Source organism: Aptenodytes patagonicus, chromosome 3 (genome assembly GCF_965638725.1).
Source record: "Aptenodytes patagonicus chromosome 3, bAptPat1.pri.cur, whole genome shotgun sequence".
Classification (NCBI taxonomy): domain Eukaryota; kingdom Metazoa; phylum Chordata; class Aves; order Sphenisciformes; family Spheniscidae; genus Aptenodytes; species Aptenodytes patagonicus.
This window is the reverse complement of record NC_134951.1, coordinates 35606742-35667689: the sequence shown is the minus strand read 5'-3', so window position 1 is coordinate 35667689 and position 60948 is coordinate 35606742. Positions and strand designations below refer to the sequence as shown.

The window sequence follows — 60948 nt, the reverse complement described above, 5'->3', positions numbered from 1 at the left end:
AAACTCAGCAGCAAGCAGCCGCAGACTACTTGTCTGCCACCAGCAGTCGCTAAGGATTGAGAGCAAATGTGTAAGGAAAATGTAATGAAACAGGTGGAAGTAAGTGGAAAGCGGGATAAAACGCAGCAGCGCTTTGCCAAAGGTAAATTTTGCGAGGCAAACCCAGCACCCTCTGTGAGAAGTAAGGTTCCTGAATAAGGAGAAGGCAGGAGATCCAGCATCGCTAGACCTCGGTCAGTGTTCGGTACATGATTTCACGGAAAGCTGTTACAGGGGTTGGTGAGGTGCTGCAGGGTGGTAAGAAACTGGCTAAAGGGAGATGCCACAGAGGGAACAATCCCCCACAGAAGGAAGCTCCAGAAGGATCAGGCATTACACTGACCTAAAGTTTAACAGGTTCATCCACAATCCTGGCACTAAATTGTGGAGTGTGCTGGTGAAATTTCCTGCTGGCGGGGCTGGGAGGGACAGCCAGGAGAAAGAAGGATCAGGATAGCCTAAAAAAAGATTTACCTGAACTTGAGGACTGGAATAATGTGACGGAATTTCAGGCAACAAGCAACAAGGTTACGTGTTTTGAGATTAAACAATAAATACACCCCATTTTGGGGTGTATAACTGTGACTTATTGGGTAGGACTGAGTGGAGTATACTTGTGGGTCACCGAACGGGCATAAGAGAGTCATGGGAAAGGCAATGGGATCCCACGATGGTGGCTTTCATCTCCGATTTATTATTTTTGTTATTTCTTCCCTCACTCCTTCAGTATATAAGGGACTTTGTGTTCTTTACACTCCAAAACTGATGGAAGGACTAATCAGAGAAGGCTTTTGACCGTGACAGAGACAACAATTGGAGACAACGCTTCTGCTTCTCAGTTTGTGAGACTGCTCTGCTCTCTACCAACTTCTTCCCTCTCCAGACCCCAGCAGGGATGTCACTCTGCCTTTTCGCAAGCCCTTTTTGCCTTCTACCCCTCCCACCTCACCAAAAAAGCATCTGGGGAGGCATGCGAGACAGGGCTGCCGTGCCGGGGTGCTGACGGGGGCCAGCAGGCCCCGCGGGCCCGGCTGCCCTCCGGCCGGCCACGCCGCTGAGGGGACATCGGCCAACGCGCGGCGCGGGCCGGCACGGCCTGGCAGGGACGTGCCGCGGAGGTCGCCCGCTCCTTCCCGCTCAGCACGCCGGAGCTTTGTGAGCCGACACCGCCTCTCACAGCGCCGGGGCCCCGAGCCGGGCCCGCGGCGGCGCTGACCCCGCCGGCGCTGCCGGCCGGCAGCCGCCCCGGGTCCGCGCGCAGCGCGGCGGGGAGGCGGGCCTGCCCGCCGCTCCCCGCCCCATTGGCTCACCCTGGGGGACTCTCCGAGCTCCCCGGCGCCTCATTGGCCGCGGCTGCCCCTTTCCCCCTAAGCTAATTGGCGGAACGGGACGGGATCCCCTCCGGCGGGGGGGGGCGGTGCTCGGGGCCGGGCGGGGGCGGCCGGTCGGTCACCTGCGGCCGGGGAGGCCCCGCTCCTCCGGCCCCGCCGCGGCGGGAGCGGGCGGGCCGCTGCGGGGAGGCGGCGCCGCGGGGCCCGCGGCCGTCAGGGGGAACGGCCGGGGAAAGCCGGAGAAACAAAGAACATGGCGAGGGGAGGAGGAGCCTGCGCCCCCTCCCCCGCCGGGAAGGGCGCTCCGGGGGCGGACAATGCCCGGCCCGGCCCGCCCCGGCCGCGGCGGCGCCTGGGGGCGGCTCGCCTCCCCCCGCCCCCTTTCCCCGCCCCTGTGGCAGGGCCCGGCGGGGGGCTGGGCCCGGCCCCCGCCCCGCGGGACGGGCTGGAGGCGGCGGCCGGGAGCGGGCCCGCTGCCTGCCGCAAGTTTCGCCCGGAGTGGGAAAGTTGGGCGCGGCGCCGCGGCCCGGCGGGACCCGGCCAGGTAAGGAGCGGGCGCGGCGGCCAGCGGGCCCCGGGGCCGGCCCCCGGCGTGTGGCCGGGGCAGCGCGGGCGGGCCGGGGCACCTGCGGGAGCCGGGCCGGGCAGCCCGCTCCACCCGCCGCTGCCAGGTGGGCGCCGGCTGGGGCCGCAGGTGCGGCGGGACGGGACGGAGCTCCGGCAGCCGCTGGGCGGGTGGCCGTGCCCGGCGGGCCCCGGAGAACCGGGGTGGGGGCTAGGAAGCCCCCGGATCTGGGAACTTCTTAGCAACTTTGAACGTTGCCCGCCCTGGCCCCTGTCTGTGGGAGAACCGCCGCCGTGCCGCTGCCCGGGGGCACCTGGCCCGAAACCCGGCGGGGACTGTCCCCCGGCTGCCGGTGCTGGAACGGATACCTCCCGAAATACCCTTCCTAAAATTGCGTGGGGTTACAAACCTACCTGTGGAGAGGTGCTGGGGCCGCTGCCCTTGTGGAAGGAAAACTCTCTAGCCCGTTTCCTTCTTGCACAGAGTGCGATGCTCTGCGGGTCTTTCTCAGCCCTCAAATTATTTTTTAGTTCTGCTCTTGAATAAATAGAGCTTATGTCAAAATGATTACAGTAGTGTTGTGAGGCCTTGGTCAGGATTTTGATCCTTTCACTTTGTACTGGGATGGGAGACTTTTTTTTTTTTTTTAAACTAAGTAATGATTAGAGCATCCAGTTTGAGAGGTGATTTAAATGGATCTGTACTGAGTGTTCAGCGTTTCAGCGTCAGTTTTGAGATGTCTTGAGCTAGCTACCTGAAACTTGGATTTCGAGAAATGTTTAGAAGTGAAAAGATCTATTGCTAGTCTGACTAAAATAATTAATGTGTTCATAATTAATTCTGTTACAGTCCCCACCCTCCCTTCCTCCCCCAGTTTTACATCCAGGCAGCTCAATTGCATATCAAAAGCCTCTTCTCATTTTCATGTAGTAAATTATTAGACTCTCAAACTGTTCTTGCTCCTTTTCTTCTCCCTTCATTCACACCCTGAACAGTTGTAATGAAATTTTGGGGAGAGGGAGAAGAGTGTCTCCATGTACTTGGTTAGACACAAGTAATAAAAGACAGCTTAGCGATAGGAAAGCCAGGAGTGTAAATAGCCATTATTTTCTATCAAAGGTTAATTAGTTATCATCTTTATATCTGCACATGTAAGTATAGGATGGGTAGAATTTTCAGGTGACAGTGGCACAGCAGCTTTGGAAGGTACTGTTACACATCGCCCCAACTTAAGAAGAATATCTCTTTAAAATGTGTTGACATTTAATTGACCTTTGAAAGTTCATTCTGTTAATCATACTCAAAGCGCTAAAGCTATGGTTGACTGATCTGGTATTCGTACATTCAGCCGTGCTCAGCATATAAATTCTGCAGTATAATTGCTACTTATTGAGCAAGAGTTTCTTTTCTTCTCTGAAAATGAGAAAGTTTTGCTTTGCCTCCGGCTGGGTGCTATGGGTAGAGTTGTGAATCCAAATGCTTTCCTGCCATCAGTTGTTGTGGCGGGTGTGGCCTCCAGCCAGGCAAGAAATTCCTTTGCTGAAACGGTGTTTTTCTCCTTCCTGAGGCCGCAAATAGGGCAAGGTAACCTTGAAGGTTACTTTTGTGTCTACTGTGAGTCAAAATGCAATGGCTCACTTTTCTTTTTTTTTTTTTTTTTTTTTTTTTTTTTCCTTTTAAGCTCTTCTAAACTCAGGCTGTTTGGATGGAGAAGGCTGAGTTTAAATAGGTTGATTGCAGAAGACAAAATCCCCTCCAAAAAAGAACTTGGCTCTTAAAGTCAAACCTAATACACGCGTGTTAAAATGCATGCTACTTGCTTTATGGCTGTTGTCCATAGCTTTGTTGTAACCAAAGCTCATATAAATACCAAGAATGGAAGTGTTATGTATGAGGTTGCTATTGAAAGATCTGGGTAGAGATTAATTTCTATTATGTTCACTTTCTGAAGGATAGGTTTCCTGGTGAGGTTAATATTGCCAGCAGTATTTTTTGTGTGTTGAGACCTCTTGTGTCATATGTTGAATTTATTAGTCTGTCTGTTTCCTCGTGTGAAGTGAGGGAAATACTAAATGTTAAATGCAGTGTCTGTGATTCCTAATAGATCATTAGCTCTTTGCTGTTACCATTGAAAACTAATTAATAGCTCTTACTCTTAATTATAAATCTACTTATAAAGTTAGAGCCCTGAGAGTGCTGCTGTACTTTTCTAAGCTATTTTCTCAATGCTGCTTTTGTAGCTGGAATCCCCTTCCCTAACCGTGAAGTCAGATGTGATGTTCAAGCTGCGTTTGCAGTCAAGTAACTGCCCTGCAGCTCTGTAGGGTTAGGAGCTCTTAAACCCCGGGGGGGGGGGTCATCTGGGGGAGTGTTTTCATCAGGGCTGTGTCCACCAACGTGCAAGTGCTTTGAATACTAAAAAGAGATCCTGTGGTTGAGTTTTGTTTATTTTAGTACAATAGATACAAGTGCTGCACATGATTCGTTTCACTGAATCTTTAGAAAGCTGAGTGAGGATAAATACGCCAACAGCATGTCTGTACTTTCTGTACAGTTGACAGAAGGAGGAGGCAAAAAACCCGAGGTAGTTCAAGGGCTGGAGCGTGCAGATGCCTGACCTGCAGCTGCTCTGATGCCCAGTAGCTCAGAGTTGGCACCTGCTCTGTCTGCATGACCTGCAGGGAAAGGTCATGCAAGGTGTCCCCTGGGCACCTCAGAGGACAACTAGCAGAGTGCCTCAGCTGACCAGTGCAACATGTAGAGAGAGATCTGCTGTGCAGGTCGGCTTTTATAGAGGCTTAGGTCTTGGGTCTAGCTGGGTGAAGGAGTTGATCCATTCTATTATCTGCAGTTGCAAACACTGTCCTGGAATGAGATGCCCGAGCAGAGTCCCTTTTTCCAAAGACTCTTTTTTTTTTTTTTTTTTAGGTCATCTTGCTGATTTGGAGGAGTGATTTGAATATGTTGCTCTCCTGGGTGGCAGGAGCTCCTGGGCTGAGCCTCTCCTGTTGAAATTGCTGGACAAAGCATGGATGGCATCACCACAAGGGCATAGGTGTTCAACTGGGATAATGAAAGCCAAGTTTTGGCTTGTGGCCTGAGGCAGACCTAGGGGGAATTTAAAACTGAACGCTTCTTGTCCTAGTGCTTGTATTGTACAAAAAGGTTTCTGGTGCGGCTGGTCCATTCCCAAACTCTTGATTTTATTGTTGGGATAAAGGACAGCTCTGGAAGTTGCACTTTGAAAAGCACATTCCTGTGTGTCAGCAGTTGAGGTGTGACAGGGTGAGCAGGGGATTTGAGAACTGCATGGAGGTTTGGACGTGCGGTACTGGTTCAAGCAGTGTTACAAGGGCTTCAATGTTGGTACACGTACCCACTGGCAGAAAGTTGTATGCTTGAAGGGTAGTAGCAGCTGAGCAAGGATGTTTAAATTTTTATTCATATCTAAAACTCTATCAGGCACCTAAACCCTTGAGGGTTAAGAGGGAGAGTCTTATGAAGGTGGTGGTTGAAGTTCTTTGTATCTGCATTCCTAGATTACTCTGAGGAGGATAACGTGAAGTCATTCACTGAAGATTATGGCATTGCATGAAAGGAATGTAACATCAGGCCATAAATTAGCAGAAACAGGAAAAGCTCATTCTCAACTCTGGTTTGTTAATCCAACCGTTTGCATATATAACCCTTTGCACCGAGAACTTTTACTGCATAAATGTACCTTTTATAATAACAGAACCTACCACAGCAAGTACGTTTTGCAAAGAAAAGTTCCCCCTTCTCTTTTAAATTCAGGTGTGTGGAAAAGAAGTTACACATTTTTCTCTAAGATTATTTTTGCCTGTAACACTTTATGTTGAATAAAACAGGACGATAGCATGGTCTTGATCAGCTTTAGTCCAACAGATGTCTTTCTTCTGTAACCATTTGAAATTTAAAAGAAGCACGAGTTGGAGTGCAAACGTAGACGGGTTTAGTTGCATTTTAACTTGCTTGCCAGTCAAGGTGAGCCCAAGCCATCCTAATGTGACATGCTTGACATAATCCAAAGGGGATTAGTTATTAATACATTTGAGAAATAAAGTCTGGTCTTGCCTCAGTGTTTTTCTTCGATGACACATGTTCAAAATTAAAGCTTTTGTGGCAAGTTGATTATAAACTTTCTTTGAGTCTAAGCAACCGAGAGCTGTTCTTGGAACTGTTGAGATACGTTCTAATAGCTCTGATTTTTAGCTGACTATGAAAGCTATATTTATCCACTGGGGATTTTCTTTGCTAATAAACATCAGAAAATTTTTTTGGACAGGAAACCATTTCATAGGTGTCCTCCTGCCTCCTTTTCTGTCTCTCTTCTGGAACTTCTGGGTAATTATTTCTGCTGATCAGGAGCAAAATGCAGTTACACCACTTGTTTGCATCTGTAGAAGGCTGTGTGTGGGTAGCACTTACAGTAACTCTTTGTGACTTATACTGGAAATTTTGGGTGAAGGTGAGGAAGGAGGATAATTTTAAGTTCCCAATGCCTGAAGCTAACAGTAGGGTTTCTTCTCTCTTTGTGCCCTCTTCCTGCCTGTCTCTGGTCTCTCGCATGCAGCTGTGTTTTAGCCGTTCCAAACTGGGGCTCACTCCGCTTTTTCCTCTCGCAGGACTTTCTAGTGTGTGCACCCTTTGGCATGTCAGTGTTGATTTCTGTGTAGTAGTTTCTTGAGCAGGTTAGTGCTTCCACAGTGGCTTAGCTAGGACATTTATGCTGGTAAGCCCTTTCCCCTTCCTTAGGTGGACGGTCTAATGCTTTCTCCTCTCTTCGTAGGACTGAATTGTTTTTCTCTTTAACTTGGTGGATGTTTTTTCCATGTGCATATTAGCCACTCGTAGCTTCTGCTTCTGGAAAGCTGGGGGGAAAGACCTTTTCACTCTGATGAGAATACGGGTTAAGAAAAATTTGAAAGTGTAACATTAACAGGATTCAGGTTCATGGCCCTGTCAGTATGATGTCAGCATTTTATCCGATAGGTCAGAGTATTTAATTACAAACTGTGGGAACAAGCAAGTGTTTAACTACCTTGAGGCTGATGTTCAGCCTCATGCTGTTCCCTCATGCCATAAGCCTGGTCATACGCAGGGAAAGGGGAGGCTGCTGGAAATAAATGAAGAACAGGACTTGAGTAGGTGTATTGCCCCAGTCTGTATCTGTGCAAAGGTTAATGCATTTGCTGCACATGAACTGAGTTTTGTTCTTTAAATGTTGCTGTTAGGTTTTACTTGGGTAGTGCTGTGAAGAAACAGGCTAAATTACTTTAGCACATGGTGGTGTTAACAAAGTTGCTTTTTGCACACTTTTAGTGGATGTGTTGCTTGACATGGTACCCAGAAGTTCTCTTGCTTCTGGCACTAATTTCTGGTAACGTTCAAGTACCTTCGGGACAAGAGTAATCAATGCATTGTACAACCTCATGGGTAAAAAAGTGTAAGTGGAAGCCTTGCAGACTCTCCTGCAGCATCTGGGACTTGTGCAGTTCACTATGGAGAACACTAAGTAAAAATAGTCTTGTGGTCAGAGGCTGTATTTGTTTTCATCAACTGGAGATGAAGGATAAACCTTATGATTGTGCTAATTATTCTGAGAGTCTTTGTGTCCCAATTGTGTGTTTGAGCTCTGTGCAAGAGGAGGAGTGATGGGAAGAGAAAAATGGCCTTCCCTGTATTTGCAAGGGAGTTGGGACAGGTGCTGTGTCCTAGCTATGGGCAAGCAGAACTGATTCCTGCATTGATTACCTGACCCTGAAATCAGAAATATGAGGGTAAACTGGTAGCATGTGAGGTGTGGGTCACTGGACCAACGCAAGGATCAGAGTTCAAGTCCCTACTTTTCTTCAGGAGTACAGCAGGGTATAAAATATATTCCCTGGAGATGTGACTTCAGAGCAAATTACATGTCCTGAATAAAGGACATAAGAAATGTGAGTTAGGAGACAGTTTGCAAAATACAGGACGGAAGTGTCCTAGAAATTCTTGGGGGATGTTGGGGCAGAGGTTTGTGTTTGAAGATGGTTCTGGTCAGCCCAAACATATGTTTGCTCCTGTGTGCCCGGATCTCTGATGTGGACCACTGCTGCCTGTGGTGTGTCCCCTGTGCCAGAGGCTTGTTCTCACTGCAGCTGTACTTCACTTCCCTTTGAACATGGACAATAAGGCTGAATAAGTTATGTACTACAGGTAGATTGTTCACCCCGTTAAATCTAAGTAAATGTTCTTTGCTAAGCTTGGGATCTGGTGTTACGCTCTCTTGGGTAATGCTTCTTCTAAATAACCATGAGAAGGAGTTACTGCCATTGGGGGCTGTTTTCTTGTCCAATATACACTCTTTATTCTTGTGTTGACCCAGTACATGGTCTTTGTATTTATCTGAAATAGAAAACCACCGACTTAAGCATTCTGCATTGGGAACTGACGCAGTGATGCATACTTATGCACAGCTTCAGGCCGGTCACCTACTCTGCTCCACGGTGGAACAGCAACCGGCATGGCGCTTGGCTCTGCCAACAAGTAGAGTAATGCTCTGAACCAGCCAGGCGTCACCCACTTCTGCCAGCTGATACGAAAGGACAGCTGAGCCTATTGCACCTTCCTTTCTGGCCAGTACTTCAGGTTTGTGGGCTTCGCAGTGATGCCATCGTGACACTGAAATGTAGAGTAGTAAACACCACTGTATCGTTCACTGATTCTATAGCAGAGCACAAATATCGCTGATATCCCTCCTTAGCCTTCACTTGTTGCTAGAGCTGGCTGATTGACGGAGAAGATGTGTTTAACAGAGGCATCCTCCTTTCATACGGTTGCATACAGAACTGGTTCAAGTACCTTCAAAAGGCATCAGGAGTGCAAATCGATAAATAATACACTTTGAGTATATACATTTCAGTTAATAAACCCTACTTACTGCATTTCTTTTGCTTTTGTCGTGTGCTCATAATTGAGATTTCAGAACTGTCATGTGTGCATTCTTTTTCTACAGATTGGTTTACTTTAGTTCCCCTTATTGTGTTGTTTCCATGCTCTTCTCTTCTCAATCTCTATTTCTCTATTTCTTCGGTTTTCTCCTAATAATCTGGTTCTGTCTTGTGTGTGTGTCTGTCCGTCCATCCATCTGCAAGGGGGTTCTGTATATCCCTTTTCCTCCAGAATGACTGCGTGAATAAATTCCTTCTCTGTCTTAAAGGCTTAACTAGGAGGACTCTGGGGATTTTGCTTTTCTGAAGTGATGCTCAATCTCAGATTTATTGTATGGTTGGTTTTCGGTTGTGTAATCTGTACATTTCTTAAGATAATAAATGGGAGAAGTCGTTATGTCTATCTCTGGTGGGAAATTTAACTACTTCAATATAGGTTCTGAATACTTATGCTGCTTTAGCAGTTAACCTTTATCTCCTCTAATTGAGAGACAGCTGCATTCAGGAGTAATATGTCACTTTAAACACATTCTGAGTTTTAAATGACTGTACCAGAAAAGGACATGGTTTTAATAATGGTTGTTAAAAGCTATCTGACTTCTTGCAGACAATCCTAATAATGAGAACTATGTTATCTGAACTACTGAACTTCTGGAATTACAATAACTTCTGTTCATGTGTGTGATACAGATTCCTGGAAATCTGAGGAGCAGTCTTTGGCGGCCGAAGAATGCAGTTCTCCCCGGAGGTGTGGGTATCTCTCATGAAGGCGACTGAAGTAGGATCAGCTGGTATCCAAGAAGTAAGTTCTTGTTTTTTTCTCCAGGTATATTTCTACTGAGGTGCGCCGTAGTATTCATTCACCTGGATGGATTAAAAGCTGGTTAAAATCCCCAATGATTAGACATTGGGGAGAGACTCTTGGGAAGAGGCTCAAGAAAATGCACTACCTGTTGTTCATACTTTTACCAATAGTTTTGACATCTCGTTCCCAAACATTTGGATGTTCTGTATCTCATTTGGTGCGTAATTTCAACTGCTTGTCTGCAACTGCCTGCTCAGCATGGGGAGCCTGCTTCTTCAGGCATTTTAGAGTGAGTTCAAATGCAGTTGGGAGAATTGTGTTCATCGGCAACAGTTGGAGATACTCATGCTGTATCATAACAGCTGTGAACTTGAGTTCATGTAAGTAACATGTGCTTAATCTTCCTGTACTGTCAGTGACAGGAAGAGGAGGAATATATTTTTCCCATATTTAATGATGATCTTAAGGTTTTTGACAAGCAAATTTGAAAATGTATACTACAAAGCAAGTTAGGAAACAATTGCCACAAGTTAAGTTTTTTTCAAGTTCTATGCAGCTTTGAATTTGCATTTTTATCTGTTGGTATTCCAGTGTTATTCTAATATGATTAAAAACTAATTTACCTGTCTGAGTTTGCATATTGCCTCATCTGTATGGGAGGTGATAGAAAATGTAGAGGCCCTGTTTTTGAATTCTGGCAGCACTTGGAAAATTTTGGTTTAGTTGCTTTTTTTTGTTTGTGTGTTTTTTTTTTATTTCTCTGACCAATAATCCATTCATCTGGCTTGGAAAATTCAGGAGAGTGAGAGAAAAACAGTTGATTTTTTTTTTTAACTGAACGGTGCTTAAGTGCCGCCAGTTTGCCCCTTTATCCTTCTGTGACAGGAACTGTAAATTCATGAAGACATTGAAAAGTTAGAATGTAGTTCCTTTTTTCTTACTTGTATTTGTTCAAAACCTTACCAAGATCAGCAAGTATCAAGCCCTGTTGATTGATATTTGAGTCTTGGACACTTTCTGCCTAAACATCTCTATAAGCAATACTGTACAAATTAAAAAACAGAGCAGTAAAGATAACATTGCATTCTCTTGCCTAACAGTCCATACTGTGTGATAAAATGCCTCACAGTTTTAGATTGACCTTGCCTTGACTTTCATACAGATATAATCTGTTTGATGTCTTTTAAAAACAGAAAGGAAGCCATACCTGGAGTGGAATTGCACATTGTTGCTGACATAATGTCCTTCATCTAATTAAGTCAAAGTAGTAGGATTTTATAGTCTCCCTACTTTTTCCCCCTTTAAGTTGTAGATATTAGGCTGGTACATTTACAAATGAAAGGCTAATCTGTGTTTCATGACCAGGTGTCATTAAGCTGGAATCTCTTCATTCTGCAATCAGTGATTTGCATCTAAGGATTTTTTGTTGCCTTTTTTTTTTTTTTACAGTTCATATAGATTGTCTTGCAAGGGGACTATTTGTGCTTTTCTTAGCTGGCTTGTGATAAACAAGATGGAACTTGCCGGAAGAGGAACTCTTTTTTCCTTTTTTTCAAAACTGTCACTATAGGAAATATATTTTCTTACCCTCCTGTCCTGTGGTAGACCTCACACGGGGATGTCACTACCTCCTCGTATTGGCAACTTTGAAGTTGGGCACCTCACTGAGAGTTTCATAGCTTGTCATGGTAGCTCTGCTAAGGAGAGGGCAAGTGGATCCTGTGGCTCTGGCGTGGTATATAGATGCCAAGTGCTAGGAATTCCTGGAATGTAGAGTTGTGCAGTGCTGATAAAGTTTGCTTTGTTTCCTTAGTGACTTGACCCATTGAGAAAATGTGGTTCCCCAGGAAGTTTTAATAGCTCAAAGTTGGTATTGAATAAAGGGAAAGGCCCCAACATAATTCTGCTTGTTTTCACCTGCTGCCTGAAAGATTAATTTTCTTAACCTTAGTATAGAAAATATAACCCTGAGTTTTGAAAGTGATTTATAGAGATCCTTCACACTTATCAGTTTGAGTAAATACGCCGCAGGATTCTGCGTTCCAGCTACGGTCTTTTCATAACCTACTGGGTTTACAGTGCGGTAATTTCATTTGGGGGCAAGAAAGTTTCAAGGAAAAAGCACCTTCTAATTAGAGTGATATAATCACTCTGCTTGCCTGCTGCGGTTTCATATGACTTCAGAAAAATAGTTGAGTGATTAATCTTTAATTTTCCCCATCATTAACTTAATAAGGAAATGGGAGATAGAATGAAAAACAAACAGCAGAACTGTACAACCGGGACATTATGCCAAATCTTTTTGGCTTTTTCATTTGGTGAGAAATGCCATTCTGCCAACTACGTGAATTGTAGCAGCAACTGGTTAGCTCAGATAATTTGTAGAAATCTTCTAACAGGTTTGAACTTTATTGAAGCCTTTGCAGAGCTTGCTACGCGACTTCCTCCCTCTTCCCCACAGTCCCCTGTGGGTTGGGTGGGTTTTTTTCCACGATTTTATTTGGAAGCAAACGTTGCGTAAACTAACTTCTAATATCACATAATTCCCTCGCATCCACTTTTCTATGGGGAAGGAAGCCATACCAGACACTGTAGTGAAATACCCTTAGAAAGGGTTTGGTTCTATTTTCGTGCTGGTTGCTATCTTTAGTCACTGTGCTGATAAGCAAACTTAGTTGTGGAGTAGTGCAGTTTTTGTAATGAATGTGACAGGATTGCTCTAGTCTCTTGGAGAACAACACAAATGCAATAGTGGAAGCAAGTTGCTCTTTTCATATGTTTTTATTTTAATTCTTACTGGATGTAAAATAGGCAACATAATTCTAGAAGTGTAATGCTTGAACAAAAAATATGCCTGGCTGTTTGCAAATCTTCCTCTGGAAGTCATACTTTATTTCATTTGTAAATACTGATGGAAACAGTCCCGTGTACATCTGCAGGCAGCAACACAGCAACAGAAGTTGTAGCGATCTTAACTAACCTGCTCGGAGGCCTCTGCATGTTAATAATATAAAGTAAACAGCTGAGGAATGTGTATTGCTGTTGACAGTGAGCGACTGTAAACATCCTCGACTGGAAGCTGTGAAGCAGCAGATGGGGCTTTCAGTCGGATGTTTGCAGCTGCCAACTGCCACAGACGTCAAGAAATGTTTGACACCTAAAGCATAGCTGTCTGTTTAAAACTTCTATATGGTTTATCACAGACATATGAATTTAGGCCAAACTTTTCTACATACTGCTTAATCTTTCTTGTGATGTCTGTGTCTGAATGTCTAGAAGTGAGCCAATCTCTGGTAGGAAAAAAAGCAAAAATGGAATCAATTAGGTTATATTTTTAACTACAAACTCAATTGTAAGTTTTCAGAGGTGAGTTTCCATTCAGCTTGCTTGGCTGTACAGGTTGCTTGGCTTTGTTTCTAGACTCCGCTAAAGTTTTACAAGATTATCACGCACGTTTAGCATCTCTGCAATGGTTCATTTAGAGTTTGAAATCCTAAGACTTGTAGGAAGCAATCACTTACAGGAGTTCTGGAAACTAGAAATGCACCAATTAGAGCAACCGTGGAAAAAAATTATAAAATAATTTTTCCTGGAAGAGGCCCAAGCCTGCAAAATGGTAGGGAGGTCAGGGACATCTCATGCAACTGGGTTCACCTCTGATGTATCATAGCATCTCAGCTGTTTGAGGTTCAGTGATCCTCCCCCTTCTCCCTTTCCTTTCATTCTCCTTCCCTCCTCCCTTTCAAAAAAAGAGGAAATGCTGAAAGCTGATTCATACTTTTCTAGAAGTCAGTTGAGACAATTTCAAGACTCCAGTCCTGCCAACTAGTTTTATGTGTGGGTGGACTGCTGTGCCTTAAATATGACCCCAGGACAGAGAGAACAGTGTATGTGACTGGGATGATATTTAACGATGATTGCTATCATACCAGAAAAAGAGCAGCGAGGTTGTAGCGAAGTGATTTAAGTTGATACTGAAAGCACTTGTGTATTCACTCTTGAGAGAAGATATGCATCTTGTTGGTATGTATGTTAAATATCTACGCTTTGGTAAAGAGAGTTTTGTTGTTAACTTGTTTTTTCTTGTCATCAGTATCTTTCTTTCTCAAATATGTATGCATGCTCATATAAAAATATGAGGGGACATAACCTAAATATTAATCTGTCCCTTTACATTTTACATAAGATACAGATAAGCTAAGACTCTCTGAAGTTTCTGAATTTTTTTTAAAGGAGCTAATGGCCTGGTCAGAGTTCTTATAAAATATCATTGACGTGTAGGTAGCTAAAGTGGTATCTACAATGTCAAGAAAGCATGCTCTATATTTGAGAAAACCACTAATCCATACTTTGCAAACAGCTTTCGGTGTAGATTTGTACACTTGCCATAGATTCAGATTACATTGTATTTCAGTAGTGCTTGAAGGCTCCTGTTAGGTTTAGCACTGTACATCTTGCATGCTTTGCCGTCTGTAGTAAGGTACGAGCTCTCCTGACAAGGGATTACAATCTAATTCAAGACCAGTGGCATCAAAGTGGAATCCAGATGACGTGGGCAGGGGACAAACAGGAAGAGTGAGAGGAAAACCAGGGGGACAGAGGGATGGGCTTAGGGGTAACTGTCTGTGTGGCTGAGTTGTTAGGTCTTCTGTCTTCCTCCATTTTAATTAACCAGTCTTCTTAGCCAGCTATTTGCCCCGCTATAAATATCTTGAAAGATGATGGTTTGGTTGGATGGTACATGGATTTGAAGTTAGGACAGACACTGATGAAGCTGTGTTTTTAGGTTGATCTTTTTTTGTAAGTACAGCAGAGGGAGCAGGTGAAATGGGCAGAGGTTTCCAAAACCCTTTTATTGCAAATCTAAAACTCTGAAAAGCTTGTAGTGAACTCGGAGGAAGGAGAGTCAATATGAACACAACATTTGACTTACAAGTATTGCAAACCTAGCAACATACTGACTGAGTTCAGGGCCAAGGCAAATGTCAGAGGTAGGGCTTACATTCATTTTAGAGTAGCTGAATTTTCTGTGAGTATCTACAGTAAAAGAGAAATGGGAATTACTGACAACAGTCAGATTATATTTGTGAATGACAGACACAGGTGTTACTGTTGACAAAGTAGAACAATAGTTAAGAGATGTGGTTCAACAAATAACAAGTTTTTAGGTGAGTGCTTTTGCAGCTTTTCGGGGCTTAAAACTGGCTTTACTGACAACCCTGAGAATTTCCTAAGTGACCTTGTAATGAAATTCATGGAAGTTGGATGCACTTGAGAAACACTATCTAGGCAGAGGATTCTTGATGTAGTCTCATCGTCTGGAAAGCTTCGCTATATATTTGAAGAAGAGGATTGAGCAATAGGAGAGAACTTGCATGGGCAGAGTATTTAATATCAAAAGCATTAAGTGCCTCCTGTGAAGATTTACATATTGATAATATTTGTGCTTTGGCAGGAAATTCTTTCAATACCCATTCTATTACTCTTCTTCCTGAATTACGTACTGTCTCAAAGTTCAGCATGTTTCCTCTTGGAAAATGTACTAGTATGTTGGGACTGTTTGCTTCAGCCTCTAATCTCACTACATGCACATGAGTTTTCTTCCAGAAAAACAGCTTCAGACATGTAACCCGCTCTTCTGCCAGCTACCTCTTAAAACCTGCTAGGGCCAAACTTCAGAATAACGTTAGAACAGTGGTCCTTAATTTCTGTCTGCAGTGGAAGCCGGCTGCTAGCTTTGTGTTACCCTAAATGCTGGTGTATGTTGTCGTACCTGGTACTTGTTGAGGTCACCGTCTCAGGTGGAAGGCAGGGTCTTGCTTTTAGGCCCTGGCTTCTGGATTTGGGTAGGTCAAGTCAAGCCTCTTTTCATCCCTCTACTGAATTAATGGATGTATTCTTAAGAAAGCTGCTTCCCTCCCCGGCCCTGTTTGAAAGAGAAGAGCAGTTCTCATCTGAGGGGTCCTGGTTTTGACTTTGCAGAAGTTCTGTCTGCCGGCCAGGAAGAAGGGAAGGAAAAGGGGAAAGTCAACCAGCGCTATTTACCCGTGCGTACTGTTTATGGAAATAATCTTTAAAATGACGGGGCCGCTCTTGGAAAAGGCACAATCTATCTGCCTACATATGCACTTGTTATGAAGAGAATACAGTTGATGATGTGAATGGAAAGCTTTCAGTACTGAGCTGTTGTTCCTACTCAAGCCACACTCAAAACCATAAATTGTTCAGATACATGCTTTAACTCTTTGCTTGAAAAGTGACAGTGTTAAATAGCTATGCTGCTTGGGGAGTTTTCTTTGTTAATGATATGTGAAATAGGCGTTACACAATGTGCTTGTTTTGTTTAAAAACACAGTAAAAGAAGATGAACTAATCCTGTAGCTCTACAACAAATCTGAATTGGAAAGGATGACTCTTTTGAATTGAATTGGGCATATAACTTTTTCCCCTTTAAGCAGTAATTTATAGACCAAGATGCATGAAATCACTCCTTTTTTTTTGTACTGATATATAGACTGTTCTGTTTTTTTCCTAAAGCTTCCAAGAGTTATTATGAAACAAATAAATGAACAGAGGATATGAGAAGAAAGCCACGTGCCGTGCAGTGACAGAGTGTTTTTCCAGATGATGGCTTGAGGCATCTTTTTAGCTGTGGATGTAATCGTAGCTTCTTTTATTTAACAATACTTCTCTTGATTTAATATGGATAGCCAGCATTTTGCTCCGATTCAGCCTTCCTGTCATTGGCACTTGATTTTTCTTGTGAGTAAATTGGAGATATTTTCAGTAACTTTGTCTTGTGTTGCTGAAGGGTTTTTTTTTTTCTTCCCCCTCTCCCTTGTATACCCTTTGATTAAATACATACCTCCTTTGATAATGCAGAGCATAGAAAATTAACTCCAGAGCTTCTGCCTATAGCAAGGCAAGAACATCAGTGGAAGAGAGGGATATTGCTGAGAGGTTTTTTTGCACTCTTCTGGGCATCCAGGTGTATTTCAGTCAATAGTTGGTCTTTCAGCATCTGCCTGGAGGAGTTCTAAGTGGTTCTGTCCTCTTCATTGCACTCCTTTGTTTTGTTTTTTTTTATTCTTGTCTCGTATAAGGGCAGAGGATTTGCTTTTAGTGCTCCAGGATGCTGTGCAGAGATCTCTTGTCTCTTTGCTTTCACCAGATCACTTATCTCTGCCTTCCTCCCCTGACTCACCTTTATTCATTAGATGCAACTTAAACTTCTTGCTTTTGTCTTCAAGGCCATCACAGCTTATGCATGTATTAACTCCCACATACAGTTGTCCTGTAATGCTATTCTCCATTACTGGCTTGAACTTTTTCTATCTTTTTCAAACTTTTTTTCTCGATTTCAGAAATAAAAGGCTAATCAGTCAACAACCTTCCTAACTACTTTGTTGTAGTAAAAGCTTTGGGGAGAGTTTGTGCACTCTTCTGAAGGCCGTAGGCTGTTAAGAGATCTTCTTACAATAATGTTTATAGTACTTTTTTTTTCCCTTGCCCTCATCACCTTCTGTATACTTTGGGAGTAGGATTAATATTTTCTTATTGCAGTGTGGATTTTGCAGAGTTGATAGCTGCATTTCTGATGTCTGCTGCCATTTCTGGGGAAACTGTCTGCTTTGTCCTGTACAGAATGGTGAAAATATTTTATATCCTCCAGAAAGGTTTTCACCATTCTGCACAGCAACATGTATATCCTTTATGTTCCTTTATATATATTTTTATATATGCTTGAAACTAATTATATTAAGAAATTGTACAATACAAGGCCGATATACTCTGCCGTGTATTTTTTGTGTGTACATAAGTATACATACATACAAACATATATCAGCAAAGCCAGAGACAATATGGTATGAAGAATGGAAGAAAGAGGCAAAGGAGGCTGTGCAAATGGCTCAGTTTTTTCTACCTGTTGCCTAGCTGTGCATGCTGAGCAGAGTAAACAAGCCTTGTGTTTTAGAATGTCTTAATACAATTAGTTTCAAGCACTCTAGCTGTGTTTTATTTGCAACATTATTCCATGGAATATATGCTCATCTGAAGCTCTTGCTCTAAAATTACTGGTTTAAAAAAAAAAAATAAAGCAACTGAATATTTAGTAAGAACAAATGCTGCTGTTCCGTTAGAGCAAGGATCATCTTAGTGTGTCAGCAATTTAATGTATGGAGGCTAGAATGAACCGTGAGGTTCCTATATTTTGATTGTTGAAAGCTATGTAACCTTAAAGCCTTTCTGCATGTCTGATGCAATTCTGGGATTCATAGCAGTGATTAATTCTATAGCTATAAATGCTTGTCATCAACATCCTGAAATATTTTCAAAACATACGGAGGGGTTTTTAACAACTTAAACTAAACAGTGGTGACATAATGGAAAGCCTGTGTGAGACACATTTACAACAGTACTTACTATCTCCTTTAAATGGTATCTGCTATGAGGGTTTTTTGGTCTTTTGTATGAATAGTGATGTCCTTCGAGCAGTAATTGGCACTTCTATGTAATGCATGGAAAGCAGTGAAAGGAAGGAAACTAGCTTAGGCCCTAGACTTACAGGGCCAGACTCAACTAGGAGCAGTGGGGAAAAGGGTATAAAGCAACACTCAAACAGCTCTGCAGAGCTTGTTAGTTGAGGCCCAGGGCTGTGACCCTGCAGATGTACAGCTCTTTGACCAAAGGTGGCCCTGGAAATGGTATAGAAGCCATTTGGCAGGTCACATAAATACAGGTATCTGTGAATCAGCTAAGTACCTCAAAAATGGTAATGAGCAATTAAGCTTCTTTACAAAGAAAAAATAGGAATTACATTCTGAAAGTAAATATGGTGGTGTCTTAATGTGGAAAACCACTAGAAATGTGATTTCTCTGTCCCACAGTGGGTTTGTATTGTGATCATTACCTTTGAATACTCTGTGAGGATCTAATTGTTCATGAAAGTTGGTAAGAAATACCCATGGAAAGGATTCACCTTGCTGAATTTACTACAGCTGTGGTATAGTTAAATATCATAGAATCATAGAATGGTTTGTGTTGGAAGGGACCTTTAAAGGTCACCTAGTCCACCCCCCCTGCAATGAGCAGGGACATCTTCAACTAGATCAGGTTGCTCAGAGCCCCGTCCAACCTGACCTTGAATGTTTCCAGGGATGGGGCATCCACCACCTCTCTGGGCAACCTGTGCCAGTGCCTCACCACCCTTAGCGTAAAAAATTTCTTCCTTAGATCTAGTCTCAATCTACCCCCCTTCAGGTTAAAGCCATTCCCCCTTGTCCTAACGCCACAGGCCCTGCTAAAAAGTCTGTCCCCATCTTTCTTATAAGCCTCCTTTAAATACTGATAGGCTGCAATAAGGTCTTCCCAGAGCCTTCTCTTCTCCAGGCTGAACAACCCGAACTCTCTCAGCCCTTCTTCACAGGAGAGGTGTTCCATCCCCCTGATCATTTTCGTGACCCTCTTCTGGACCCGCTCCAACAGGTCCGTGTCTTTTTTATGCTGAGGTCTCCAGAGCTGGACGCAGTGCTCCAGGTGGGGTCTCACCAGAGCAGAGTATAGGGGCAGAATCACCTCCCTCGACCTGCTGGCCACGCTTCTTTTGATGCAGCCCAGGATACGATTGGCCTTCTGGGCTGCGAGCGCACATTGCCAGCTCATGTCCAGCTTTTCATCCACCAGTACCCCCAAGTCCTTCTCGGCAGGGCTGCTCTCAGTCCCTTCATCCCCCAGCCTGTATTGATACCGGGGGTTGCCCCGACCCAGGTGCAGGACCTTGCACTTGGCCTTGTTGAACCTCACGAGGTTCACACGGGCCCACTTCTCAAGCTTGTCCAGGTCCCTCTGGATGGCATCCTGTCCCTCAGGCCTGTCGGCCACACCACTCAGCTTGGTGTCATCTGCAAACTTGCTGAGGGTGCACTCGATCCCACTGTCTGTGTCATTGATGAAGATATTAAACAGTACCGGTCCCAATACGGACCCCTGCGGGACGCCACTCGTCACTGATCTCCATCCAACGTTGAGCCATTGACCCTTACTCTCTGGATGCGACCATACAGCCAATTTCTTATCTACTGAATAGTGCACCCATACCTCTCTAATTTGGAGAGATGGATGTTGTGGGGGACCATGTCCGAGCAGGACCGTTTTAGGCTTACCTTAATGAAGAAGGAGAGGCCCTTTTATGAGACAATTTATATGATTTATTTTAGATATGCATTTAGGAATGGGATGACTTGTCCCCAGTTGCCATACTTATTTCTCTCCTTTATCTTCAAAGTCAGTCTAGGATAACTAGCTCAGGTGTGGGTATCTTGGCTTACAGAAGTCCGTATGTGGTCAGATGAATACAATCTTTTGCTCTCAAAGGAGGAAATTCAAAAGGTAGAAAGCTTTTGAACAAAACAAGGTGAAAGATGAAATATGAACAGAAAAAACAGAGCGCTTTGGAATGGCTTATAAAAATCTTACTAGTTGTGGAAGAATCCATAATCAAGGGAGATAGTCAAAGATAAAATGGCTGAGAACAGGGGTGGAAACGGCTATTAAAAATACTCTTTCTCTTCCTCCTGCCACCAGAAATCCCTAAATAGATGGCTGTCAGCTTTTATTCCATGAATATAAATTAGCAGATAATGAAGCAATGTATAAAATTAGTAAGAAAATGACATGGATGAAGGGAGGACAGCTGGACAGTTGGAGAAAGAAAGATTTTATTAGAAACAAAAGTAACTGTAATGTTGGTGCTCCATGACCAGGTAGAAGTCATAGAGCAGTGCTTAAAGACTAAAATCCTCGATAAGCTTGTCAGGTATGTGGTTAAAAAGCTAGATTTTAGTCAGATACAAATGTTGATGGCATTCTTTCCACTTTAGTAAGCCAGGAGGATGTTTAACAACAGCTATTAAAATATGACATAACTTAGAAAATGCCAATAACTTGTATCAAGGAGTTATAAGTAATATGAGAAACTCTGTGGATTGCTAATCTAAAATTAGAGTACTCCAGATTACAGATAGAAACTTAATTTGTGTCAGGGCTTAACTGGGTGAGTAGAGTGTACGACTGCTTATAGGCTGTCAGCTTGACATAGTTTTGGACAGAAGTACTGAAACAGGACTTGGACCAAAGTAGGTAAGTGGAGTAAATAATACTGGGAAATGCAACCCATCTAGTGTGTTATCTTTTTATTTTATTTCTTTTTAAGTCGGGCAGATTAGTAGCCTCATACAAATGCTAGCCTTTATGCTGTGTTTCAGGATATTTGATGTGGCAACCCAAACATCCTGATGGGAAAAAAAAATTTAACATAGTAAAAAGTCTGGATACCATGTATCAGAGGGATTAAATATTGTTGAACAGATTTAAAACTATAATTATGAATGGAGAATCATTGAGTGGTATGTTTTCCTGGGGTGGGAAAGGTAGGCATTGATTCTTTACCTTATCTTCGTTTATTTTTTTTGTTGTTGGCTCATCTAGAGTAAACCAGAGGTATTCCTGTTCACTTTACAAGTTAATTAAATATTGGAAAGGTACAATGAAGATGGAAACAGGTCATATAGCAGTCTACTTGTATCTCTTAGGAAGCAAGTTGGTACTGTTCTTCTTGAATGCAACCAAAATAAATATATATACACACATACACATTTAGAAATCAGAAAATTAGGGTATATTTATACTTGATTTTTCTGTTTGTGAAAAATGCATCGTAGGTGCCTACTCGATAATGGGTTGAAGGAGTTGTAAGAATATGTGCTTTTAAAAGGCAAAAGAAAGAATTATATCAAATGCTATGCCTCCAGGATGAATTTATGTTATAACAGTGAGGAGTTAGAAAAATGACATTATGTAAGCCTGGGTGGTATTTTGTACTTTTCTTTAGCAGTATGTGCTTTGAGGGTAGTTGGACCGTGGCTATGACCTAGTACGTAGCTTCTGTGTTTGAAAAGGGAAGGCAAGGTTGCTGGCCTATTGCAAGGTAGTGGGCAGTGTTAGGAGATAGGGGAATAGAGGGAGGCATGAAGGAGGAATGTCTTGCTCAGCAAAAAAAAAAAAGAAAATGAGCAAAAGCAAGCTAGTAAAGCTGAAAATGTGGAATAGACAGACATGGGAGAAACAGTGCCAAAACCTTGAAAACAAGAGCTACAGATAATGCTTTTGAAATACTCCTGATATCTTCACTCCGGGTTTTGAGTCAAACAGTTGAGCGTGACTCTGTCAGGCAAAATATGTCACCAGTGTACCTCTGACGCTTCTGATCAAAAGCATTCCTGCATGCCCCAGTGACAGGGTGGAAGCAGAGCACTGACCAGCCCTGTGGTGAGTGAGGGTGGGGACAACAGTGTGGGAGGGATCAGCCTTGAACTAAAGGTGTCTTAAAGGGCTGTAACTTTGTTTTTTTGAGAGACTGGATGCTTAATGCCTTCTGAAAATCAGGCCTTTAGGATATATCTCCATGCAGTCAGCAAAGAATGCCAGTTTTGTCATAAAATGTAGTTGTGCTCTTTTGACTCCTAAAGAGGATCTTCAGGGTCGTCTTACAGCTTGTGTTGGATGGTATTTTTGAAAGGAGTAGAACTTGGCTATATGAAAATAACATGTTAAAAGTGTCGTTTGAGAGTTCAGAGAGTTGTCTGGTCTCAAACCTGAAGTAGCTGAGCTATGGATTACTTCTAACACTTCAGGATACAGCACCACTATGAGCTGAGGTTAATAGATCAAATTCCTAAGTCGGTCAGTCTCTGATTCATCTTTTAAGTGTTGTTCCAGGTCTTCAAAGTAAGCCAAATTCTCTACAGCAACAAATGTTTCTACTTCTCCGAGCATACCGAACAAGTAAATAAGTCCAGCAAAATCCAAATGCAATTTGGCAAGCCAGGATACTGCTGGAAATACTTGCCAAAATTGCCTTGGCAAAAGCTTTTCTCTGTTTTCAGTAGATTTGGAATGAAATCAGACAAGATCTCAGCTCTCTCTCCATGGGAACCTTGTGACTCTCTTAAATATTCCTACTACTGGGTGGATTGTGTGTAATGAGTATAGCTGTAGAAGCACTGGATGCAGGGTGGTTTCCTTGCACAGTGTCCCTCGTCTCTGAGCTGAGAACTGGGTTATAGCTACATTAGCGGAATCATTCAGATGCTTGTTAAATAAATGGGAAAGGAGAACCATGTGTGCTTGTAAACGTTCCAGTGAAGGGACAGTATTTTCTCCAGTGTTTAAAAGTTAGCAGTTGTTCTGTCCAAGTCTGGCCTGGTGAAGGTCTGATTTCTGTAGACAGAACGCAGTCAGGAGGGCTTCTGGGTTAACAGCCAGGAGATTAATGATCTTCTCTTGGAAACAAATCCCAGAAGATGGAAGAACCAAAGAATAATGGAAAGAAGTCTATGCTAATACCCTCCAGTGTACGGCTTTTTTTTTTTCCTTCAAATTTCTTGTGGTGCTGGTAGTAGCACAAATACAGATTAGATGCTACTGTTTCAGTTTAGGCTGTTTGCTAGCAGCAGGGAGCAAATGGTTTGGGGCATAAGTTAAGCTTTCCAGGTATATGTGATGATATGGAAAATAGTATTTTTACACTTTGTTCAAACAGTAAGCAGGTAAAGAAAGAGAAATAGATGATGGCAAACAATAGCATTGGGGGCGGGGGATGAATAAATTGCAGTCTGAAGAGAGCAAGAAAACTGCCATGGAATTTGAAAGCTGTCATAGGTCTTGTTTCCTCTCCTATTTATTTTTTAATTTTGTATTCCTGACCTGACAGAGAGTAGGATATTCAGGCTGTAGCAAGATGCTGGTGTGGCCAGTAATGATGCCTAAGATGGATGTTCGAAGCAATTTAGATGCCAAAAATTAGACAGCATCTCCCTCTGGAGGTCTTTAAAGGCATCTCTGCCTGTGCAGGGAACTTTACTTATTTTAGGAAGACTGCCTCATTAAGTTCCCAAACCTTGGAACTGCCCTGGATGATCTAGTTGCTTCTGCTCCACCCTGCATGTTCAGTAAAAACACAATAAATGGCAGAACCAGACTGGTCACTGACTGAGTGGGAGAACTACCCTGCTCTCTATAAGTGGGTTTTATGCACCATGCTAAAGAGAAGTTGATTAAGGCAGTTCATGCAGGCAGGTTATATAGAAGACTATGACAAAAAGGTTCTAGTCTAATCTTCTGGCAAATGAATAATGGATCTAGGCAAGAAATTACATTTGGCTGCTTCTTTAGAAGATGGGACCTTAAAGAAGTGACTGCAAAGGCCAAATCTCTTACATAGCACCAAAACCCCAATAATGAATAGTCTAAGACTATTCTACAGGTGATAGCTATCTTCTTGTCAATTGGCGAAAGAATAAAGGATGCATTCTGTTCATGACTGATGAAAAACATTTCAGTGTTTTATAATTCTGCACCAAGTTTCTATGCTTTCTCTTTGTAGCTGGTGAAGATTTAGTTGGTAGAGTCAGTGGGGCCTGGATAGCAGCCCTCTGGTCACCTGCCTAAACCTAGTGGCCAATTAGGATCTCTAAAGCATTGGTAAAGATTACATAATGCTGATGGGTACAACCTGGAACCTGCAGGGTTTACAACAGAGGCAACTGCAAGTGAGGTAGAACTCCCAGGATGTTTAAACTGACAGCAGATACCTATGTCTAGGTACCTGAATTACACCCAAAGTGTCTGCTATAGGATAAGCTGAATCTTTCTGTAGGCTTTTTTGACTGTAGGGGAGTTTATGTGTCTTTATATGGTTTAGGTGTCTTATTGAGAGTTGAATCCTACCCTAAATGTCTTTGTCTTACTCTTCTTTAATCTGTAAATAGACAGGCATACCTGTTTGGGTAAAACCTGTGTAAGAAGTTCTCGGAAGGATTTTGCCTGAGAATGTCGAAACAGCATATTTTTGTATAGGTCCATGCAGTGTTATGTTGTGGTGAAGTCTTGACAGTGTTCAAAGATAATCTGGCATTTCATTCCCAGAGTAAGTCTCTCTTCCCTTGAGTAAGTCTCTCAGGATTTAGTATGGCTTTTATTCTTTTTGAAACTATATTGTCCCTCCTGTCTGTCGTCTAATCCACGTGGATGTTTTTCTCTAGATCTATGCAGAACACGTGGGAGCTTTTTAAAGTTGCTAACACTGTATTTGTCCTCTACCATCTGACAGCCTAAAGACAGGAAGCTAAAGGGTTTCAATTTCAAGATGGATCAAGTGGAGCATATTGGAAACCTGTAAACAAGAAGTCTGATCTCCCCTCTTTTTTTCCCCTTAAGTCTGCACCATAGCAACTATCTACACAGAAGGATTTCATGTCTTGTATGAGGAAATCTGTAGAGAAGCCTTGTTGTTCCTTTGTTCATTTGTATCACAAAGATATGTTATATGAATGTATCTGGTGCTGTCTTGGGAAGTTGGGTGTTTCATTCCTGGGAGGAACTGACTGCAGATATCAGCTTTGTTATAAGATCTTATTTTCCTGTTATGCTTCCTTCCATGCCAGTGTGCTGAGTTGAGAATCCGATTGTAAAGGAGCTGTGAACTCATACTGAAAAATAAGGTGCAAGTTTTCTAATCTGAGCATTTCTCCTCCTCAACAGGAAGATCTGCAGGTTTTCCACGTTAGTTAAATGGAATGAAATTGGTAGCTTTAGGAAAAGAACGTGAGTGTTTCAGTACAGAGTTTGAATAATTAAAACTTAGAACTGAACACATTTTCGCCTTGGGCATTTTGCAGTTGCTGCTTATGAGGACAGTGTTATTTTGGAATGATTTGGATCTTCTGTCAGTATCGCTGATTTAAGACTGGTTTAGCCCTTATACTGCCGAGTGGACGTGTGTTGAGGGGAAGAAGGGGCAACTGTTTCTCATTAGGACACAGACAAAAAGCTGCAAGCATAAAATAAAGGTATGGAAAGCATCTTCTTTGCAGTAGTGTCAGCTGGACCCAGTTCTAAGCCTGTCTGCTACTTTTCTGTGGTTATACATGTGTTTTTTTTCCACTGCCAACTGACTGATGTTTGTGAAGGTGCTTGCACAGCGGGGCTGAAGCTTACATATTCCTCCCTGGGTACTCGCCTTGAGGTGCACGCGGTCTGCCTTGTGTTCAGAAGTGCTTATTGTCTACCACTTCTCTTGACTATCTAAGTGTACTCATTCATTGTTGCTAAAAAAGATTTAAAATGTTTCTAGGAAAGGTATCTGGTGCTTTAAGTCCCTCAAACTTCTGGCACTTGCTGTCTGATGTCTTAGGACATGGGTGGCTAGACTTGGTCGTATCATTGTCAATGCTTCTCTTGCAGAGAAGTTTTCTAAACCGGTGGCACAATACACTTGCTGGGTGTATTGAGTTACGAGATAGTGTTATATGCAGATATACGTTCTCCTCCATGAAAGCTATAGAACAAGCAAATGCCCCTAACTGCATCTGTAGAGTGTCTACTGTCTGTTTTAGATACTGGTGAAGTATCTTTGTTCCTAAAGATTCAGTAGGTCGTAATAAAACTTGTACAGTTCAACTTCTAATGTACGGATACAGCATTTTTGCTTTAAAAGCAAGTAATTTTTAACTTCTAAAGATGTTTCCACGGCTGCAGCAAATCTGTTCTGTCGTGTGAAGTATGAGAGTGGAAACAGCGTGGGCTAAAAATTGCATCGTGAACTAAATCAGGGTTGTGACATACATCATATATTGAGAAATAGTTTGCATTGAATTTCAGTTGCTTACTGAAAAGGATGTCTGAAGGTATAAATCCTGTAGTTTTCATTGTAAGCAATAAATCATCTCTCTGATTTGATTGCATTTTGCCAACGTTTTGCCTTATGTTGCTGATATTCTGCTTTAGTTTGCTGGAATTGATTTGCTGGAACCCGTTTTCTGCTCTTAAGAGAGAACTATCAGCTGGTGGGATGAAGGTTTCTTTGAGCAGACCAAAAAAGTAACTAAGGTACCTTGAATGCAGTAATTCTTGTAGGCTAGTATATATTATGTTTTTCTACTACTTTTTCTACACTTTAAACTTAAGAAGAGTAAAATATTTGCATTTTAGGAAACAAGGTGTATGCTTTCAAATCTGGTCAGAGAAATTACTATTGTTGCAGTAAGTTCTGCTGCAGAAAATCTGTGTCAACTCTACCTTTCTAAAGAATCTGAAGACACATGATGTAAAACTGAACATCATTTAATCTTCGCTTCCACATTTATCATTTCAGAATGGAGGATTTTATTGTTTTAAAAATTAAAATCTGAACTTAACTTTCAACTTCCTTTTCGGTTCCCGTTTTAGCATCTCTCGACATTACTTTTGTGTTGGCGGGAGGTGTCATGTTGCTGGGCTCTCAAGAACAAAGTTTCCTGGCACGGGCATGAACAGCACCAGGACAGATTTTCTGTTATAAAGAGGGTGTATATGTTACCATGCTTCTTAAATTCAGTTTTTGACCTCTGCTGAAGTGGCTAATGGTGACGACAGAATCGTTTCTGATACTGTCTTGCGGTAGCTTCAGTGCTGCTTGTGCAGCCCGCCAGGGCTGTGAGCGGGCAAATGTCAGTCACTGCAACTTTGAAGAGAGAGTAAGGTATTTCTAGCTAGAAACATAAGTCAGGATAGAAGAGAAGGTAGGCATCATGGCTTTTTCATCACATCACAAGGCGCACTGATTATTTTGCATAGCCTCCTAACAAACAGCCTGTGTGGCACTTGCCATCAGCCCTCTCTTCGGGTTTGTGTTTAGCACAGAAGGTAAAATCGGGATGTTGCTGAACCCTGCCTAACATATCAGTTCTTCAGATAAGACCCGTAGAATTGCAGCGCTGGTCAAAAATATCTCCAGAAAGGAAGTACCCGAGCTGCTTACATCCCTTTCTTCTCTCTTTAATACTTGGCAGGCTTTCACTTAGCTTGGTCAGGAAGTTAATACGGGGTGGTAGTTGGAGAGGTCACTTGCATCGAGCAATCTGAAATACTAGCTGCCTGCTCTCATCTTTAGCCAGGAAGGGCACAGGGAGAACTGTAGGCAGTCGCTTGATTTTTTTTTTTTTTTTTTTAATTTATTCATTTTATTTTTTTCCTATGCTGCTTCTAAGATTTCCTGGTGTTGTAAGACTTGAGAAAGAAAACCAAGGCTCTGTCCACTGTTTGATGGTTGGGTCTAGAAGGGGTTTCTTGCAAATTACTTTTTGTGAGAAGTAGCCTGCTAATTTTTGTAGCAGAGAAGCTCTGGAGGTGAGTGGCACCATTCCAGATCAGCACAATGATTCACAGCCCTGAGCAGGGCAACAGGATGCGATTTAGCAGCCTCAATGGGAGAGGAGGCATGGAAACTTTTTAAAATATTATTTCCATTGCCAGGCCATGTACTTAGGAAAATTCTTATGCTGGAGCCTGTCTCTGCCTTTATCTTCTGCTGCTGACCCTCGAGTTTCTTCCTTCCTGCTTCTGGGATGGAGCCTGGATATCCACGTTGCCTCTGACTGACACTTTGCCTCCTGCTTCCTACCAGCAGTGCCTGTCATAGTCAACAGGCGGGTTGTAAGGCTGGAAGTGAGGCAGAAACAAGAAAAAACCTTGATGCATTTTTCTCTTATGCCTGCTTGCCTTGTCTTATACATTGACCATATGATGTTACAAGTTTGATTCATAAGCAGAATGCATGCCGAGAGCAGCTTTCTGCTTGATTCCTGTGTTAGTAACTGAGATGGAAAACACTTCAATTACCAGATGGACTGGGTTTTCTGAAAGCTATAATTCTCATGAACTTTGTGAAGCTTAGAGTTTTTATGTTTATATATCCTACTCTTGGATTATAGTTGTCTGTATTTATTTGTTTAAGTATGGGGTACAGCGTGTACTATTTTGATGTACTATTTTTGATGATCACTGTATTGTTCCACTTCCTTAAAATAAATAAAATAAAAATAGACTAATACTTAGCAGCATGCTAAGTGGTGAAAGGTTGATGCTAATTAAATAGGGTTGTCAAAGTGCATATATGAAGAATTACAGATGGTGCAGAACCTTTGTAAATACTTCAGCTACCACTGCCTTTAGACTGCCCAAACTTTGTGAAAATATAAAGTTTTTCAGTGCATTTAAAAAAGGTAAAAAACCACAACAAAAAATGTTCCTTTATTTTATATTGGCACTACTTGGGCCCCTCATTTGTACAAGTTAGGCAGCGAGAGGTGGGGATGCAAATACAGAACTGCTGCTAAATGGTACCTTTCAGTTCCTTTGTTCAGCATAAGATTTACTTTAACCACAGTAAAATAGATGTGGTTTTTAAAGAAGCCTCCATATAAAATAACTAAAAAAAAAAAAAGTATCAGTGTTTGACTAATGCTTAATTTACTACTTTTTCATGAAAAAAAAATAGTGCTGCTTTTTTTTTTCTTCAAACTATTTTTGTTCCAGAGTGTCCAAAACTCTCCTATCAGTGACATTGCTGTTTCTGTAAACACTGTCCATGGGCTGTTTGTTCAGAGCGTGAGTGGGGAGACTCCCTTCCAATGGAGGAAATGGGCCGATGCATTAAGCTCTCGCTGGAGATTGTTCACATCCACAGAAGCTATATCCTCTGCAGGAAAACAGAACTTGGATTCGTGCCACAGCGTGTCCGTGATGTTAACAAGTGGGAGAAGCAGTGTGTTCGTTGCCTGCTTCAGCAGTAATCTGCTAATTCAGGGAAGGGGTGAGAAAACAAAGTGGAGTTTGATGAAATTTAAATGTGACACTTAATCCTGTTAGCACACAGAGGGAAAAGCTTTGTGTTGCGTGGAGGGGAGGGAGAGGAGCTATTGAATTTACCTGAAATCTATGCATCAGGAAGAACCAGATCAAATGGGATCTGGATCCATGCCTTGTTTCAAATACATCATCTGCTAAACAGAAACCTCAGCTGAGTTTCTCTAAAACTGAAGCCCTGCTTGTTTTCATCCTGCAGCAACTGTTGTTTAATACAGATGAGCAACTTGATCTTCTTGGGTTGCTCACATACCATAGTGATGAGCCTCACCGAAATACTAATAAAGAAGTTTTACGTTTACTGCCCGATTAGGAGAAAAGAAAGTATGTTCAGGTGAGTTTTGTTACTATCTTTATGTTCAAGTGGTGAGTTTAAATCCTCTTTTCAGTTTCAGGGTTGCTGCTTCAAGTAATACCTATTACTGCTCTCAATTTTTTTTTCTTTGGTGTTGCTCGTTTGGCAGCCTGAGCCTAAAATGGGTTAAATGACTTTGTAAGTTGTTAGTCAGATGTTCGATGTGACCGCAGCACGCAGTGGTGCTGAGCACCATGGTTTCTGTGAGGTCCCTGATGTAGTTCTGGATCACAACAGGTAGATGCACCGGGGGGAGCATGGGGCAAGGCAGCACTGGTGGGGCTGGTAAGCCAGTAACAGCAGTTTGTTGCTTAAATCTTTTTTTTTTTTTTTTTGTACGCAGTGTGAAGAGGAGAGGAGGAAGGAGGACTGTGAGGGAGGCTATGGAGTTGGAAATTGCATTTCTGTTAAGACGCAACGTAGAGGAAAGCACAAATGAGGCTTAATAGAAACTAACATGTGGGACAGAGGCTGACATCATGTGATAACTGGAGGCGGAAAAGATGGCTTAATAGGGGGGAAAGATGATTGTAGACCTTGATAGGCCTAGACCAGTAGCTGCTGTTTGATTCAACTGAGAAGGGCTAGCCATAAGAGGATGTAAAGGGATGACTTAGACTATTCTTTCTGGCAGTAGTTTTCTGAATGTGTTACAGTCACAGCAAGATTTTGCCTTTACTTCACTTTCACACAACATTCTCCAGTGAACCTGGAAGAGGAAGAGTCACTGGATGGGACAGAAATGTAAAGATCAGTTGAAAGGGCTGCAATTTTGATTTTAAGCATAAAGAATCTGCAAGACTGGGTGTTTGGCTGCGTCTGTGAAGTTGCAAGTATTAATGATGTGTTTGAGTTGGCAGGCGTATTTTTCTTGAAGTGATGGAGAGATGAAGAAAGATTTCGTATGTACCTCTGGACACAGATTTGGAGTAGAGGCAGTTCTCTGGACCATGTTCACAAAGGTTGCAATTTTTTTAAAATTGCAAAGTAGATAACCCAGAATGTCCAGAAGAGCTTTTCAGGATCTCCACTTTAAAAACAAATGGAGGATCTTCTGATAGGGAAGGGGGAAAAAAAAAAGTAGCTTAATAAGAGAGCCAGGTCTGAACTGTCATAGAAAAGATGATTGACAACTCAAAATGCATGGGGATGGAATAGTGCAAATATCTTTGGACTTTGGCAAGAGTGCTGTTAGCTAAATTAACCTGAAGAAGGTCTAGGATGGAAATAGAAAAGTGAAACTTGAGGCAACTGCTGTGCTTAGTGATTAAATGAAAATCTGGGTAGTCAATGAAGAGGTGAGGATATTGAAGGATCTAAGATGGGGAAAATAGCTAAAGGATGGAAATTCCCTAACAATGCATACTTTTCTGTAAAACGTATTTGTAAAGCCTTAAAAAAAGGATATCATTAAAAACAAATGAACCAACAAAACTATTTTAACATGGTTATAGTAACCATAAGCGTTAGCAATAGGAAATGCTTCCTGCATTGCTTAATTCTTGCTCTGTGAATTTAATAGCACTCTTAAACCAACAGAGGCAAGAAAAATTGACTGTACAAGTCTTTCAAGCATTGTGCCAAACCTCATTCCTACTTGTCCACATAAAAATGACAACAATTCACGTTGGCAATTTCCCTTTCTTAAAAGCATCTTTACCTAGAACTGTTTTCAGTAGAGGAAAAAAGATGCATCCACCATACTCCATCTGCTTGGTCATGCAAATATTGCCTTGTAACTGTTGAAATGCCAGCCTCTATCAAAGTCTCACAGCTTGAATGCCATTTGCCGCAGTTCATTCAGCAGCAGAGCTAGCTGCCTGGTGACTGTAGAGGAAGTGTTAGAGGCTAGCTGAACATAGTTTAGGTAATTTAGAGAAGGATGCAAAAACCCCTTTGACGCTCAAGGGTGGACTTTTAATTTAAAGATTCTAGGAAATGAAGTTGCGCTAAATAGTAACTGACTGTAAGCTTCTTTCTACTCAAATTTTGCTGCTAATATGAAATCTTAAGTAACTTTTAAGTGCAGCTTTGCAGTTTTGCTCCTGTAGAAGCTGAAATTTTTCTTTACCTTCTTAAAATTTCGATGAAGTTAGGTTTCCTGGGGAAAAGGGGCCAGCTGTTCTATTATTCTGGCATAGTGTGCCCGCTGGCTGTTGAGTCATGTACTCTTGATGCTAGTAATGTTCTTGAGATTTCCTGAAGAGAGAGTGACTGGAATAGTACTTGTCACCTGGGCATATCGAACTTGGACTGAGCAAGTGGCATGTGTAAAACTGGGGCACTCAGGGTTGGTTTTTGCATGTTTTGAATGTGCAAAAAGTGGGGGGAAAAATGACTTGCAGAAGATCTGTTGTAGAAACAAGTGTTTACGTGTAGAGAATTTGAGGGAGAGAAGTTAACAGAGAGAAAGTATGAGCCTTAAGGGTCTTTGTTACAATTAGAGCCAAGACTCATGAATTAAAAATTCCAGTTTAGAGAGTGCACATAAATTACCTCTTGTTTTAACCTGACAAAGACTTGCAGTTGTATGGAACAAAATAGGAATTGTGCAAAGGTTTCCTGATGAAACTCAAAAGCAAGGTGAAACATGCTTGTAGGTTTTATATTTAATTAAGCACTTAGTCAGGTTTGCAACAAAACTTGCCTTCCCTCCTGAGTCCGTGATCAGACTCCTCCAAGAGAAACTTCTGAGACTATGTAGCTCACCTGAATTGGAGGGAGGCTCCAGGGCTTAGTTTAGGTATGAAATTAGAGGTGCTCTTCCTTTGGACATAATTTTGATACCATGTTAAATGGTTTGGGGATTTCCTGTGAAGCGATTTACTTCAGATTCATTTTTTGCGGTTGCTGCTGCTCAACTACTAGGTAGTTTGTACTCCATCTCCAGTTCAGAATTATATAAGGTAAATTTTCTAGGATGCTGTCTGCCTCTCTGCTTTTTATTTCTCTTTTCCATTTTAATATACAAGTTGTGCAGCATCTATATTAAGGAAACATAAATGTTCCAAGAAAGCCTCTGTGTATCTGTATTTTTGCTGCTCTTTGAATTTTACTCAACTTGAGATATGAAACCATGCAAAGGAAATCTAAGAGTGTGGTAGGCTTAAAACTTAAGTTGAAACCTCAGAGCTGTGCTAAAAGCACCCTATAAGGCATGACAGAGATGTTTCAGTAAATTCTCTTCCTAGTCATCAGCCTAAAAAGTTCATTTTCTGTTCATGGTTTTTAACTTCATGTTAAGTTTCCTTTAATTATATCATTTTCAAAGTTCTTTACATTGGACTGTAAGAATATACGTGCACTGAGTTGACTGCAGTTGGTAAGAAAATTGAAGAGGTTTTTGTAAGGATGTGCAATAAGCCAGTATTAAAACCATAAACCTGGTTTCTTATATTACTCTTGTACCTAAGAAATTAATTAAAAACAAAGTTCTCCTAATGTAAAATTCCATAGGTCAATGTATGTTTGTTTCTTTGGTTACCTGCATATTTCTCACAAAATAGCAATCAGGATGTCACCAACATCCAGTGGTTCTATGCCAAGCAAAAATGATGTTAGTTAGATTTCTCAATCACTTGACAATTCTTTTCTTGGTTGCTACAAATTCTGGTGTTCTTTTAATACGTGGTTTTGCTTCAGAGTAAGACTTGTTGATTGTGGTAGGACAGAAAGCCCGATCTGTAAACTAGCAAAGCTGAAAATTCTTGCTAAGACTAAATAATATAGGTTATGTTTGGGATGGGGGATTTTGGGAATTTGGGATTCCTTTTTTGATTGGTTTTAATCTACGCTGGTCTAAAGTAAGTCCTGTCCTTTATTTAAGTAGCCTGTGAAACTTCAATCGCTTTAGTAGCAAAGTGTGTAACTGAATTTGGACATGGAGCAGCAAAAATGTTTTTGTGCCAATCTGTCTTGCTGAAACTAATTTCTACCATTGAGAAATTGTGAATTTTTGTATTTATTTGCCTGAAGAAATGAGATAAAAGCTGCTGTTAGAATTTTCTAAGTAAAATCACCTCAGCTGGAGATGCTCCAGAGACACTTCCCTTACAACTCTTGTCAAGGGACTCTCTGCTGTAGCACAAGGACAATCATGCTAATGCTTGTTTTGCAGAAAAGCTTTATTTAGCTTAGCAACCTCATTGCTAAATATTCCCCAACACTTTGCAGCATAATCTAGGGAGACTAAAGCTATTTAGGAACAGAGGGAATGTGTGGGGGAAAGACGCATGCCATAGCTAGAGAGTCTGATGAGTGTGAGGAAGGAGGGCATTGAACCTTAATTAGAGATTATTTAATATCAAGCTGGTTCTTGATGTCCTGCAGCAGTAGAAACTGATGCCTATTCTTACAGCTTTGTATTTCATTTTTCTGCACGTTGATAACATGCAAATGAGATCATATGGCAGGCCCCAGGGGCTGCTTCTACGTATGAAAGTGAGACTTCTATTTTGTGTGACTCTTTCCATTCAGGACTGATGGCAGGGCTGGATTTGTGTACCCGGACAGTTGGGGGGGTGTTAAATAAATATCCTTATCAGCCTGGAGCGGAGGGTCGAACTAGCAATTCTCTAGGCTGTACTGACATCTGGTGGCAGTTTATACATATATATAGTATTTGAAATGTCTTTCATTCAAAGATGGGCCAATTACCTATCTACAGTCTGCTTGCTTTTGTATTTTGGGCTGTTCCACTGTATTATGTGGCTTCTATGTGGTAACCATTCTCCTCCCACTATCTTGCTTCTGACTCCCAGGGAAAAAACAGTTTAAAATTGCTGAAACTAATGTTTCTTTTAGCTAGCTTAAAAATGTATTAAGGACTTTAATTTCAGATTTTTTTTTTATTCTGTGTGTGTCCTATAGGAGTTACATGGAAAAGGAAACATTTTTATTATTTTATGTTTTTTTCCGCTCCCTTCAAAGAGCTGCAAGGCTTTTGAAGGAAACGAATGGGATAGTTTCCTTTCTTCGAAGCCGAAGGCACATACAGTTGCTAAAGGAGAGCCCTGAGATCCACCTCCATTTTTAGGTCTTCCCCATCAGACAGAGACCCTGGGGTTCCTCCTTACATGCCCAGATATATAAGTGCATGTATCCAAAATGTAACACAGAATGATCAGGACAGGAAAAAAACATAGAATTCATTGGCATGGGCTTGAAGTAATCTTATAACTCTGCCAGGGTTTTTTTGGAGAAAGTCAGTAACAAATCATTGTTACCAGGACTAGAAGTTGTTCACTGAAGCTGTGTGCCCTTCCAGGAGCAGGCAGGTGAAAAGAAAAACTTGGCAATTTTGAGGCAAATGCTGCTTCATGTAGTAGGAAAACAGCAGAAGTGAGCAGTTTGTGGTCTTCACAGCTACCATGTAAGGATGGAGACGTATGAAGGGGCATCCACCAGACTCTAGCTAAGCTCTAAGGATGCCCGTCGCTTTGTCTGCTCCTTCCCAAGTCCAAATCTCAATTCTTAACTTCAAATTGACATGGCTGTTGTACTGTAGATGTTGCTAGTTGCTTTTTGAGGGGTGGCAGGTCAGGGAAAGAGGTAATTTGGGATATATCTCCAAATGTAAAGACCACACAGTCTACTGCAGGATTCCACCAGGCAAGGAAGGAAGAGTTTTAAATACCTTGAAGTCTTCCCTGGGCCTGCTGTTTTTTAAGCTGTCTGTGTTCAGGAGGGGGATACAGCACAAGTATTTTGCCCCTCAAGTGGGTCACTGCAGGTAGATCAGGTAGCCTCTTTGTAGGCAGATTAGCCTTCCCTGTGTGCATTATAGATGAATTTTGAGGAATGTTTTGGAGGCCGTTTTGAACTTTTTTCATTTGTAAAAGGCAGTATAAGAGAGCTTACCATGTAAATAGTGCCTCATTAGTTTTGGTAATGCCATAATATTCGTAATGTTCAGTGATACTTTCCCCCATTTTAATGGTGTGTCTGATGCAGAGGTAGCAGAAAGATAAGCTTTTTCAGAGGCCCTCAAGTACATGGAAAGTAGCAGGATGTCAACTCATCTGACAAGGCTGTAAAGGTGTTACACCTCACACTATATATAAATTTTCTCCCTGTTTACAAACTGAGGATCACTTTTTTATTTTCCTGTCATCTACTGTTGGGTGATGTAATTGAGTGGTTCTTGACTACGACAAATTTTCTGTAAAGTGAGCAGTGAGTAATTTGTATATGTTGGCACCCAACTTCTTGTCATCACAAGAAATTAAATATCTAATTTGCTAAAGAGGGAAGAGAATAGGTTTTCTTTTCAGTCCTTCCTTTTCGTGCTTCGTTGTGAAACGAAAGCAAATGAAGGACTGCAGTCTCTTTATAGTGTGGCCTGTATTGTGCAATTCAGAATCTCTTCCTTCCAGGTGACGCTGGGGCAGTGCTTCAGTTGAGTTTTGGGTTGTTGGTTTTTGTTGCACTACATACTTCTAGCAGCTGCTTCCTTCATAACTCTCTGTATTATAGTTTATCCTTACTGTTGTGATAGCTTTGCTGAGACCATGATCATCCGTGTGGCTATCTGTGCAGGTAGTGCCTTCCATTAACTCCCTCAGCTGCAGAATTTTAGCCTAGCTCTGTGCAGGACTTGTTGACAAATCACCAGCTTTATTTCTTCTCAGACACCTACAGAAGGACATGCTTTGCAATGAAAGCTGGTGGGGTTTTTTTGGTTTTTTGCTGCTGAGTACCTAGACGTAGATGAAGAACTGTGCCTAGCCAAGTAGTAAGCATCTATTTTGGCAAAAGGATGCGATGTATGTAACTTCCTACCCCTCCCCAAGTATCTCACCTTAGAAGCATCATTCAGACTTCATAAATATTGGTTAAAATAAAGTAGTCACCTGAACTGATTTGGAGGTCAAAGGCAGTCAATAGAGAAGCAGTAGAAATATACTGGACCTGTGCTTAATGTAATCATTTCATTGCTGTCATGTTCTCCTGTTGCTTGTTTTGAATGTAGGCCCTTCAGAATAAGAATTAGTGTGTTGAGTATAAATGCAGTTCTTACCAGAATATTTCCTTCAAATTGTTTTGAAGTTGTTATGACTATCAGGTGGGAAGCATATCTGAAATATATATGCAAAACTGACTTTTAAAGTCCTAAGTCACTTGTATCATTTATTTAAATGCTGAAGCCGAAGAACATATAGTAAGTCTCAAAATTGTTTGGGATTCCATAATATAAGACAATAATACATTGCTTAGTTTTCACTCTGATTTTTCTGGTTCTGAATTTCTGGATTGTTTTTCCTTCATCTGTTTGAGTATTTCCTTGTCACTGCATCATTTGACTTGACAAGTTTTCTTCCTGTGTGTGCTGACAGTATGCTGCCTGTTACTGCACTGGCTCTCATAAATTTTCTTAGATATGAGGCCAACAGTTCCAATAGTTCGTAGGCTTATTTTGAAAGCAGAATTCTTTGTTGCTATAGAAAAAAGCCAAAGCAGACATTTTGGCTTTTTCCCTGCTACTTTCTTTTTAGCAAATAAAATATCCACGCTCTCTGAATTTACATAGTTTGGGGTTTTTTTGCCTTAGGGACATACTGGATGATTGGGGAGAGGTAATTTTTTTGTTTCCACTTATTTTCCATGTATTAAACTTGGGAAAACTGTTTTAATGTTTTAATGTTAGAGGGTCTAACATAGGTTAACATTTTCAAAGTTAACTGTCTGATTTGAAGCCCTGAGGTTTGAATTGTACAGGGAAAATAAAATAATAGTAAATAGAAGTTCTAATCAACAGTAATAAAAAGTGCAAATCAAGATATCATGATTGAGCGCTTGAATATTAAAAAAACCTTCATCATAGACCTTAGAGGATCAAAATAGGATCTGTTAACAATAGAAGTATCAGATACCTGTCTGCCAAAAGTTGAGAGTACCATGGTAAATTCAGTCAGAGACTACCACAATATTATTTTTCTGCTCTCTTGTAAAGGGTTGAAGTGCCTTCTGCAAATTGTACTTAATCTGGAAAACATTGAGTAAGAACTATAAGGTTTCTAGCAGCTGTTCACGTGGGACTTTGAAGCTGGTCCTGCCTCCGGCAGGGGCTGGGACTAGATGACCTCCTGAGATGTGTTCACACTGGGATTATTCTGAGATTTACTCTTTTACCTGGCACTCTTGACTGGCTTGGCTGCTTAATTAAAGGACAAGGATTTCCCTCTTCCACTGTGTGTCTTGGAGAGATCCAACCCATGGCCCCAGTCAACATGTAAAATTGGTGGAGTTTTTTAGGAGAAATGCATCTTCTGAGTGCAGAGCTAGTGTAGGTTGTTTAGCTGCTGACCAGAGAGCTGATTTATTCAGGACAGACAGCTTGAGAAGGAAACCTTTTAGTTCTTGCAATTTTTGCCTTCTTTGCCCTTGCAGTTCATACTATTTTGTAGCAGACTGGAAGGTGAAGGTGATCTGTACCTTCAGATTTATTTCAACTTTTCAGGCTCCTGGAAATCTCTAGGCCTTCTGATGAATGGTGAAGTGGAGTGTGCAATTACATAGTCCCCCTCTTTCCCTCTCCTGCTGCTGTAGTTCTTTGTCTTGACAAAAGGGATCCCCACCGGGGATTTTTGTGACTGCAAGAACTGGGCTTTTAGATATGTGGCCTGATTTTTCAGAAGTACTGGAATGAGATGCAGGTCATGGTAGAGGAGAAAATTGTACAGTTACTTTGGTCCAACTGAAACATACTTTATGCCCAAAGGAAAGCTGTTTCTTCAGAACGCTGGACAATATACTGTGCTATAAATGGTGTTCATATAAAGGTGAGAACAATACCAGTATTGGGGCAACCCTTCTATGGGTTAAGCTCTCAGATAAAGCTCCTTTGCCTTTTCAATAGCAAATTAACTTTTCTTAGAGTAGGTTGCTGTGATTCGGTAAGACTATTCAGGTCCCCAGTCACTTGCACATATTTTTTTTGCACATGCGTTGTTTTTTAAAGTAGTCACTATTAATAATCTTGTCCCAGGGTGTTTCTTATGTTGTACTAAAACCTGTTTAAGTGGATTTTTTCGCTTCTGAGGTTTTTGGCTTTTGTTCTACATGAGAAAAACTTTGTTATTTGCAATTAGATTCTCATTTTTTATTTTGTTTTTTCCTTTTCCCTTAGTGGTGATATATTTAAGGAAACTGAATACTTAATCTGTTTCTGAGAGGAAAATATGATCTCAAACATACCTAGACTGCTGTTAACAGTCATCTGTTGTTGTATAACTGAATGTTTAAATTTACCAAGACATGTCTTTAAAAGTATCCTTTTCTTCACAGTATTCAAAGGTGTCCCAGAACCATCATGCCTCTGATAATTAAAAATAATCTGGATATTGTAGGCATTCCTCTAAGGCAGCACTCTAGGATATTGCTTTTCAATTGTGTTAAAAGCTTCCAGTCCTTTGGAAGAATTACATGATGGCTTTTACTTGTGGAATGCAAATACAATTTTTCTGCTTGATTGTTTGTTTGTTAGTGTATCTATGTGCACTCATTAAAATGGCGAATTCTCTCTTTTCTGCAGGCACAACTTCAAGACATTCAGAAGTACTTTGGAGTGAACTGGCAGGAAGCCTTGCAATACCACGGTGGCAGTAACAGTGTCTGTCCTCTGGAGATGCTGAAGCTCAGCTTTATTTTGAACTTCTTTCTCACACCTCCCAACTTGTGCACAAAGGACTTAACGTTGATTGGGATTCATGTGGTATAAAATAGCCAGGGGTATGGATTTTTTTCCTCCCTTTACTTGATATCTGCATGTTTCCAGCAATCAGTGATGAAGTCTGTACTAGGTCTGCTGACATTTGGTCTGTTTTTGAGAGCTCTGAGTGACAGGTACTGTAAACATCCTACACTCTCAGCTGTGGAAACTAAGAAAGCTGGGAGAAGGCTGTTTACTCTCCCTGCCTTGGAAGTCATCCGGAGGACAAGGATGGAATAGTGTGAGCTCTGATTGTATTTCTGACAACCTGTATTTCATATTTTACGTTATGGTGTCAGTAAACAAATAATAGCATTATATTATGTCATCAGTGTCTCGTGTTCTGACAGAGGTCAGAAGGGGCTTACAACATGCTTTAGCTGCGCTGCTGGCTTGAGGGAAACTTAAATAGTAGCAATAATACATTACAATACTTTCATCCTTAAGCAGTGATTAAAACAGACCTGTTGCGCTGTTTGTTTATAGGTGGTGGTACATACAAGTCACAGTGTAGACATCCTCAGGTTGACATGTCAGTAGTGTATTTAATCAAAATCATCCTTAATTTTTTGGTTCTTGTTTTCTAAGACTCACTCAATTCTCGTTTCCTACCTAAAAGGGCTAGAAACAGAGGTCAGAAGGCAAAAAGGTTCTAGGGGACTTCAAATTTCAGTTTCTTTTTGAAGAAATTCAGAGGTGTCAACACTGATTAACTCCATCTCTAAATTAACTGAATTAAAGATACACAGGTATTTACCTTGTTTTTCACTTGCTGTTCCCTGCCACTTGCCCCCCAGACTATATTATTCTTTGTACTTTGTCCTGACAATCTTCCTCTTCCTCCTTGTGTTTCTCTCATTCTATTTGCTGTTAGCCAAGTAGAGCTTCTCATTTTAAATGTAGAATAAGCTGAAAAAAATAATTTTCCTTTCAAATCTAATATCCTGCTGGCATGGTCTAAATCCTCATGAAGTGTAGTTTTGCAGCTCCTTTTAAGCAGTGACTTTGGCAGAAAGAATACCATTCCCCTCTTTTTTTCTTTTTTTCTTATTTATGGGAGGGGACACCTTTTGTGCTCTCTAAGAAATTTTTTCATAATACAGTTGAATTCAAAGATCACCTTCCGTCTCCTTTTGCAATAGCATTCTTATGTCTTCAGATCCTGCTGCTTCAGCTTCTTAGCAAAGGCATTTAAATATAAGGTCTTTGAGATAAGGGTTGTTCTAAGAGTTTAAATATCAGGGTTTCGAAAGTGATGGGAGTGGGAAGACAACAAGAGAACGGTAAAAGATCATGTAAGGATTTGAAATAGTGCTTCTACAAAATAGACAAAAAAGAATTCAAACTGTTAGGCAGACCTAAAAAAAAGTCAGTTATTTAGAGCAGTAGTTATTTTTCAGGCTCTGGCTTGCCTTCCTTTTGGAAGAAGGAATTGGAGGGGAAGCCAGAGTCACAGGGCCCGTTAGAGTGCTGTAGCCAAGGAGTAAGTTGATGAGTGAAAAGAAGGTTGAGGTCTGGCAGTAACAAACACCACTGCTTCAGGTTTGTGGGGTTTTAACTCATGATTTGTGTAGTAATTTCTAAGAAAAGCAGAGTTAGCCTCCTAAAATGATCGTTTTAAGGCGACATTAGCTGTTCAGACTAGTCAAACAGTAGAGGGTAGCATTTCCTAATACATATGGTTCCCTTGGCAGAGAGGTATTTCCGAGGGTGGCGGAGCACACAGTTACATCCTCTACAGCATGACAATGCTGATTGTAGGCTATGCTGTTGAGGAAAGACAACCTCCTGAAAGGAGATAACATCCCGAATTTGTGGGGGGTGTGTTTTTATATTATTCTTATTTAGATTTGCTTTAGGTTTGGAATCATTATTTTGTGTCAATTGGAAAAACTTCTCTATATTTAGCATTACTTATTTGTGCATTTAATAGTGAAATTCCATCTTCAGTTTCATCAGTGTAAGTTGGGACTGTTGGAGTCTTTCTCGTACATTCTTCCTTGGCCACGCTTTCCTGCCCTTTTACTTGTGCTGACATTAATGTTTGTTTAAACTGTGAGCTAATTCAGTGGCTTGACCCTGCTGAAAACTAAATAAGCAAAACAGCTTTTATGTGGATCAGCTGAGTAATGGCTTACTCCACCACTGTGCTGTGGCCTAAAATGCTACTGAAAATGCTAATTCCTTCAAATATGGCCACTTTTCTGTAGAGCTAGAACAGAGTTTATTCTAAACAGATTATGAAATCCTAAAACAATAAAATGGTGAAATTACAGGATTTTGTATATTTTTGTATTTATTTGATATTAAATTCTTCTGTTAATGCTGTTTGAACACAATTGCAAGCATGGTGCTAAAATAAATTCAGATAAAATTCTTTTAATTAAAATTTTTCATTTTTTGAATGCCATTCATGCTTCTCTTAGAAAGATTTGTTTGTAAAGTCTAATAACTAAATTGTGTTGGTAATAGGGAGCAAGCAGTAATTTTGCTACCTCCAGACCTTTAATTGTAAAGGTATCCTCTGATGTACTTGCACCATACTAAGCACTGTATAAATTGCATTATTTCTAGATCAGAGAGGTTTTTTCCCCCCCAGGTATCACTTGCCAAGCCAAAGGCAAACGTTATGTCCTTTTCTCTTGTTAATCTCAGACTTCAAAGAGTTTAAGATTCTTTCCAGTCTCTCAATTAAATAGAGAGGTTTCCCATTGTGAAAAAACATACAGGGCTGTTTCAAAAGCCTGTTGCCAGTAAGAGCTTTGGATTGGGTCCATGGAGAGGTAATCTGGATAGCTACCACAAGTCATCTGTGGGAAATTGCTGATTGTAGGCATGGGCTTTTTTTTTTTTCTTGAAGGGCGGTTCTGCCAAGATGCAAAAGTGACTTGCTCCAAGTGATTCTTGGCACCACCCAGGACAATATCATTCTTGCATGTGAAGCTCAACATGCTGCATTGATTCTGGATGGTTTGTTTAGGTTTTTTTGTTATGAGGAAGAGGAGGATAGTTCTTATTATCGTGTTTCTTTATTTCTAAACTTAAGTTTAGATATTGTCATTTTTTCCCTCTAAACTCTTAACACAGAGGTGAAGCAGAATTTTTTCCTTTTTTTTTTATAAGCTACGTTTTTGATTACATAGTCCCTCTAGGTAATTGCCTAACATCCAATTTTGGTAATATAGGAAGTGACTGTGGGAAGAAAGAATGTGGGAGTCCTTGGGCAGAGCTGTTGCTTGTTTGGAGATTGCAACCTGACCTTGAGGTTTACAAGTGAAATACTAGAAAAACGTTGTATTAAAAGTTTCAGAGAGCTGCTAAGTGAGGGAAAGGAGAGGTGAAGGGGGAAGAGAGGTGACTGACTTGTCATCCAAAGGGGGAAAAATAATACACTGTTGATTTTAAGTGTAAACACTTCCTTGATGATACAGTGAAAGAGAGCAGCAATTGTCCTTGATGCTTATACAAAAATCGAGTTCTTTTTTATGCAGTAAATCTCACTGTCACTGATTCTAATTCAGTGCAGGAGAATTTAAAGGTCTATGACAAGTTATTCTACTTCGGAGACCTATATCTAAATTGAAGAAGAAAAAAAAAGTTTGCTTTGAATGAAAGAGGAGAAGAAAAACACATTATGTGGACTTCAGTCGTAACTGCCTCTGAAATGAGAGAGGAGATTCTAGATTTGAATTTTCTCTGTGCTACGATTGAGATAAAAACATGTAAAAGAAACTGTCCTTCTGCAGAATGCCAACAGGTGTGGAACATCTGCAGTATAAATATGCATTCATATGCAAACAAAGATTTTTTTTTTTAAAGCTTAAAAATACATTAACTTAAAATCTGAGCAAACACTTTGTTTGATTCAGGTTTTCTTCAAAATCGGGTTCTGTTTTTTAAAAACCTTTTTTTGTAAACTGATTCTCTTAAAAAGCACATTTAATTAAACAGAATGCAAAAGCTGAAGCTTCGTTTATTCTTGTGTGAAACTTTTGGTTCTTGTCAGCTCTGGGCTCCATCCAAGACCTACTTAGCTACCGTTAGGCTTTTGTTTCCTTATTTTTGACCTTTGGTTTTAAGGGTGTTAGCATGAATTAAATGGAAATACGCTTTTGTAGCAACCGCTTTATATAATAAGCAAACTTCAACTAAGCATTGCAGTCTATAACTACAAAGTACCTCAGAAGAGAAGCTGAGGGCTTGCTTAATTTAAATAGTGTAATATGATAGCTAAATTACATCTTATTTAACTCTCCAAAAGGGAGAGTAGAGTCAGGCTGTGTTGTGTAAGCCTTACGTATGCAACACTGACTCCATTCCAAAAGAGGATCTGGTTTTGTTCCTGCTACAGTTAATAGGGGATTTTTTGTTGCTGCCTTGGTCCTGTTACTAAGCTGTTAAAATTATACTGCTGAAAGATAGGCTCTAATCCTGGCTTTGGACAGACGCTCTGCGCTTCATTTTCTCCTTTGTGAAAGAAGATGACATTCCCTCTGTAAACACGGAACCCCACGTTGTTTAGGAGTGTCTCTCTTTGCAGTGAAGCATGTTTCCCAAAATCATACCATCACAAGCTAGTTTGTCTCATTGTGTTCCAGCCTTTCACTATGATTTATATAGATTATACCGCTGGGGAAGCAGAAGGGATGTGCTTATTATAAGACCTAATGCAGGGTTATCATAAAGAGTACCAAGAGCTCCTTCTTGTGCTTCTGTTGTGATACTGTCCTCCCACAGGTGCCAAGCGGGCATACAGCACCTCCGCTAGTAGTAGTTTTAAGTGTGTGCTTACAGGGCGGCCCACAGTTTGTACAGTCATACCCAGGCAGCTGCGGTATTGAGAGCTGCCCAGCTATGGCAGCAGGGAAGCTAGCTCCAAGCCAGCCTCACCCTGCTTTCTGAGACCCTGAGTATATTCTTAGGCTACGGGAGGGTCCAGCTGACCCCATTTCATTACTTAGTTCAGCAGAAATACACTGAGCATTGCCACCAACTAAGGACTTCTGGGCTTTGCATCATTTGAAGGCTGCCTTTCTCCAGTTGTTTTCTGTATAGCCTAAAGTACCTGCTGGCTCAGGTGTTCTGAAAAAGTGCTGCTAAAATAACTCAGCTCTGATGGGCAAGGGATAGGTTGATGTTGACAAATGAAGTAATTCCAGGATCTGTGAAATTCATGTTCTGTTCCTTGGCTAGAAATAGATGGCTCTGTATAGCTGTGAACTTCATAAATAGTCAAACTTTGTGCAACTTGCCTAGCTTGCAAACAGTTTCGGTAAGGATGTTGAGATGCCACTAGATTATGCTTAGTTCACAAAGTACAGATGAAATACACACAGTGGTAAATTTTTTTTCTTAGCAGTGACCGTACTTACTGCATTGATGGAGCTGCTAATTAAGATCTTGCAGCTTGACTATGTACAACTTAATGTGAGGTATTTAAGACGTGTAGGTGTGGCACTTAGGGACATGGTTTAGGGGTGGACTTGGCAGTGCTAGGTTGGACTTGATGATCTTAAGGCCTTGATGATCTTAAAGGTCTTTTCCAACTTAAATAATTCTATGATTCTAATTGATGAAATGCTACAATATGCTTTGTGCTGCCTGCGTGGAAAAGAGCAGATCAAATCTAAATTGAAATAGATCAAGTTTTATTGCCTTGGGGTAATTGTGCGTAGCATACAGTCTTTGAAATTAGAAGTGACAAAATCAGTTGTCTCTGTTGCCACTCAGAGTAGGTGTGTGTCATAGTGTATAGGTTTGCAAAAACAGGAGTGACCAAACTTGTCTGCTCTTCGCTGAAAAGTCCTGACACTCATGAGAAGTCCCACAGCCACTCGTGTTCATGGCTAGAAGTCTGTCGTGCTAACTTCTGGGGACCCTGGCCCTTCTGATGACCATTGCAGTGCCTCCCCTCTGACCCGAGGAAAGGGCTCTCCTGAGGGTATTTATCACCTACTTTCCCTGTTGAAAGTGGAAAGTATCAGCTGCCTTTTGTGATCAGCCTTGCTGAAGTTAAGCAAGAAGCCTTGCTCTTTAAGTCTCAGCAAATACCCAAACTGACGGGTGCTTGGTGATACACGTCTTGGGACACAAGCTGTACTGCTAACGAAGATCTGTTTTCTCATACTTCCAGTGGCAAACTTTATTCTGACAGTGTGTTTTCACCTATACTTAATGGTTTTTTTCTCCTGCAGAGATGTGTGTGTGTGTTAGCCCAAACACTCTTTGGTGGGGCTTTGCCGCTCTTTAGCTCGGAGATTTGGTTAGAGCTATGTGAACTCACCATGTAGTATGGCTTGGTTAGGATGGGAAAGGAGCAGGGCTGAAACTCGGAGGACAAAAGAAGTTGAATGGAAAATATCTGGTAAGATTTTTCTATGAACTCCTGGGCTCTTCCAAGTGGGGGAGAAAAAGGATCAAAAATGAAGAACATTAAAGACAAATTGATGTCTGAACTGTCAGTTCAGGAAACTCCAGAGACAAACTGAATGGAAAGTTTTCCCCTGAAGTCCCCATGGATTTTTTTAAAGACAAATCTAAATGGAGAACAGCATGGATTAACGTCTTTGTCTACAGAAACGGAATAATTATTGGCAGCCAGGAAAGAAACTCCAGATTCTTGGCAGAAAAAGAAAGAGGTCCAGTTCAAAGACTTGAACTGAGTTGATTTAAAGTCTTTCAGGGGCAAATGTAAGATTTTTATATGTATAATAGAACAAATTTGTGGCAATGCAGAGGTGGGAAATGAAAAATGTTGGTTAGGGCTTGAAAATATGTATACCTGTATTTGGTTTCTTTGAGTATTTTTGCAGGCTGGAATGATGTCTGAACATATGCCAAATGCATTGTTTACAGCAAGTAAGGTAATTACCTATAAAGGAATATAGAAGTTCCCACTTCTGATTGTGGTCTGTTACTTAATTTTAAAAGCAAGACTTTGAGTATTTTAACAAAAATGCAATTTCTATTTCACATTTTGATCTGAAATGAGAGGAAAGGTAGTTGATGCTGTCGTCATCTCCCAGTTTGAAAAATATGTGGATTTTAGGTGCATAAAAGTTCACAATGATTTCTTGATTGCTGTGGGTGGTTTGGTTTGGTTTTTTTTGTTGGCTGTGGTTTTTGGTTTTGGTTTGGTTTTTTTTTTTTAGCAGATCATGCTGTTCTTCTGATCTATTTGACGTTGCTGGAATCATTAGGATGTTAGGCTGGTTTTACTTCCCTCCCTTCCTTTCTCTGTAATCTGTATTGGTATCTAGTGAAGAGGGGGAAGTAAGGATTTTGCTTCAGTCCATTTGGGTCAAGATTCCTATGCTGTGCAAAGATTTCTGGTGAGGCCTTCACAGGCTTTTTAATATTGCTGCTTTCGTACCATCCTCTAGTTCTGCGGGGATGTGAGAGCGCGAGTCACGGACTGTATGCTCTGAGGCTTGCAAAGAGCGAGATCCTAGCAGGGGCAGTAGGCTGGACCTCTGTGTCCTTGAACCCTTCCCCTCCAACTCCCCTGCTGAACTTTTTAAAGAAACTTCACAGGTCTGTCCAGTTTCGTTTCTCTTCAAATTAACCTGAAAGAAGGATGAATGCATATGGCTGTCACCAGTAGGGCTAGTTCACGCAGCTTAGCGGTGTAAGGTGTTTTTTAATGTCTGCTCTTCTGAAGATAATTTGAACTGAGACACCAAAAGATAATGGGCAGGGGGAGAAAGCTTCACTTTTTCAAGCAGGAACATTGGCTTTTTTGTTACCTGGCTCCTGGGACTTGCCTATACACAGACTTGTTCTGAACAGCTCTCCCCGACACTTCTGTGAATAGAACAGGAGCTTCCAAAAATAATTTTATTTTTGAATCATCCGTTGCATTTGAAATGCACACCCTGCTTTAATAATAACAGACAGTTTTTAGGCATAGACAAGTTCTTGACAATTTGTTAAAAATGAAACTTTTTTAATGGAAATATTATTTACTTTGAACTTTTGAGAAATGTGCTTGGATCCAGAGTGTGACTTGTGCATGAACAGTGAGGGCAAACCTGCAGTACAGACACTGGGACTCAAGAGGGATGCAGGACACTGAAACACACATCTCTCTTCTACCTGATTAAAAAATGAAAGCAAGTGTTGCAATCTTGACAACTTTAGCAAAACCAAAACAGTGTCCCAACCTACGTGTGTGTCCCCCAGCTTCCCGTGTTCTCGTATTTTAGCCAGCTTTACTCCACTGTTTGTTCATGGAAAAGACAGTTGTTTTCTACTGTGAAGACCTTGATGTATAGCCTGCTTGAGAGTATGTTTTCCAAATTAAGTCATCTTAATCTCTCATTTCTTCAGTATAGAAGCATCCAGTTATGTTTGGGATACAATTTTCTTGTGGGGAAGGGAGGTGGAGGAAAAAGAGTCAATCGAGCTGATCATGCACAGAGAAGAAAGTAGAGGAGAATTTTTTAAAAGGCCAAAAGGTCCAACTTAATCCCTGCTGATGCTGACAGTCCTGTGGAGATCAATATTCAGCAGACACAGCTATACCCTTCTGAGATTGTGCCTTGCCTTTCACTGGCAGCTCTTGCCCCGCATCCCTTTTGCTTGCCTGTCTGCTCTGTGCAGCTTGCCTGATCCTACTAAGGGGAACTGAGTACCGACTCTCAGCTGATGTCTCCCACATCTTGCATTTTGTTGCTAGGGGACTGAGAGAAATTGGGCTGAGAAGAAGGTAGCTGCCCCGGAAAGTTCAAGAGGGGCTAAAGTTGGTTAGGTTGCGAGCAGAGAGAGACCTAGAAACAGGGCTGCAGAAAGGCTTAGCAGAAGCAGCCTGAGGACGGCTTGAGTAGAGAGGAGTCTTGGGAAACAAAGAGAAGAGCAAACCTGGGTAAGGACAGAGCTTGCTACTTAACGTAGAGCCTCAGCAGCTGATTTCACAGGAGAGGACATGGCATGAAATCCTGCACAAGAGGGCATAAAATGCAAAAGGTGGGCAATGTGTATGTATATAATCAAAAGGCAGCAAAATGTGAGACTGCTTTGCCAGTGTGGGCTTGTGAGAGAGAAACTGGAAGTACTGTACCAGGAGAGCATAGTGAACCTTTTTTGAAGATAGGACTTGATAGACCTTTAGCTTGAAACAGTCTTGTGTCCAGCTGGCAGAAACAGAACTTTTAATTGTCTGGAAAAGACCATCTATACCTATTCTAAGTCCTATTGCCTGGACTTCTCCCTTGGTGAAGGAAGGACTGGTCCTCCCACACCAGTCCAGTGACAACCAGCTATTGCTACTGCTCAGCCTGGAGAGGGCAAGGTCATCTGCAAAGAACTTAGTCTGTGGTGTCGTGTTCTTCTGGAAGTAGAAGGCTTTTGCTCTCGTCATCTGTAGCCAAAGCCCCTGCACCATCAAAGGAAGATGCCAGGGACAGCAGGGAATACAGCCTGATTCTGAGAGGGAGAGTTATTTCATCACAAAATTATCTTCTTGGGCATCCTGAACAAAAAGCAACATACAAAGCAGCTAGGGATTCAAATATATGTTACCCAAACCACCTGTATCAAGTCAAGCTACTCTAAGAACTTGTCGTCTATCAAGAAGTGGTTTGGAAGGCCTCCTTTAAACGTTGTTCCCCTGTGGAGCAGCATTTTGGGGGTAGCTCTGCAGCATCTATAAGGTTCATCAAGTGCTGCGGTACAAAACGGGAGCTGTCTGTACTCCTGCTGGTCCCCGTGGTGGCTGGTGCGAAGATACCAGAGGCAGGGCTGCGAGAACAGAGTAGAAAATAAGTTTGATAACGTGGATTTATGTTTGGGGATTTTTTTTTTTGTCGCTGGAGGCTGTGGGGCTGACAGAGGAGGGGGTCTGTCCCTGCTGCCTCCGAAATGTTAAAAAATAATAAAACGGTCTTCAGTGCTGCTGCTGGTTTGGTACAACACAAATTTGCTATTCTCCCTCAGCATTCTGTTCTCCGTCCAGCCGAAAAACAATCCAAAATCCCTACCTGCAGAATTAAAAGAAATAAAATGGTTTCTTCAGCCTTCTGTGGGGCCCGTTGGCTGGACTAATGCCGGTATGAGGCCATTGGGCCTGCCTGCCTCCCTGGGCTGGCCTGCCCTGCCATCGCCCGGCCACACAGCCTTGCTTTGCCGAGGGACACGGTCTCCGGCTCAAATACGTGAGATAACTGTCTTACGCTGCCCTGAGGAGAAACTGGGAATAATTTGAGGTAAAGATCTAGTAATAAACATTAATAATTAATGAGTGAGGAGATAGCCTAGCTTAATAACTCCTGTTTTCTGACTGCCAGTTTCTGTTTCGGGACAGGAAAAGTGATTTTTCTGCATTAATTCAAGGTGAATGCTGCACTCTGCTTTGCCTCCCTGCTCGTTTAGGATTTAGGCAATAGATAGTTAAGGCAGTCTGAAATATTTTTGCAGCTAGCTAGTCCATGAATTATAGCAGATTTTGCCTATTTTTGGAGGGGTTTGAGGCAGAAATGTTTACAACAGCTTGCAGAAAGGACAGGACTTGCTTTTGTAAAATTCTCCTTAATATGCCAGCATCTGGGTACTTCAGTCTCGCTGCTAATCAGTCTGCAGGTTTCAGAAACATTATTATACTTCTTTTTGTCTGTCGTGTCCCCTGTTTCTGGAGGTGAGGAGAGGTAAAACCTTCAAACCTGGCAGAAGCACAAAACACTTGTTCGCATTTTCAGACAGAGCTCCAGCTCCAAGCTGCACAGTTGACAGAGGCTAGCTATGTTTGCATCTTGCTAGCTCTTTTCCATTTATTTTTGTCACCCCACAAGTACCTTCTTCTCTGTCCCACTATATTCTAAAGGAAGTCTTTGAAGAAAGACAGCAAAGGACAAGGTGATAACATTACATGATCTTAGATGGCTTTTTAAGGATGTTATGAGACTCCAAATCATTCCTTTGGTGCAGGAAAGGGAAATATTTTATTTGAAGAAAGGTTGCAGACATCTCTAAACCCTGGAGCTTTGGGGGATGGTTTATTTCACGTTTTCATTTTGCTGAAGTTTAAGATAAATTTTTCTATCAAAATTTCTCTATATAATTGAGCAATAAAGTCAGCATGCTGGGGAGCCGTGGATGGCTTCACTTTCTACAGTTCTTACAAGAAAAGATCAGGAACAGGCGAGGCTTGTTAATTTGCGTTACAAGAAAGCCCAGTGTACTGGCTTGTCTGTCACTGCAGTATTTCATCCATCTGCCAGGCTTTCTCTCTGCATCCGACTGAGTTGAGCAATGTGGCTGCATTGATTTCTGTCTGCAACACAGGGGGTTTCACTGGACAGATATTATGTTATTCTAATCATCTTTATGACACGAATAGGAAAAAAAAAAAGCCAAAACTGAGTATGTGCCTGATGTCTGCTGACACACAACTTCTGTTGCAACCAGTGGGAAAGCATGGCTGACTCTGGCTTAGCACCCCGGTCTTACTGCACCTTACAGAACAAGTGCTGATTTTTTTTTTTTTAATTGTAACTTGTGATTGTGCAAAGGTGTTAGTTTGACTTTCTTTTAATTGCTCTTTCAGAGGCTCCAAGCTTTTGCTCAGGATAAACAAACTGTTCTGGTGAGTGCTGGACTTAAGTCTTCGCACCTGAGTATGGTCATACTGAGGAAGTGACCAGCTTTGCTGATAAAATCTGTGAGCTTGAGACACTTGTAAGTAAAAGGGTGGTTAGAAAGTCAGATTAACCTTGCGCTATGTTAAGGCAACTATAGGACCAATAAAATAAGCATTAGCAACCCAAGAAAACATGGAATTTCAAAATGTCTACTGTATCAACCCAGACAGGACTTGGCAGTAATTGCTGTAGGATATCTAAATTAAGCAATGAGGTTTCTGTTGTGGCAACTGTTAGGGAAGATTTTGCAACACACATCAATTCCTCCAGGACCCAAATGCACTTTTCCTTTCAAGGGGGAGTTGTGGGCATTCAGATCCTTGCAGACAAGTTACTGAGGCCCTAAATCAGCAAAACACTTTTAAGCATATCCTTAAGCACTTTGATGAAGGGGAGACACAATCTCTTAATTATCTGTGCTGAACAGGGAGCTGGGAGGCTCCTTGAGTATCTTTTAAAACACTTATACACTAGCTGTGCCCTGAAATGCAGAGCCTGAGAAGCTGCTGCCTTACCCTCTAGCTGCACTTGTCTTCTGTGAATGTGCTCACTAACCTTCAAGTAAATGGTGCCTTACATCTGACTCTTTGTGGGAATTTTGCCTATCCCGAGTGCTTATCAGTTTAGAAGAATAGGCATAATGCTGTATTCAGCTTTAACTAGAGCACTTTGATAACTGTCCATTTTATCCAAATACTGCTGAGTGTGGGATTATTAAATAATCTGAAAGACAAATGGAGGATGAAGCCAGGAGGGGAACTGACTTTGTCTTTTATATGTTCGCATCTGTAGCATAACCAGGCGTTGGTAGATACTTCAGCTCTATCAGCGCAGCCAGCACTTTGGAGTTCTCCGCCGGAGGCAGAAAAAGAACGAAAAGAAAGCCCCGCATCCCCTCCCCAAAGCAGCAGGCAATTACAGCTGTTCTCAAGGAGAAGGTTTGTGTCAGCAGATCTTACATAGCTATGCTCAGAAAGTTTGTGTCAGCAGCCGTAAAAGCTGGCCTGTCAGCATTTCTCTTCTATTCCATACACAAAATGCATATTACTGAACAATTATGCCAAAGACAGGGAATATTTCTTGATAACGCAACTTGGAAGTAGTGTCTTCCTGTGGGAGCGATTCATGTCATGTGCCACAGAAATCTGTGTGGGTTTAGATGAAAATCCTTGTTGCTGGTACTTAGTGTAAGGTTGCGTTGTAAGCCAAGTCATTTGGTGTTGCATCCTGGCCAAGGTAGTCTTGGCCTGACCCAAAGTCCATGGAAATTAGTGAATTCCTGGTAATTCTAACGAGCTTCCAAGCATGCCCTAAAAAAGCATATTCATTTTGAAGGAAGTTTGGTGATGCTTAGATTTTTGGCCTCCAAAGTCTTCAGAGGATACGTAAAAAGCACAGTGATTTCAGTGTGCAGTTGGGATCTAGCTGTTACAAAAGGCAGGACAGAGAGCTGGGATGAATTTTGAATACAAACTGATTTACTGCTTTAATATATGTTTATTGCTCTATCTCAACCACCATTTAACTGTGTTTTGGCTGTCTCCATTAAGAAAGATATTTTTATTCCTCCTTTGTCAGAAGTCACAGTTCAGAGCAAATATTTTATTAAATAACATAGATGGAGAAACAGAATTGGGTTTTAATTTCACTTTTTATTGAATGAGCCCTGCTTTTCTGTCCTGTGAATAAGCAACAATTTGCTGCACAGTCCTCATCTCTGCTTACTGGCAAGCACAAGTTCTTTAAGAAACAAACAAGAAACCCAAGCAAAAAGTCATGCTTGGAGTAGTTAAGGAAGCAGGGGAAGAGGAGCATAAAATCCCCAGACACTCTATGTGAATTTGATCTCTGTCCACGTACAGGAGCTTGACTAATTAACTGCATGAGGCTCCAAGTCTGATTTCTGAAACTAATACAGACCTCTGTCCGGACACGGGGACTCTGGTGATCCAAATCAGCGTAGAAATTGCTCTGATGCTGAGATCTACCTTGCCGACTCGTAGATTGTTACCAGTCTGCTGCTGGAGGTTACCACTGCCAGCCACTCAGCTGGCACAGCAGATTTTTATAAGGCCTCCTCTTTTAAGCAGCCTTCAGTGGTATTTACAATAGATCTGGATGCCTGTGCAAGGTAGTGAAGGGAGTGCAAGGATAAGGCTTGCCCAGAAGTGTGCTGCCAGGCCACTGGTGCCAGGTGCTAACCTCCAGTTGGGTGGGGGTCACCCTAACAACTTTAAAAAAAAAACAACCCAAAACCCAAACAACAACAAAAAAACACCCCCACAACAACAACACAACAAGCACTGCCAACAATAACAACAAATTCTGTGCCAGCTGCTCTGCAGCAGGTGTCTGACCACAGCTGAAGCCAGACTTAAAGGAAGACAGTGTTTACCTAAGAGCTAATATCAATTTAACAAAATGATGCCAAAGGATGCAAGTTAGAAGAAATGTTTTCATGGAGTTGCAGTTTTGTCTTCCTTTTTCTCTTTTCCTTTCCTTTTTCTCTTTTCCTTTCCTTTTTCTCTTTTCCTTTCCTTTTTCTCTTTTCCTTTCCTTTTTCTCTTTTCCTTTCCTTTTTCTCTTTTCCTTTCCTTTTTCTCTTTTCCTTTCCTTTTTCTCTCACTTAAACCTTCTCAACCTGAAATTAGGATACTCTCACAAAAGAGAGGGGGAAAAAAAATCAAACAGTTATGTAAACAGTATTTTCTGTTTTTTCCATGGGCCTTCTAGTAGTATGGTATTCAGTCAAGAACAAATACATTGATTTTATCCATGTCAGAAAGAGTCTGGCATGCTTCAAAGCCCCGTGACTACTCTCTAGCTTAATGTATTTTTACTTTTTAATGTATATAGGTTTTATTTCTTTCCAGCAAACGTGAACTATTTTTTGTTTTCCTTCATGAGTCTGAGAATTTTTCCATTCATTTCAATGAGAAGTGCGCAGGGCCTCTCATGCTGTCTCTTACAGGGCAGCACTGATCTCTTCTTGTGTTTTGGAGGGAGGTGAATGGATGTTGTAGCTTTGTCTAACCAGAGAAACCAAGCTTTTGTGCTTGCAGTTCATTCCAGGACATCTTTTTCAGCATTACTTATCCATAAATGCTAACCTGTTGGTGGAAGGGGGAGGGAGGGGGCAATATATTCTTGTGGCAGATGTATTGGGGAACAGAATGACATTGCTTTTTCTGAGGTTAATAACAGAACAACAGGTTTTGTTGTGTTGTTTTTATGAAAGGAATGACCCAATTATTAATTTTTAGCCATATATGCAGGCACAGTCCTGTTCCTCTCACAAAATGCAAAGAAATACCCTGAGGACTAACTGCAGGTGTTTCTGTATAAGCTAAAGCATAATTCTTTAGAATATCATCCCATCTTGAATACCTCCCCACCAAAGGACTGAGTTGATAGTCACGTCCAGTGTTTACCTGTTTTCTCAAAACCTCCTCTACAGCGGTACCTTAACACCTCTCGTGCAGGATACTGTATACCTTCTCTCATGCAGGTTCATAGTGTCCTGCACTGCCCAAGTACATTGGTAGGTACCACAGTGTTTTCATTATCTTCCTCATCTGCATACATAACTCCCTGCAGATTATATAGAAGCTAAGCTGTCCTCTCCATTGGGTAATGGTATCCATGAAGTGGGTGAAACTGGAGGAGAGAAGCTTCTGAGAGTTTCTAATCCTGTAATCTTTCAACAATTCAAATAATTTTAGTGACTCGTGAAAAGATACAAGCGCCAACTGTTTAGCTTTTCCTTTCACTTTGACAATCAGATAACAAAACCCAACAAATTAGGCCCGAAATGGCTGAAAAACACCTCTAGTTGCCTAGGAGGGAGGAAAGGAAGGGGATCAATTGAGGCATTTGTAAAGCAGTCACAAAGTTTACTTTCTGTCCAGCCCACCATAGTGTCTTCAAAACCACTTTTTCCTGATACAGAGCTTAAACTGATCTTTTTTCAGCTTTAGCCCTTTACACTATTACAACTAATCTCCAGTGGAAATATTTCTCTGTGAATATTTATACAGTTATGTAGTTGTTCCTTTAATTCTTCTCCCTTTAGGCCAAATAAATTTAGTTCTTCTCATCTTACTTTCAAAGTTGTATTTTTAAATAATAAAGCAGTGTTAAATATAGTTGAAAGCAGACAACATAATGCATCTGAGATTTCACAATAATTTAGGCTTTTGGAGACAATAGTGTCCATTTTACTAAGACCAGTAATCCAATATTATGAATTAGTTCCTTGTCAGAAGTTTTTTGAACATTTGAAATAATAACTGTCTTTTTAAAATAATTTACTGTGTGCTACTGGCACGTAAAAGCCTATCGTCAGACTTTACGTAAATTCTCCATCCTGTTTGAATACTAATTACAATGAGAACTTGAATGTTTAATTTTTAAACGCTGAATTAATTTTTCCTTTTGCTTGTTAAAACACTGTGAAATAGCTTGGAAACTCTGACATGGGACTTCATGGTGCCTGGTGGAAAGTGTTGCATGTTTCCTCACATCCTGCTCTGGCAATATTAATGCTATTCATTCTTTAGCAAGTGGGACTGGGAAGAAGTCCAGGTTTATCTGTCTTTTCCTGGGGGGAACTGGAAGATCCAGGAGATTATGGGATTTAGAGATTCGTAACTTCTAAAGCATTTGTTTGAATTGCTAGTAACTGAAAAGTTTAATATACTAAATATATTTGGAAAGCCTCTTACTTACAATTTGTATACCAAATGGTATCCTGCAGTAAGCTTTTTAGTGGGCACTCTCTCCTGGAAAAGTCATGCAGAAACAAAGATGTCATGACTGGAATTTGTCAGAAATTAGCTCTTAGCTCAATGATACATCATTGCCTATTTGATGTGTTCTCTATAATTTTTACACACAGCATTGCTAAGTCATTACCTGGTACTATATATAGATCTTCTGATTAGCTCAGATTCATAGATACTCTGTTGAAATGAAAAGTGGAAATGATGAGGATTGGAGGTTTATCGCTGCTTCCTCTCTAAGATCTTGACTACCACTGGTTAAAACTTCTGAGTGCACTTCAAGGCAGAGTTACTGAGATGACTGTACCAAGACTAAAAAATATTCTTAAGATGGATCTCTTTAATGGTTTGACCAATAATTTGAGCTTTGCAAACTCATGCCTTTGGCTCCAAGCACTGCATATTTTAAAGCAGGCTCATAATGAGTGATAGAAATTTTCCTTTTCCAGGTGACACCCTAGATACATTGCCAATATACCTAGTTTAAATTTACTAAGCAAGTAAGCAATAAAATAAAGTCTACAGAGGTATATAAAACTAGGGTTGCTTGGATTTACTGCCAATAGATACATGATGAGTATGATTAAGAGGCACTTTATGCTGACTTTCTAATAACTCTCTGCTAAAATATGTATTTCAGGCAGTTCTGTCAGCTTTATTGTTACTTTCTAATTTTGGTCTAAAGATTTTTATCAGATGCAATTGTTCTCTTTGGAGATTATAGGATGCATAAATTTCTCAAGATGAGAGTTTCTGTGATTCATTTTTCTTGGGCTCTGTTGGTTAAGATGAAACTCCTTACCAGTATCTGTAGTGTTGCCTTTTACTCTGAATTCTTTTCTTAAATCTTCAGTTTGTTTTAATATTACTTATAGCATAGAAAAAAGTTTCCTTCCTGTATGAGTGCAGGAGGTCGGTATACTGGTTTGAATAAAGGAAGCCTTATTCTTTTCATTGTTGGAAAGAAATTGGGTTTGAATTCCCATACTTTTGTGTGTATTACAACTGAGTACAGCCTGATTGTGCTGAAAGAAGCTAGAAACTGAAGCCCTCCGTGAAAACCTACTGCCCTAAAATTAAATGTATATTGTTTTGTCTTCATTTTCAAGATGAAAGCAATTTAAGCCTTATGTCTTTAAAATAAATGTTAAAACTATATGCATCTTGCCCATGAGGTACATGTGGTTTGATTGTCCCGCATAGGCACCTGCTGCCTTAGGCCTGTCTGGCTTCTTGCTTCTGGTCCGAAAGGGCACTGGTATCTCATGACTCCAGTGTCACACCAGCCAGCCCTGTGTAGACATAACTACACTGAAGACTGCCTCTAATGTCTAGAAAGACTTTATAGAAGAAAAAAATAGAAGACTAAATTTTGCCGTTTCTTGGAAACAGGTGGATGAAAGCTGATACAGGTTTTAGTTTAATTTCTTGTAAAATGCTTTGACTTCCCAGCAACAGCCCACAGAAGCAACAAGAATCTATGGGCTCAGTTCAGATCCCCAAGCACAGGTGTCCAGTTATTTACTAGGTATCCTGCCTGGCCTCCAGCTGCTGCTCCAGAAGGCTCTAAGTTTCTGTTAAATCCCGTGTCCTATCTACCAACTTTGTGTGGGTGTTCTGGTTGCAACAGTGTCTGTTGTGGGTCAAGCTGAAGCAATCTCCAGGGTCTTTTGACTATGTCTGCCTTGGCTTTACAGGTAGGTCACATACCCAGCTCTCAGGCAGACATGGTTAGGTGTCCAGTGCTAGCCAAGATGCCCTTGTGTCATCGTCCTGGTTCCCAGCTACTGCTCCAAAAGGACACCGGTCTCACAAAGTCTCATGTCCTATCTGCCAGCCCTGCCTGGACATCTCAGATACTCCAGAGTGTCTCAGTTGTATTAGACACTGTTTCATCTAAGAAGTTGGTGTCAAAGCAGAGGCCCCTGCTCTATCTGTTACCAAACAGCCAATGCTGTCCTATTGTCCTTTCGGAGAAGAGATTCATAAGGACAATCTGGTAGCCCATTCCACCTTCAGGAAACTGTATCTAGTAAGGGACAGGATTCAGTTCACCTAACCTTAGAGACCAAACTCTTAGCTAGTCTACAGTGGGAGTCTAGATAACTGACTTGGTGATATAAACACCTTGAAAGGGTTTTGTGCTGAGGAGGTGCCTGAGATGAGTGAGATGATGGTGCCTGCTTCTTCCTTGTGACTGAAGAGGAAACCTAGATGACTAATTTGAACTGCAGCCTCAGAGCGTATGTCTACATGGTATGCTAAAGAAACCGTAATTAGACTGCAAGTGTGCACTAAGGCACAGCCAGGCATACTGTCCAGATAGCCCAGGAACTCAAGTGTCCAGGGTGCTTTGTCTGATGGTGTGTCAGGCACTGTGCTGCGGCAAGCATCTGGGGACTGTCTATGAGACAGCAGTGGGGGAAGGAGGTGGAATGGGCCATGTTCATGGCCACTCAGGAGAGGACTCTTTCTGGGCAGCATAGGTATGGCTTTACGACATTGCCATCAAAGACATGAAGGCAGCTATGCAGGCATACCCAGGTCCAAATCAATGTCTGGAGTGGATGTGGCCAGGCTGTTGCTGACTGGAGGTGTGAAGGGCTTGGGAAACTGTGCAGTAGTTAACCTCTCCCTTACAACACCCACTGTGCAGGCAGTGCTACAGCCTACTAAACTATCCCCACCCTGTTTCAAAAACACCAGTTAATGAGCTCAATGTGAAGCCATTTATATGAAATTCAATGTGGATTAATTGCTTAAATATTTACCCAGTGTCTCAGGGGGGATTAATGGCACATGCCAAGTTCCACGTTGCTGCTGCTACACTACAGTAGTACTTATGTTCATTAGCTTTAAGGTTAATTGGAGCTTTTCTAGAAGGGTTGCACTAAGCCTGCAATATAGACATAGTTCCCTTACAGGGAACTGCTTGTACCTCTTGAGAAATCCTCAGGGGCAAATGAAGACGCCCATTTCCTCTTTGCGGCAGCAGATGTTCCCTGGGGAAAGTGCCGTGGTGCTGGCCCTGGGCTGTCTAACCAAGTGTACAAGATTGTTGCTTATGAGTACGTGACGAACTTCATAGTTGTATGATGGTCTAAAAGCTGGCTACATTTCTTGTTCTCTTTGTCATCCCCTCATCCTACTATATATCTGTCTGCGTGTGTGTGTATATATATATAAATCTATATATATATACACACACACACAGACATGCTGTAATGGGGAACGTGGGTGGCTGTTCTCATAATTGTATTTTGGAAAGCTAAAACTAGGCTTTTGGTGTTAAAAATGGTGTACGGTGCCCAGAGCCGTGGTTCAGCCTTGCCTCCTCTCCCTGTTTGCTCGGTAACCATAGCTACTGCGCTTTCTTTAGTGGGAGCAGATTTCTCAGAGATTCCTTCTTGTAGAATTACTGATGTAATTACTTTACAAATACCAGCAGAAAGCTTCTGCAATAGAAGTCCAGTCTCTTCTACTGGCTTCAGCCTGTTTCCTGGCCTAACCGCTCAGCCCATGAACAAAACCTGTCCCTGGTTTGCTCCCTGCTCAGCTCTCCCTTTGCATACCTGTCACCCCTTTACTGGTTTTGGTTGACAAGAGCACCTGACACCACCTGTTGCGAATCTAAAGAAAATAACCAGTGGTCCTGGCTCCTGCTGAGTATATTGATGCTCAGCAGTAAAGCTTAAAAGATTAATTATCTGGAATTGTTTTCACTAGTTATTGGAGGTGCAAGTGTTAAAAAAGTACACACCTCTTCACAAAAAGCATGCAAAGATTTCAGGTCTCCTGCAGAAGAGGCAAGCGAGCAGGGAAGAATAAATCATCACAGGCACTGTGGTACTGATGATTTGTATTCTTGTAGCACCTATTCCTTAGTCCTGAACAGCCACAAAATAAAAGTCATTCCTTTGCCCCAAGTGATGGATAATCTTGGCATAACAGAAGAAAAGTAGCAGATGGATATAGATGCATGGGGGAATACAGTCAGCCTGGGTCAGGATGATGCCAGTCTTAGCTTAGCAACTGTCTAACTTCAGTTGAATTTTTGAGGCTTTATGACTTTGGATCATTTCAATGGAGAGATACGACATAAACATGACTGTCATTGTGCTGTCATAAAAGAAAAGGAGGAACATTTTGTAACGTTTCTAGTAAGTAAGGAAAGGCTGTTTGTTTGTTTTAATACCTATTTGCAATGTGGTTTTTGTGTGAATAACTCACTGCTGTAGTTGCCACAACCCACCACCAAACTAATGCACTGCCATAAAAGTAAAAACTAGGCAAGGATGCTTTTTGCTTTTTTGTCTTATAGAACATAGTTGTCAAAAATGCTCTGGCTAGGTGAGAAGGATCCCACTTGAGACTGATGCCTTAGTGTAGGTGCCTACAGCCTTGCTAATGCTTATACAGCAGTATTTCATTTCATTTCATTCATTACTCTCCCATTTCAGTGAGAGTAGAGAGCCTTAGCTAACTAGCCATCATGTGTCTACTCTGCAATGGGGCACTGGTGAGGCTGCACCTCAAATACTGTGTTCAGTTTTGGGCCCCTCACTACAAGAAAGAACATTGAGGTGCTGGAGTGTGTCCAAAGAAGAGCAATGAAGCTGGTGAAGGGACTAGGGCACAAGTGTTCCAAGGAGCGGCTGAGGGAACTGGGGTTATTTAGCCTGGAGAAAAGGAGGCTGAGGGGAGACCTCATTGCTCTCTACAACTACCTGAAGGGAGGTTGTAGCGAGGTGGGTGTTGGTCTCTTCTCCCAAGTAACAAGCGATAGGACGAGAGGAAATGGCCTCAAGTTGTGCCAGGGGAGGTTTAGATTGGATATTAGGAAAAATTTCTTCACTGAAAGGGTTATCGAGCACTGGAACAGGCTGCCCAGGGAAGTGGTTGAGTCCCCATCCCTGGAGGTATTTAAAAGACATATAGACATGATACTTAGGGACATGGCTTAGTGGTGGACTTGGCAGTGTTAGGTTTACGGTTGGACTCAATGATCTTAAAGGTCTTTTCCAACCTAAATGATTC

General features: G+C 41.4%; 1 long non-coding RNA gene across 1 annotated transcript; it reads left to right on the top strand.

Annotated features, from left to right (window-relative positions):
* Positions 1-1836: 1836 nt before the first annotated feature.
* Positions 1837-58491, top strand: LOC143157881 (uncharacterized). The gene is made up of 4 exons (XR_012994864.1): positions 1837-1914; positions 9576-9687; positions 39321-39517; positions 51037-58491. It is a non-coding gene; the product is annotated as an uncharacterized LOC143157881 (long non-coding RNA).
* Positions 58492-60948: the final 2457 nt, after the last annotated feature.